Source organism: Eubalaena glacialis, chromosome 2, assembly GCF_028564815.1.
Source record: "Eubalaena glacialis isolate mEubGla1 chromosome 2, mEubGla1.1.hap2.+ XY, whole genome shotgun sequence".
In the NCBI taxonomy this organism is placed as follows: Eukaryota; Metazoa; Chordata; class Mammalia; order Artiodactyla; family Balaenidae; genus Eubalaena; species Eubalaena glacialis.
This window is the reverse complement of record NC_083717.1, coordinates 191,927,292-191,998,465: the sequence shown is the minus strand read 5'-3', so window position 1 is coordinate 191,998,465 and position 71,174 is coordinate 191,927,292. Positions and strand designations below refer to the sequence as shown.

The window sequence follows — 71,174 nt, the reverse complement described above, 5'->3', positions numbered from 1 at the left end:
GCTCCGGGCCTCGAGGCCAGGCCGGCACCCGGGAAGGTGCCCAGAGCCTGGCTCTGCAGGGCTTGGGCACAAGCAGCCGTTTCCCCAGGGCCGGCGTTTTGCAATCCTTCTTGGCCACTGACTCCCGTTTCTCTGGCAGTGGCAGGTTTTCTCGGCTGTGATTTGGACGATGTTTTTTTTCCCTTCTAAACAACCACTCTGGAAAAAGGGACTCTAAGTTTGAGCGAGCTGGCCTTGATTGTTCCACTTCTTTCCACAAATAGCACCCGCTCACCCCCCCGCCCCTAGCGCCCTGGCCAAGCGTTTCCAGACCCAGTGGCAGCCAGGGGTCACCCTGGGGCGGGGTCGTGGGCAGGGGTCATGGGCGGTGACCGCCGACCTCTGGAGCTTGGGGTCTCAGCCTTTGGGGCCGTACTGTCCAGTCGCTTTAGAGTGCAAGCTTCCGAGGGACGTTTCCTGAGCACCTACTACGTGCAGGGCACAGGCCAGGCGCTTCTCATCAGCTGCACCCCAGAGGCCTCAGAGAAGGACAATTGGCCAGGGCAGGACTGGGCTTCAGAGATGTGTCTGTGTGTCCCCGCAGCTGCCCTGCTGTCTCTGAGCATACCGGACTGGGGGAACCCTGCTGATGACTGTTCTGATTCCACCCAGATGCACCGTTCTGTACGGTTTCAACGTCCTCCAGAGCTGCCATCACCTCGATGTCAGCCTCGGACTTCTCAGGTCTGCTCAGAACTGACTCTCACTCTCATTCCAGACATTGAGGACTTAGGCTCAGAGAGGTCAGGGAACTTGCCCGAAGCCACACAGCTGAGCGGCGGGGCAGGGACTGGACACAGGTGGTGCGAACGCTGCCTGAGGAAGGCTGAGGGGACCTTGGTTCTAGTGCACGTCTGTGGCCTGGGTTCAGGAGTGAGCTCTCTATGTGCGAAGGGCCCAGCCCCAGAAACGAGCTACCCTGCCAGTCTCCCCGTCCCTCTGTGGTGGGTGGTGGAGCACCTGAGGGGTCCTCGGACCTAACTCTGGTTTCAGTGAGGGGACGACGGAGTCCATGGGGCAACAGGGTGTCAGAGGTGGAGACAGGGCTGGGGCTGTGGTCTCCTGGGCCTGCCCAGCTCTGCCACCCCAGGATTGAGTGATGTCAGGGCAGGCGGGAGGGTGCGCTGTGCTCCTCTTTGCGAGGACAGCGCCCGGCAGACATCGTCCTCCTGGGATCTTGGGTTTTGACAGCTGACGACTAGAATGCTGGTCCCTGTTACCCCTTGGGGAACCCTGAACTGCTGGACCCTTGAGTCCCACATCTCCCCTCTGTGACTTTGCAGTCCCTCCCCCATAGCTTATAGGGAGAAGGAGTTGTGGTGACACTAGGTGCGCCCAGGTCCTCTATGCAGCGCTCCTGGGCTCCGGGTGCACTTGAGACCTCCATGGCTGTGTGGGCCTCGTCTCCAGCCCTCATATGTCCCCGTGGGACTCACCCTGTTGTTTCTGCACGGCCCTCGGTCCTCCTTGAGGGGCTCTCCCCAGCCCCGCCCTGGCCATAGCCTCTCCCTCACCTGCATCCTTCCCCCAGCCCTTTGTCTGTGGTCCCAGCGCCTGCCCAGTGCTGATGGATGCTTCCTGAATAAAGGAATGGGCTGCATAGGGTAGGATGTCCCTGTGCAGAACATATATCGGCATTTTAATCTTTTTTTGCCAATGATGACGTGAACTTGCATTGATCTAAACAAAAAAGCTGGATACCTTGTCATTTAAAAAAGTAACACCCTTCACTTTACCCTGTGTAGCCGCAACCTCAGAGGATGCCGTGGAAGGCTGTATTTCGAGTGGTTTTACAAGCTGGCCCCTACGTGCCAAGATTTCAGGAGCAAGGAGCTGGGCTTATGACTTCTGGAGTCCCTCCCAGCCAGCCACAGGCTCCTGGCTCTGCCTGCCAAGAAGTCCCTGAAATGTACTCTGACTCCGAGAGGGGACAGGGTCCCAGCCAAAGTCCAAGCCCCGGATCATGTTGGGGTGGCCCAGGAATGTGGATCATCTGCCCTTGACCAGGTGAGCGGGGCAAGTGAACCCTGGGCACTGGCCCCCACAGCGGGGCAGCCTCTCAGGCCAGCTCTGAGGGTCACCTAGCCATGCTTCCTGTGGGCAGGTCCCTTTAAGCCCCAGCAGGACCTGCTCTGCTCAAGGCCCCGCCCTGAGCCCATCTGAGGTCCTCCATGTACCCAGAGACCCTACACCATCCCCTGGGACCCTTGGCTGCCTCCGATGGCTTCCCCGCTGGGAGTTTGGGGGCGACGCTGGGGGAGGCCGTGGAAGCCAGCTTAGACGTCCCGCCTTCTGTCCTAACCCTCAGAGTAAACAGGAACATTAAATCACTACTTGGGGGTCAGGAAACTGGAAATAATCAAAACACAGTGTCCTGTCCTCGGCCTGGGCGCTGGGCCGCCTGTCATCCGCCCAGCCCTGCACTGCAGCCTGGGGCTTTCCCGGCCTCGCCTCCACCCAAGTCTCCACCCCCGCCATCTGCCTCATGGGCCCGGGTGCCCACAGGGGCCCACGCCCCAGGGTACAATTAGTGAGACCCCCGAGGTCCCCGCACACACACGTGGGCACCACCCGGCCGGAGACCACACCACCAGCCCTGGACCCCAGGGGATGAGGGTGGGCATGGGGAGGGCCTCAGGGGGTGGCAAGGGGGCCAGGGAGCTTGTGCCTGCTGCCCTCTCTCTGCTTCTAGGGTAGGCGCTGGCCTGCGGGCTGTCCCCACCACCTGCCTACCACCACGGGACAGTTAGATGGGCCTGGGGCACATGGAGGATGGGGAGGCGGGGGTCTTCTCTCCCAGGGCACTCAGGTCACACGTGCCCTTCCTGACTGAGCTTCCTCCCCAGGATGCACTGCAAAAGCTGGTGGGTCTCCCAGGATCCCCTGAGGGCCACTTCCTAAAGGGGAAACTGAGGTTCGGTGAGCGGAAGTGGCTTCGAGGCTTAGCCCCCAGGCTCCCGCCCCTTCCCACAGCCCAGGGATGGTTTCAAAGGCTGGTTCTGCTCCCGGAGGTCATGGGGGGAGCAGGGGTGAGAAGGAGACGCCCCGGGCTGGGAGGCACAGGCCCAGGCTCTGTGCCCAGCCCGGCCGTGAGCTGCTGTGCCGCCTTGGACACAGCTCTGCCCTCCCTGGGCCTCTACCTTCCCACCTCAGATGGCCTCTAAGGGACGTCCCATCTCTCAGATCCCACCCTACAGGAGGTGAGAGGGAATCCGAGGACGGGCCTCAAAGGACACACTGCCAAACCCCAGCCCCACGTGGTCACTGAGTCCCCTGGGGCCCTGCTGCCTTAACCCCTCAGAGCCCGCGTGCTCCCTAACCCTGACCTTGACTGTGAGCTGGGCTGCCTGGGCAGGGTGGGGCCTGAGGGAGGAGTCCCACAGTGGCCTGAACAGCAGAGCTCTCTGTGGCCCGATGGGGACCGGGTTGGAGAACATGGACAGCCAGGACGCACTCGGAGCCCAGGGTAGGGATGGCGGGGGGCTCGGGCCTGCCTGGAGGAGCTGCGGGTCTGGTGGGGTGACCCACGCGGGCACAGACGGTTGTAGCCACCGTGACTCAGCTGCACGGTGTGCAGGGGCCTGGGCAGGAAGTGGCCCTCTCTGCCTGCCACTCAGAGGCGACGTCTAGGCTGGGCCTGGCGGGCAGAAGGGAGGCAGGGCAGCCAGGGTGGGCTGCGGGGGACCTGAGGTGGGAAGCTGGGGCGGCCCCTCCCTCATTAACCCTCCCTGAGATCTGGGCTTTGTGCCTTCTGAGTGTGTGCACACCTCGTGCTTTCCTCGAAGCCAGCCTGTGACATAGGTGTGACTGTACCCATTCTCCTGATGAGGAGAATGAGGCCCACAGAGGCGAGTGGCTTGCTGAGATCGCACTGGAGTTCTACAGCCGATGGGGAATTTGAGCCCAGCCCTGGTGGCTCTAAAGACCCGGCTCCTTCCTTCTTAGGGCTCTCATCTTGCATCCTCGGGTGGTGGGCTGGGCTGTCCTGTGCATCCGTGCCCTCCTCCTGGTCCTCCTCCTCCCTCCGTGCTCAACCATGGCCTCCAGCAGCAGTGGAGGGGCAGCCCTGGCATCTCGGCTCTGCTCCCTGCTGGAGCTGTGCCTGGGGTGGGAGGCAGTGCTTTCTGCCTCCCCTTCCCAGGGTCAGGGAAGGTCCCAAGGTCCGCAGCCACAGCAAAGGTGGAGGTTTAAGACTGACCCATCGCTCAAGCCAGAACTGGGCTGGGGCTGTGGGAAAAAGGGCTCCCCTTACAGGTTCTTAGTCCCAGAGAAGGGGTGAGGCTGGCTGGGCTGGGCTGGGAGCTCAGGTGGGTGGGGAGAGGGGAGGGGAGCAATCTGAAAGGCCAGGAGAGATAAGAGGGACGGATGGGGCAGGAAACTGCAGGATGGGAGTTCCTGGGAGGAGGTGGGCGTGCTGCGGGGTCGGGAGGGAGCTGACCGCCCGCCTGCACTCCTTCCCCTTGCCCTGCGGGCCAGTCCCTGGTGTCCACCCCTGGCGCCTGCATTGCTTTGCCCGAGGGAGCAGGTCAGGCCAGAAGTACCAGAGAATCAAGGCCCACGTGTCCCACCCCAGTGGCAGATCTCAGCAATGGCTGTGGGAGCAGGTGGGCCAGTACCCCCAGCTCCCTTGCCCTTCAGGTGGGACAGCAGAGTCCCAGTGGCAACATGCTCTGGTTCCCACGGTGGTATTGCCCGGCTGGCTCCTGTGCCGGCCCCTTGCTGACCTCTCCATCCTCTCCTGCTGTCCTGGGACCTTGTCTAGGGTCTGGCAGGGAGGCGCGGGGAGAGGTGAGGCACAGGGGCGGCTGGAGGTTGGGGTGGGGTGGAGGGGGGAGTGCAGGTTCTGGCACGGGTGACAGGTACATGGGGTGCCATTCACTGTGATAGGAAACTGCCTTCCCAGACCGCCTTGAAGCCAGGAACCAGGAACCGGGTCTGGCCAGTGAGACGCAGGGGACGAGATGCGAGGGGACGTTTACTGGAGGGCTTCTGGGAAAGGTTGTGTCCTCCCTGAGAAGGGAGGCCATCCCTGCACCTCTTCCTGCTTTCCTGCCTTTGGACATTGTTTGAGAACTTGGTGTTTGGAGCTGGGGCAGCCATTTTGCCACAATGAGGTCAAGGTCAAGAGGAATCACCAGGGGCTGGCCCAGGGCCGTGGTACCAGCACCAGCAGCCATGGACCTCAGACTCTCTGTTATGCTGGAGGAACAAACCCCTCTTTGGTTAAGTCACTGTTCACTGGGCCTTCTATTATTTGCAGCCCAAAGCATTCCTAAATAATACAGGATTTGCTACCAAGAGCGGGGTTGGAGATGATTTTCCAGGACCCAAGCAGCATAATCTGCTGGTGCAGGAGGCGGTGGGAACATGGCAGAGCTGGGGATGCTGGGTCTGAGGGGCATCTGGGGGAATGTGCCCACAAGGCAGCTGGATTACCAGCATGGAGCCAGGAGAGCAGCCCAGAGACAGCCATGGGTGGTGGCCAAGGCCGCGGGAGTGGGTGGGGTTGCTCAGGGAAGATGGGGAGACGGAGAAGGCCGGCGGGTGCCGGCAGAGCTCAGGGAAGAGAAGCATCTGTGGGGTGGGTGGAAGAAAAAGAGCTGCCCGTGACGATGGGGAAACACAGTAATAATAACAATAATAACAACAACAACAACAAATCCACTGTTTATGGAGCAGCTACTAAGTGTGAGTGGCTGGCATTTACGTGGACTGTCTCATTTATCCAGTCCTCACCACCACGTGGTGCGCAAGGCAATATTATTGTGTCCATTTTACAGAAGACAGCACGGAGGCTCTGAGAAAGGGCCACAGGGACTCAGAGCACGGAGAGAACTCCTGGGGGAACCGGATGGGCATCAAGAGGAGGTGTTGCTGCAGCGGACTCTGGGACCCCCAGGAGTTGGCAGATCCCGCGGCCAGGGCGGGAGGTGAGGCTTTCCAGGCAGAGAGGATGGCGTGAGCAAAGGAAAGGATGGGATCTGGCCAGACTTGAGGAGGCACGGGGTGGGGGCCCTGGAAATCATGCGAGGGGATGCGCTGGGGCCTGGGGCGGCAACCTGGGGGAGGGGCCACCTGACCAGGGCCCACTCGCCCTGTAGAGCAGCCAGAGCTGAGGATGCAGCTGTCCCGAGGGGCTCGTGCGGCCACACCCCCATCCCAGATGTCTCTCGAGGCGGAGGCGAGGCAAGACCACAGTCGGAGCCCTTGGCCTATGGCCACGGCAAACAACTTGTCCTCATTGTCATTGAGTAATTGCAGTTGGGCCCTTTGGTCCGGGCCATTTCAGGACAGCGGGCTGGTGGCGGCCCAGGCGGAGTGGCCCGGGACCCCTGGCTCACCAGCCCAGGCCAAAGCCCCTTGGCTATGGGCCAGAGCCTGGTTCTGGAGGGGAGGCCCACAGGCCGGCTGGGTCAGGAGGACTGAGTCTGGGCAATGACTCTTCCAGGAAGCCCTGGTTGTCAGTGGGCCGGGGGAAGGTGGGTATGGGGCTTACTGGGGTGGCCGCCGGTTAAGGGGCTGCTGGGGAAGGAGCCCTGCGTTGGGGCGGGCGGGCTCAAATCGGTGGCCAGTGCCAGGATGACCACTTCTGCTGTTGGCTGGGTGGGAGCAGGAGGCCCCCATCCCGGACGCTGGTGGCTGGTCCCAGGAGAAAGGTTGGGGGCAGGAAGTGGGGCCGGTCAGACAGCCGAGTTCAAATTCCAGCCCCAACCTACGGGGTGAGATCTCGGGCAAGTCCTCCCCCGCTCACCAGTTTCCCCATCCGTCAGATGGGCACAATGATGTCCATCCCTTGGGGGATGCTGTGAGGATTAAACGAGAGGATTCATACAAAGTCCCAGGCCCATGGATTTCGCAAACAATTAAAATTTCAAAAATCAACTTGAGTTCCTGTTGTAGGGTGCCAACTTTATATTTTGCCAAAGCAAGAACACTGAAAACAAAACCAAACATCGGCTACCGTCTACTGTTACCATCACTTCACAGAAGAAGTGGTATTTGGACACGAAAAGGGTTGGCGGCATCTGCAAGAAAAGGGCGGGCCCGTCAGTAAATGCGGACAGCTCAGCCCGAAGCCACTCGACTTCGCCCTTACTTTGTCCTTATTTTTTCCCTTCACCCTTGGGACCAGGTGTGGGCAGCCCCAGTGCGGGCCTGGGACTCAGTGGGAAGCATTCTTGGTGGGGCTGCGTCCCTCCCCCCTCCTTGCCGGCCACTTCCAACTCAGAGCCGGAGAACTTACCGCCTTTCAGAAAGGTGCTCTCTGATCAAAGGGGCCCCTCCCTCCGTGTGATTAGTCCCAGCTGCCACCCAGACTTGCCCCTTGCTTCCTCCCCAGGCCCATCCAATTTTCTCAGCAAATAGGGTGCTATTGGGAAGAAGAATCTGGCCACACCAGGTCCACTGTAGGAGATGCAGAACTGAACATGCAGACACCTGGGGAACAGGTGCCCGCCGATACCTTAGTGCCCTGGGGCCGGGATGACCCTCCAAGGACAGGAGACCGAGGCTCAGAGAGGCCGTGGCGGTACGGCTGGTGTCCCCGTACCGCCCACTGGGCTGGGTTCCCGAGGCAGGTGATGAAAACTTGGGTGTAGAGCCCTTTCCCAGCAGAATCAAAGCTGCAGACGGAGGGACTTCCCTGGTGGTCCAGTGGCTAAGACTCCGTGCTCCCAATGCAGGAGGCCCAGGTTCGAACCCTGGTCAGGGAACTAGATCCCACGTGCCGCAACTAGGAGCCGGCACAGCCAAATAAATAAATAAATAAATATAAAAAAAAATAATAATGTTAAAAAAAAAAGCTGCAGACAGAGGTGGGCATCAGTCCTTTGCTTCATTTCAAGGTCATGGGCTCCAGGCTCTCCTTACTGGATGGTAGGACTCCAGGATCCCAGCTGGGCTTGGAAGGATGAGTCTGGCAGGGACCCAAGGTGTGGGGATCCACGTGGCTGGTGCACACAGGCACGTGCGCGCGTGCACACACACACACACACACACACACACCCCCACGGCAGCCTCCCAAACTCCTGAGTCCCGACCTCCTCAAAACCACCTCCCCGGGGTGCGGGGACTGTACATGTGCACGGAACCGCCCTCCTTGGGGGCCCTTTGGCGGCGTTGCAAGGAGCTTCAGGCAGGGAACGCGGACAGACCTGGGCTTGAGTCCCACTCCCCTCCACCCCCAGTTCTGTGACCTTGGCTGGGCTGCCCCCGACCCTGAGCCTGCGGTTCCTTGCCTGGGACACCTGCACCCAGCACAGGGCCTGGCACACAGCAGGCACTCAACGCAGGCTTGCCAGTGGCTGTGGACTTGGTGGGAGGGCTCCCGGGACGGGCGTGGAGGCGAGAGGGCCCTCCCTGCCCGTCCCCACTGCCTGACCTGCCTGCCTGTGGATCGCTCCTGTTCCCACACTGAGGCCGAGGAGCAGGAAGCTGGGGTCCCTGGGGCGCAGGCTCTTCGGATGCCCTTGTCGGTGGTGGGGAGGTTTCTGTGGCTCGCTCCTTCGAAAGCGGCCGAGGAGCTGTGCCCGGATCCCCAGCACTTGGGCGGTTTACTGTACACCTCGATGAGTCAGGGGGACAAAATCCAGCTGCCGGGGGGCGGCTGGGGGTGGACCAGGGCCAGGTCGGGGCGGGGAGAGCCACCACCTTGTGCGACGGGCTGGGGGTGGCATTTCTGGGTCAGGGAGGTGCGCAGGGTTTCTGCTGGAGGGCGGGCCGGGGTCACGGGCCCTTGGCTCCCAGGGGGCCTGACCGAGTCCCCGCAGCCCCACAGATGCGCACCTTCTCAAGTCTGCAGGCATGTTTTGGGGCCCTGGAGCAGGAGGCCAGCTCCTCAGCAATTTCTGGTGGGTCACAGACCCTGGGTGTGAGTCCTGAGAGGTTGTGCAGCTTCAAGGCGCCTGCCCGCCACAGATGGGGAAACTGAGGCTTTCTGGATTCTTCCACAGGTATTACAAGTGCCTGGCTCTGTCCTGGATCCCGAGAACCCAGAGGAGGATCTGCCAGAGCCCCAGGCTCCAGGGCCCCCGCTCTGCTGGGAGAGAGACCTGGACCCACAGCGCCCTGAAGTGTTTTCGGCTGGATGTGCCACGCTTGGGCGAAGGCCTGGGTCTGCTTCCACGTGGGGCGAGTGTGTGCCGGGGCCCAGAGGACATGGTCCCAGAGAGGCCTCGGAGGGGGAGGTGCTCACGAGGCGGAGGCCAGCTCAGGCCCGGGGAACGCCGGACAGAGGCCAGAATCCCTCCATTCATTGGTCCGCTCACCTCTCTCTCCCTGAGCACCTGTTCCAGGTGGGTCCTGTCACCGCTGCAGCAAACAGCCCTCAGCGGCTTGCACAGCACAGGGGTTTACCAGCTCGTGTCTCAGTCCACGTGGGTGTGCGGGGGGTCGGGCTGTGCTCCGTGGGTCATTCAGGACCCCAGGGTTGCAGGCCGGGTACCTCAACTCCCACAGGTGGCTTCACGGGCTGGAAGATTTCTAGGGCGTGGGTTCGGGATCCACACCCGTGGAAGGGGAGGACGCGGGAGGGGGTGGAGTTCGGCAAAGCTGAGCTGTGACGAAGCCTCAACAAGTCCTCAGCCGACCCCACAGGGAGCTCAGGGGCTGGTGGGCCCTTCAGAGCGGTCCTGAGTTTGCAGAATGCTGGTGGGCCTTTCCTCTCATGCTGACCGGTCACTGGGTGCGGGGTGCCCCTCAGGAGAGGGGGTGAGCCTTGGGCAGCTCTCTTCAGGCCACGTGTTCCTAAAGGGGCTGGAAACTGAGGCTTGTCTATCGGGACACAAGGTCCTGCAGGGGCATCCGGGCAGCACACCACGGCCTCCGCTGCAGACGGCCCCGTGCACGGCTCAGACTCACCTAAGTTCCGGGAGGGAGCCACTTGTTCAGGGTTCCGGTGGGTCTCTCTCCCGAACAGAAACTCAGAAGAGGAAAGTTCGTGGACAGACTACAGCCCTGGCCACCGCAGCGGGCCTTCAGGCTGCAATGATATGCATCACCTCCCTCCTCTGCTCTCTGTTCTAGATTCCCCTCATCCTCAGCCTGCACCACTTCTGCTCAACACCTGTGGGCTCACCTAGCGGCTCACCCAGACCGTCATCCCTGAAATGTAGGAGCCCCAGGTCGCCACGTCCTGCTTAGGCTCTGGCTGCTGCACTTCCCCATTTTACCATCAACACCGGGCAGCGGTGTACCAAGGGGTGCCCGGCGGGATCCCCTGCATGCCACACAGATATCTCTGCGTTGCCACCGAGGGACAGCAGTTCTATTTCCTGCTGATGAGGCTCCATCAGCCCTACCAGGATAACGATGCCTCGTCTCTCTGCGGGTCCCTCGGCACAAGAAGCCAAAGTGCCCGGCGTCAGCTGTAGCTTGTAGTTCAATGAGACTCTTACTGTGTCCCCGGTGGAAGCTCTAACAGAGCCCTGAATTGCAGAGACAGGAGGCACGAATCCCGCAGTGGTCGCTGGGAGAGATAGTAAGTGTGGCCACCTCTGCTTCCACCCCGTAGTTCTTGGACTCATATATTCCACCCAGCAGGGACAAAAAAGGTCACTGATTGAGAGTGTGCACTGCATCCTGAGGACAGCACCCCGTCCTTGCAAGGAACTGCCTTGAGCAGGCCTTCAGCTCTGCCTTGGACAGGCTATCCCATCACTCGATCAGGCTGGCAGCTCCTGGGTGGTGTGGCCCATGATATGACAGTGGACCCTACGGTCATAGGCTCACTCCAGCACCCCCTTTTCTGCAAAGTGGGTCTTTGGTCTGATGTGATGTTACATGGGCCTCACGCCATGGGACTGAATATTCTGAGCTTTCAGATGGTGGTGCTGACTGAGGCCCCATGGAAAGAAAAGGCAACCCGCATCCATACCATTTCTTGATTCCTGTCAAAACTCATCCTTGCCTCGTCCAGGATGGAAGATGTCCAATGTAGTTAACTTACTTCTAAGATGCTGATGGGTTTCTTTTAGGAATGGTGCCATACTAGGGGCTCGGCCTTTCTCCCTGTTGCTGGCAGATTGGACATTCAGCAATGGCACTAAATAGACCAGCCTTAGAAAGTGGGAACCCATGTTGCTGGGCTATCTTAACCTCTGCCATCATGGCTATTCCATTCCCATGCCCACTGTTCCAGCACTGGGGTGGCCATTCAGAGGCTGGCTGCTGCCAAGAGGCCAACTCACTTAGTCTATCTGGTTTTTCAGGGCTGTTCCTGGAGTGGGTGTTTTCTAGTGGGTGTTAATATGCAGTACTTTGTGTATACTCCACCTGTGTATGCTCTGTCCACATGTTTCCACCCCAGACTGCCCTGATCTTCTAATTTTTCTGATCTTCTAATATTTCTCCTTCCATGCCCCTGACCAGCTGACCGAGCCATTTGTCACTGCCCATGAGTCCATCTATACTCTAACTTTGGGCTGCATCTCTTTCCACACAGAGTGCATGACTGACCCAAGTCTTGCAGATTTATTTGGAAGATTCTCCCTCTCTACTATTTTTCAAGGCCGTTCCAAGTGACTTGGAGTAACCACCATCCATTTTTAGTTTGTACCCATATACTGAACCATCATTATACTCACCTTATAATATACCCGCCATATACTATACCCACCGTATACTATACCCGTCCGTGAACCAAGCTCAGACTTTCATCCTCCATCAGCTGATTATAAAGTTCCCATGTGGTTACAGGTGTGAGCTGGGGGAGAGGCACTGGTGGAAGTCATGGCATCTGGTCCTTGATTAAACTTGTGCTTAATCTCAGATGTGTCACTTCTGTTTTATGTTGGAATACTGCTGGGCCTAACTGACCTTATGTCTTGGTAGGTCTGATAGAACCATTTCGTGGTGGCCAATTCTGGCCACATGGTCACTTGATTTCCATGGCTGAGCACTATCTCTAGCAGGGTCCACACCACAAGCTATTTATTGAAAGATATATAATTCTCCATTGCAGATGTCATGGGCTTGCTCCAGAAATGGAGGCATTTGATTTGAGATTTTCCCATTGGGGTCTGCCATAAAATCCACTTGGCATCTTTTCCAACCACTGATAACCTCTAAGATCATAGCATCCGACAGATCGTATGGTCCAAGGGGCAGGGATGCTTGCACTGCAGCCTGAACCTGCTGCAGAGCCCTTTCCTGCTCCGGGTCCCACTCAGAGTTAGCATTCTCTTGGACCACCTGGTACAGGGTCAGGGAGGTATTCCCAGGTGTGGAATATGCTGCCTCTAGAACGCAAAGAGACCTACCAGGCGTGGTGTTTCCTTCTTCATGGTGGGGGTGTGGGTAGGGGGGCAAGACACAATTATTTGTCCTTTGCTTTTGAAGGGATGCCCTAGATCACAGGGTCCCTAATATTTTTACTGATGCAGCAGGCATGTGAATCTTCACAGGGTTTATCCCTCATCGTCTGGAAATAAGGTCTCCAATGTGTTCTTCCAGTTTGATTCTCATGGTATCATCACAGTAGTTGACCAATGTGATGTTCTGTGAGATGTCCAGGCAGGAATATGATAGAGACTTCAGACTATAACGTGACAGGGATGAGAGCGATAATAGCCCTAGTGCAAGGCTAAATGTATACTTTTGTCCATTCCAAGTCAATGCAAACTGTTTTGGATCCTCATTTCTTATGGGGATGAAAAGAACACAACGGCCCCATACGCTGTACCCAAGGCCATGTTCATCTGGGCTAACAAAGACCACATCTGGCACAGGGGTTGCAGTTGCAGCAACTGCTGGACTGAGTTAGTAGTCATCCATTGCCACCATCCAAGATCCTTCAGGTTTTTCTGGGGCTGACAGGCAAATTAAATGGAAATATGATGGGGACCACCACTCCTGCGTTGTTTACGTCTTTAAAGGTGGCATTCGTTTGTGCCATTCTCCCGTGTGTTTTGTTTTTGGTTTACTCTCTTGGCCCGGATGGGGGAAGGTAGTTTCAGATAAGGCCAAAGGGGGTTGTACCAACTACCAAATAGGTCTATCTGAATTGTTCATTCCAGAACCAGGGAAAAACCACAGGACCACAGACCTGGGGACTCCCAGGAAGCCACACCAGGGTCAGGACTCCACTGATCACCTTGCCCCCATCGGCCTCATTCTAACAGGATCATTCAGTCTCTGGTATCATTTTCAGCTCGAATCCTGTGTCCAACAGCCTTCAACATGTCTGGGCATCTTCCTTTCCCACTGTAAAGATACTCAAATCACTAGCCCTAACACTCATCTGGAGAAGAACTGGAGCGTTACTACCATGTACACCTGTGGTGGCCCAGGGCCCTTCTTCCTGGAGAAGTGCCCACCTTCCACGGATGGATTCCTGGTCTGAAAACTGGCTCCAGATTGGAAACCAGGAAAGGAGTCATGACTTTTTTACTGGGGCAGCTACCTTCAGGACGCTGATCACCCATTCCCGATTTCTTTTTACTGTACAGATTGCACTTTACCCTACTTGACTGCCAGCTCTTTTTGCCCCATGTTCTATTAACAGATTAACCATTTCCAGAGCCCCCTGCCTGCCGCCATGACCCTGCTTCTCATTACAGTGGGTTGTTTCCGTCTGGTTTCCGACAGCTGCGTACCGCCACCTTGCCTCTACCGTGTCCGGACCCTATTACCCCCTTGCTATCAGCGAGCCTGGTTCTGCAGTGTTACCTCCTGGCTGTCCTCAGCCCTGGATCTGGAAGACAGACATCACGGAGCTTCTCTGTGGTGCTCATGCTTTCCTTGCATTCCTTACTGCTTTGGTGAGTGGTGTACCTTCCAGGTCTCTGGTACAATTGTCAACTCGAATCCTGTGTCCAACAGGCTTTAACATGTCTGGGTGGCACATCATGGGATCCATTCCTATTGTACTGGCTTTTCTATCCTTAGGGCCCTGGGCCTCCCACTGGACTTTCCCCATCCATCTAGCAGGCGAGGGACAGCAGGAGAAGGACAGATTGGGCCATTGCCATGGGCCAGGCTGGAGGGGTGAGTCTTACATTGCATTGGGCAGAGCTCAGCACAGGCTGCTTTGGACCATAGGGAAAGGGAAATGATTCGATAACAACCCAGCTGGTCCCTGCTCCAAGGCATTCAGGGCAAATAAAGTGAGCTCGCCCACGTCGGGCTGCACTGCTCGCGGTGAGCTAGGGGACCCCACAGCCAGGCCCCCCAGGACACCCTGCCAGCCTTTCCCGAGAGCCTGCCTGCTTGAGGGCTCACGATCCAGAGGGGCCCCAGGCAGACCCCTGACTGGAGGATTGTTGGAGGGGAGGTCGACTCCTGACTGGAGGATTGTTGCACCGGGGGCGTGGCCAGGCCCTGCCAGAACAATCTGAGGGAGCAATGAAGTCTTCCCAGCAGAGGGGTAGACGGGGAGGCACACCAGGACGGGTGCCCTGGCTGCCTCCGCGCACGTGTCCTGCAGGCAGAAGGCAAGGGAGGGCACACACACAGAGGGAACAGCATAGGCAAATGTTCAGAGGCAGGGGAATCCTGGCGACTTTGAGGGACTGGGAGGCTGGAGAAGGGGCCAGTGGGGAGGGCTGGGAATGCTCTACTGAGGATCCAGAAAGGACATTCCAAGTTCTCTGGAAGCGTGCCTTCTTCACGCTGCCCTGTGCCTGGTGGACAACCAGAGTCAACTTTCCAAAACATAAACTCAGGCTGTGTCACCATGGGATCGAAGCCCTCTGTGGCTCCCCACTGCGCTAAAGCCCACACTCCTTCATTGGCACAGACGCTGCATCCGGGCAGAGTCCATCCACCATCTTTCCTAGACCCACCTCTCCACAGGCCCCCAGCTGCTCTGGCCCTCACTGTCGCACATACTCTGAGGTGGCTCTGCTCACAGGGCGCTTCTGCTCCCCCCTCGAGGCCTTTGCTCCTCTGTTCCTGCCCCCCCGGGATGCTCGTCCTCCATTTGTTTTCTGGTTAATTTCTACTTGGTCCTCGGGAGTCACCTCCTCCAGGAAGCCTTCTCTGATTCCCTCCTCAGCACAGCGCACGGCCCATTAGGTTATTCTGCAAGATCGCTGCCGTCTTTTGCCAGGACTGTCTCCTGCTCCAGGTGGAGGCTTTGCAAGCAAGGCCAGGGGCCGTGCTGGATTCCTCTTTGGGGCCCCAGCCTCCAGCCTGCAGCCCAGGGCAGCGCAGCCCACAGCCTGAATGAGAGGGAAGCGAGGAGATGACGCCCTTAAGCTCTGGAAAGACATTTTCCCAAGCGGCTGGCAAGGCCCCCGCCCGCTCTGGGGGATTTTCCAATCCGCTCCAGGAAGGCCCAGCTCTGAGCACACTGGGATCATTCCGGGACACGGCGAGGCCCACTTCACCAGGCCTGGCCACGCGCAGAGCACGTCTGAAGCTCCTTTCTCCTGCTTTTCCCTTTTCCCTTTTTCCCTCCCGCTTTTCCTGGCAACGGGGTGGTTGGAGATGAGGAGAGATGAGCCCCCCAGAGCCCTTCTCTCCTTGGCAGCCTCTGGCCACATCCAAGGCCTCATCCCAAGGTATGCAGCATCCTTGTGTGGCATAGAAGTGAGCCCGGCCTGTCCCTGCCCACAACGCCAAGGACCTGCAGTGACGAGGCTGGGAAGGAGGTGATTGAATCTCAGAGGGTGGGTGTCAGGGGAGCCTGGCCTGGCTTCCCTGCCCCCCTCTGTTTGGTGCTCCTGGACCTGTGGGTCGGGGAGGGGAGTTGCTCAGAGCTGGCTGTTGGCAGCTGGGGTGCTCCTGTTGGTCCAGGGGTTGAGGGGGCGGGGGCAGGGGGAAGAAGGGACGGGGTCAGCTGTGCCAGCGTGACGGGCATCTCCTGGGATTTCCAGAGACTGAGCAGAAACTCTTTGCAAAGGGGGCTTGTTCCTGGCTCCGTCTGGCACCAGCTGAGATCTTCTGGGAGTTGTTTTGCTCTTGGTAATTGGTGAGAAGTTTGTTTCTAAAAGTCTGCCCAGAACCCCAAAGTGGAAGCAGGCTGAGTGCCAGCATGAGCGGAGAATGTTCTTTTCAAACACATTTTTATAGCAGTGCGTTCAGGTCTGCTCTTTGGACTTTGCGGGTTTAGAATTTGGAGTAATTTAAACAGGCCTGGGTGGGGCTCACCTTTGTCCCCTGAGGCCCTGGAAGACAGAGGGGCGTCCCTGGCCCTGGAGAGCCAGGTGTCCTGGGGCAAATGACCTCATGCTAATCACAGGCACTTCTTATCTGTGCAGGAGAGCTGGCCCCTCGGGGTGTCGTTGGCTTGGCCTGGGTCCCTGCTGCTGAGAGTTAAGGAGGAGGGGACCCGCCTGGCCTCCTCTGTGGTCAGAATTCAGTGCCCTTTGCCAAGTGCTCAGCCAGTGTAGAAAGGCGTGTGTTTGCCCAGCCCAATCCCGGCTCTGACCCCGAACGCAGCTGGTTTCTGCTCTCCCCAGACAGCTGCCACCCGGCCAGGCTGCCTGGCTTCCATGGGTAGGTTGGGAACTTTGCAGAGAGAGAAATGAGACCCCTGTATCCCCTTTTGCACGGTGATAAGGTATTACCTGGGGAGAAAAGTCCCCAGGAAAGTGATTTCCTGAGCCTGTGGCAGCAAGGCAAGCCATCAACCTCTTCCTGGCTGGGTGATGGCATTGAGTCACTTGCCCTACTGGGCCTCAGTTTCCCCATCTGTCAAATGGGGGGGGTCAGGCTGATTGTCCTTTAGAGTCCCATCCTGCTCTAAAATATTGTCATGCGACGTTCTCTGCCTCGGTTGCCCACTTGTAAAAGGAGATACTTCAGGAAGCAGCTTCAGAAAAGAAGTGTGAGATTTGATTGGCAGATCCTGGTAGCTTGAAGAGAAGCAAATTTTAAAATGGTGAAAAATGGGCGAGATGGAGTGTTTCTAGCCTGCACACAGGGAACGACGGCAGCCTCTGTGCCGAGCTGTTTACCCACTGCCCTCACCCACCCCCGGATGGGCAGGGCCCGTCTGCCTGTCTACAGCATCTTCCCCTGGTAGGTCCTCAAAGAAACTGGATGTTGCCCGGGGTAGGGGTGGCATGGATTGGCACACACGGAGGCTCTTCCTCTGCTCGTGTTTGACAGGGAGGCGCTGAAGCTCGCGGTGTGTAATATATTGCAGAGTCTTGCGGGAGCAAATTACAACCCTGGCGGGGCCTGGCTGGATACAGGCACCAGGACGTCCTGCGGGATCGTGGCTCACCCCAATCTTAATAAACAGTCACGGTGACCATCCTGCTGCATCCAGCACTTATTAGGTTAGCCGAGTGCTGACTGTCTCCTATGGGCTCTGTGTGGTTTATTATCTCCATCCTCACACCCAGCTTGGACAGAGCGCCACCTTCATATGATGGAGGTGGAGAGTTTCCATCACTTGCCTGAGGTCACGCCGTGGAGGTCCGCCCCAGGGTCACCGGACTCTGCAGACCGCCCTTGGGGCCTCTCCCCCTCCCCACTTAAAAAAGTATGGGAGACCCGGTGGATCCCAAGACCGTGTTACAGGTGCGTGGATGGACTTTTACATAATTGTACATTAGAAAACAAGTTACCCCATCAAATCTGGGATGTCACTGAGAATATTGCCTAGGAGAAAATCAAGGCTTAAGAAGCGAAACTATTTAGGATTGAATTTAAGAATGATATGAAGTAAACATGTGGTCTTGATTGGAGGATGACAAAAATCAGGGACTTGGGAGAAAACCAACTGTTGTACAAGCCACCTCCGTCAACCTTCTTCCCTCCTGGACCCTCGGGCTCCAGCTGCATCTCCGCGTGCCCTGATACCTCCCATCTCAAAGCCCTCTCCCTGGGCCCCAACCTCTGGCCAGCTCTCCACACCCCATTCTGTCTCAGGGAAAACGCCTGCAAAGAATGACCCCCTCTGTATCTCCATCTCTCACACCCTCTGCAGTCTGACCTCCGCTCCCTCCACCCGCAGAGGCCGCCATCTTAGTGGTCCAGCGCCACTCTTCAAGGAGGTCCAGCGGCCTCCTTTGGGAAGATCCGTTGGCTGCACTGACACAGGTGGCTGCTCTCTCTCAGGACTTCTGGACCCCGCACTCCTGTGGCATCCCCTCTTTTCTCTGGATACTTGCCTCCAGGCTCCTCTGAGGACCCCCGCTTCTACCAACCTTGAAATATTGTTCCTTAGACCCCCTTTATGATGCCCTCCTTGCTCTCTCCTTAGCTGGTCTCATTTCCTCCTTCAGCGTTTACTACCAACTATAAGCTGATAATAGCCCCACTTGCATCTCCGTGCCATCTTCTGAAATCCCGACCTGCCTGCTGGAAATCTCCCCTTGGACACCCCCAGACCCCTCAGACTTAACAGCCTGGGCTGAGCCCTGGACCCCCACTCCCCCCACACCGCCGAGCTGGCTCTTCCACCTGCAGTCTCTGTGGCCAGATGAGTTTCAGCGCTCCGCGGCTCCTGCTGTCCACGATTCTTGAGCCCTTCCTCCTCTGGAACGTGTCTGGGATCTGACCACTTCTCTCCTTCTCTCCACTGCCCTCCTAGTCTAAGCACTGTCATCTCTCATGCTTCAGGGACCAAACTGCCCGCTTCAATCCACTTAGATAATAACAGCCAGCAGGACCTTTGAAAGACACAAATGGAATCTAATCGCTGCCCTGCTTAGAGCCATCGTCTCCACTCCCGTCCCATCCCCTGGGGCAAAATCCAGAGTCAGCATCTACAAGGCTCCCACAGAAACGGCTGCAGCAACGAACCTCTGTTGCCAGATGCTTAACTTCGGGTGGGAGTTAATCCGCCTTTTACCTGCTGACTCGGGGGCCACGTCCAGGCTCCCACGCAGCTCCTCAGTGTCAGCAGCCCAGGCTCCTTCCGTCTTGTGGCTCTGCAGTTCTCGTGGGTCTAAGGTGGTTGTTTGAAGTCCTGCCATCCCGGTGGGCAGGGGAGAAAGGGAGGGTGAGTGCGACCAGGAAGGTGGACACAGTCCTGCTCACGGCCATGGACCAAGCTTCCTTACGTGGCCACACCTGGCCGCCAAAGAGGCTGGGAAATATTGTGTTAGGCTGGGTGGTCGTGTGCCAACTCTTCTATTACTACAGAAGAAGGGCAAAGAAAAATGGAGGACAGCTGGAATTCCTTCCCAGGAAAACATGGTCTGCCCCTACCCTGAGTAAGCTCTCTGAGCCTCGATGCCCATCTATAAAACGGGGTGGGGGGCTGTGAGGATCCGATAAGATGGTAACTAGTGCGTGAGTGCTCTGAATCCCATCAGGTGCTTCTCCAGTGTTGCCTTTCTCCTTCCCATCCCTGCCCCCATCACCTGGGATTTGGCATCTGTGGCTTGTGAATCCTGGGTACTGTTATGGAATCAGCACTTAGTAGGGCCAGACAAAGGTGGTTCTGCAGCATCTCCCTCATTGCCTTGTCTGTGCCGAGCTTTTGGCGCAGGGGGGGACTCGGGGGCCTCAGGAAACGAGGCTGGCAGGGTAGGCGCAGTTGGTGCGTGGCAAACCGAACCTGTCCATTCCAGAAGCTTTTGGCACATTGTTGAAGCACTAGATGACTTTGAGAAATGTCTGTGTGTTTTTTCCCCAAGTGCAGTTATTTTTGCCGCTGTGAAATGTTCTGAAATCTGACAGTTTTGTTTCGAGTCTTAGCCCGATGGGAAGATGGAAAGGAACACTGCCTCCCAGTTCTGTGGGTCTCCTGAGGACACCCAGATCCTGGCAGAAGTGGCCAAGGAGAAGCCTGGCAACCAAGATCTCCCAGGGGTGGGCGCACAGTGGGTCAGGAGCACAGTGGGTCATGCCCGGGAGCTCCCAGACCCACTCAGGGCATGAGACCCAAGGGCCGATTGGGCCAATGTAAAAGCACCTACTGTGTGTCAGCCCCTTTCCTACCAAACATTTATCGAGCACCTACTATATTCATTTGTCAGATGTAGACTGTGCACCTACTGTGTGCCAGACCCTCCCCCCACCAAACATTTCCTAAGCACCCACCATGTGATGCAGGGGCATGAGAGGGCTCTGAGCACAGAAGTGACAGGATCGCCACGCCATGCATGCTGGTGGGGAGATGGATGAAGATGGTGCTGAAGGGGTGTAGACCCCAGAGGAGAGAGATGACTCATATGCAGACCCTGCTCGTCTGAAACCCACAGGGGTCCTGCCAGGATGCAGCGACGGGGGGACCTGAGTGCACCAGGGGACTGGACATCACCCTGGACTCACGGCTGCTCCCATCAGCTGTCTGGCCCCTCCTCCTCTTCCCAAGGTCACGGCTCTCGAGGGCTGGGCCAGACACCTCTGCTCTTCCCCCTTTTCTTCTAGCTGATCTCACTCAGCCCACATCTTCACAGACGGCGTCTTCACCACCATGGATGCCGTGTGCTTCTCCACTCTGGCATCTTCAGGCCCCCTCTTGTGTGGTCCAGTTACCTGTCGGGGACCTCCAGGCATCTCACCCTACGTGTGTCCCTCCTAAGCTTCTCACGTGCCCCCCTAGCTGCCTGGGCTCTTTTGGTGCCCATCTCAGGTGCTGGCCCCACTGCTCCTGGACCAGCAGCATCTTGGCTGCCTTCTGACTCAGGGGTCCCAGGACCCTGGCACGCGGATTATAACGCAGTTGGCAAACATCCCTGAGAGCTGGCTGAATGCCAGGCACAGTGCCGAGGGCTTTACCCTCACCACCTCGTTGAATCCCAACAACAGCCCTGGCAGGCAGCAACCACTGTGATTTCCGTTTTCACAGATGACAAAACTGAGACCCAGGTGAATAAATTACCGGACGACACACAGTGAGTCCAGTATTTCCCGAAAAATCCAACCATCAACTTAACCCCAGATGATAGCTGGGGGAATGGGAATTGAGCCATAACAACAGTAATTTCAGACACGTGGAAAAGTGTTTTCATGTTTACAAAGTACTTTTCTACATTGCTATGGAGACAGAGGATGCAGCCTTTCCCTCTGAGAGGTAGGCCTAGGAGTAACTGACAGTCACACTACAGTGAATTCCTGGTTAAAAAGATAAACAAAAACATGGCAAGATCCCCGCCCTTCCTCCCCAGCCTGCACTTTGGGACCTGCATGGAGAGACACTGCTGCTCTATTAGTTAGTTACAGGGCTGGTGGCTGTAACAAAGATGCCAACATCATAGTGTGCAAAATAAGGATGTTTCTTTTTCTTCCTTTCAGTATAAGCCACACAGGGCTGATACCTCAGCTTCCCGGCTCCTGGGGCACGGGCTCCTTCTACCCCATGTCTGATGCCTTCAAGTACCTTTCACCTCGTAGCTCAAGAAGGCCGTGCCTGCAGTCAGACCCCAATGCAGCCAGGGAAAGAGGGGAAAGAGAGTGGAGTACATGGCCCTTTCCTTAAGGAGCTGCATGCGTTACTTTTGCTCACATCGCATTCACTGGAAGTTGGTCACATGGCCACTCCTAGCTGCCAGGGAAAAAGGGAACATCACCTTAGGTGGGTGGCTCCGTTCCTAGCTCGAACTTAAAGGGCTCTGTTATTAAGGGATGAAGGGGCAACTGGACATTGGGGAACAGCTAACAGTCCATGCCACAGTCCGCCCCTTTGGGCCCCCTGGTTTCCATGCAGGCTCTACCTTCAAGACCCTGGACACACTCAGCCCCTTCTCTTTGGAACAACCCTGAAGTCCCGCCCAGGCGCTGCCTCTGGCCATGTCCGGGGTCTGAAGGTGATGCACAGTCCTCCTATCAAGGCCAGATGAGATGCCTCAAGAACAGGGAACCTATAAATGAAAAAGACGAGTGGTTTATAGCCCCCCTTAGGTGATTAGGGGGCAGGAACAGCAGAACTGCTGTAGAGCCTTGCCTTTGGAAGAGATGAGCTCGGACAGTGCAGCTGGTGCTGGCCCAGGACCACGGCCACGCTTGGCTGGGCAGGCGTCGCCACCACTCTGCCGCGGCTGACCCCTTTGGTCACCCTGCCTCTGCTAGCTGGGAGGAGCGCCGTGTCCACTGTCCCCCATCGTCCCCTCTGGGTCCTCTGGGAGCACTCTCCTTTCCCACCCCCCTCCCCAAACCCACCCCAGGATTGGGCATTGCCGACTATGCCCTTCCTGGTGGCCACCAAACCTGCACAGCATAATCCTGGCTGTGTCTACATGTCTGGGGGTGTCCAGGGATCTCTCTGGGGGGCGCTCGGAAAACAGCAAGCTCTGGAAAGCTGGACCGTGGTTTACCTGGCGACACAATTCCCTCTAAAACTTAGTAGGTCTCTTTGCATCTGGTTTGTTTGCATCTGGTTGTTCCATGTTGCATGTGACTTCACCTAAAGATCTTGTCCAGACCTGGCTTTTTAGTCTTATGAAGCTGGTCTTTTGTTTCCAGTCCCCTGTTCTCAGCCCATTTCATAGCAGCTACCTTGATGTTATCTGAACCACAGGCTTGGGTGGGGAGACAGCACCTCATTCATACCATGGCCCCCAGGCTGGCTCCCCTTGCCCGGCTGAGGACTCTTCATGGGACGAGCTGGGGAGGGATCGAGCCACCTCTTTCCTCCACCAGGACTGCACCTCCAAAGCCATCTCCAGAACTTTCCTGTATCACTTCCTGAGGGCAGCACGCAACAGCCAACACACACCTGCATTGAGTCTTTCAAGCCAGTTCTAAAGTTCCAGGGGCCCTCAGGATGTGTTCAGCTTTCCAAGCGTCACAGGGAGCATTTTTATGACAGGATTTCCGCAGCACAAGTGTCAGCAGCTTTCCAGCTCACAAAATCTGAGTCCTGGACTCTGGAGGCCAGACCTTGGAGGTCTGGGTTTATGGTAGCAGTGCCCTTAGCCCCACCACGTCTGTGTACCCATGTCTGTAATGGTCAGGATACTGGCTTGGCTGCTAGAACAAACATCTTCCCCCAAATCCCCCCCTCCCCAAAGTGGCTTAAACATGATGGGAGTTTCTTTCTATCTCATGTTACAGTCCAAATGGTTCAGGATGATATGGTGACACCAGAACATCAGGAATCTAGACACGTAGGCTACAGGTCTACTGGCCTCAAAAAGAAACTTTGAGCTCATGGTCTAAGATGGCTGCTGCAGCTCCCTCTATCCCATCTGTATTCCTGCCAGGGCCAAGGAGAGAAGAGGAAGAGGAGGACATGCCCCGCCCCTTGCTCTCAAGCCCAGGGCCTGGAATGTGCACGTCAGTCTCCTCACATCCCGCAGTGAGGAGGGATCTGAGGCTCAGGATGCCCCGTTGCTTGTGTGTGTGTGTGTGTGTGTGTGTGTGTGTGTGTGTGTGTGTGTGTGTGTGTGCATGTGTCCGCGTCAGCTGTTGTATTGCCCAGGTCTCTCTACCCCTTCGTCCAGTGCTCTTTCTTCAAGCAGCTACACTGGAAAGAAGCAGGTCTGGGAGAGAAGCGAGAGTCTCCATTCCAACCATGAAATGCCTGCGATCAGAAGTGGGAACCCAGGGCATGGAATGACTTGCTGACCTGCCTTGTGCATTGTGGTCATCTGCCCTCGAGGCCCGGGACGCCCGCTGCCCGAGCAGCTGTGAGCCGGCCAGCTTGTGGGTGAGCGCTTGCTGGCGCGCCGCAGTCCTGGCAGGGCCGCCGAGCCCCACCTTCCTTCCCTGCCTTGCTCTCATGTTGCCTGCTGTGTGCGCCTCATTTTTCTTTTCACCTGTAACGTGGGGTTAATGCTTTTGTCCTGTTACTTCCCACGTTGCTTTGGGAAATCAAACGGGAGGCTGGAGGCGAAAGGTCGTCAGCTGGAACGGGCCAGGCGCTGTGCACTGTGCGTGGCTGAACGAGGGACCCCAAAGGGACTTTGCAGATGGGATGAAGCTAAGGAACTTGAGATGGGAAGATGGTCCTGGATTGCCCAGGTGGACCCAATGCAACCTCAAGGGTCCTTATAAGGGAAAGAGGGAAATGGTGGGGTCAGAGTCAGAGAAAAGAGGATGCAATGATGGACGCAGAGGTCATGGCGATGCCCTGGGAAGACAGAGAAAAGGGCCACGACCAAGGCGTTCTGGTGGCCTGTAGAAGCTGGACAGGGCAAGGAAGCAGATTCTCCCCTGGAGCCTCCAGAAGGAGCCAGCCCTGCCCACACCTTGATTTTAGCCCGGTGAGACCATTTTGGACTCCTGACCAACTGTAAGGGCATACATTTGTGTAGTTTTCAGCCACGAAATGTGTGATGATTTGTACAAGAGGCAGATACGTGAGGGGCCGGGGGTGTTGGGACTCAGTGGGATTGCAGCTGGCCGAGATGCGGACACAGGGAGAACCAGTGGGCTGGGAGGAAGCATACAAGGAAAGGCCCAGAAGGAGCGTGCAGGCTCTTTGCTGGATGGTAAGCAGCCTCTCAGACCAGCATGTGGGATGCAGGGAGGGGCTCCATGGGGAGGCCGGCCAGGAAGGCGGGGGGCATGTTGGAGGGGCCCTGAACAACCCCACTGAGGGGCTTGTACTTAATTTGGAGGAAGAGAGACCCGCTGGGATGGTGTTCAAGCCCATGGCGATGCCTCTGGGCCAGGAAATGACCGGAGTGTCAGAAGGCAACTGGGAAACGCGGCCTCACATATCCTGAGTGCTTGTGGTCGCAGTGTTGTGCAAAGTTCTGGAAGCCGGTGCTTGTCAAGATGTACCCGGGTGTGCACGGCCGCGGAACGGATCTTGGGTCTGCAAGCCCAGAGCTCCAACAGCAAAGGGAAACCAGAGGCAAAGACGCGGAGCCTTTTATTGAAAGTGCTTTCGGAGACACCCTACAAAAAGTCCGTGTCCAGTGCCCTCTGGCTTTCTGGGGAGGGGGTTGTCAAACGTGCGAAACCCTCTGAAAGCCGAGCTGGGGAGGGTCCCTGGGAATTTTGAAGTGCGGCACAGCCAAGACGCACAATAAAAAGAAACGTGTGACGGTGAAAGAGACACATTCAAAATTGCATGTTTTTCGTCTTCAGTGTTCACGGAAACATGCCCATTAGCGGGAGTGGGCGGAGCGGGGGTGGGTAGGCCCAGAGGAACACGGCAAAGGGCTCTGGGGAACAGGATTTCTGCGCTCAGCAAAGACGCCACCCCGGAAAGCCACGTGTGGACGCGTGCGTCCAACCGCCCCACGGATGGTTTCAGATCCTGCAGGGAAGAGAAAAAACACACTCTGAATATTGCCAGAATGGTATTTGAGTAAACAGTGTGGGCAGCTGCTCTCCCCTGTCGGAGCCAAAGAAAGTCTGCTGTCGTCCATGAAGAAAACACGTTTGACGAGGGACCCGTTAACCGGGGGCTGAGCTGCCTTGAAGAAGGGGCACTCCCACCCCAGGGGTCTTTGAACTCCACCTGGAACACCCTCCCTTTAGCTGACTGTGCTCTCCCAGATTTGGGGGTTCTTTATTCCCCTTCTAAGAGAAAGTGCTAATTGTGCATAGGAGTGGGAAACAGTCCCCCTGGGAGCTGCAGCCTGGCTTGAGTCCGAGGTGAAGACGTGAGCGCCGCTGGGAGGGCCTGGTGCCCCCCAGTGGGGCAGGTAGGGGTGGCGGGGAGACTCAGGACACGCATCCCTGGCGGCCCGGTGAGGCCATGCCAAAGCCTGTCCAGCCCAAAGGTCAGAGTCACACAAAGGATGCTCAAGTTCGCTCACTCCCACTCGAATGACCCGAAGTGTGAGAGCCTAGCCTCTCCATCGGCAAAGCGCCTGGGGATTAATTAGTTTAATTGGTCCCTGCTTTAGGCCAAATAGTCAGTGTCAAAAGAGAAAAGTAAAAGATACTTTCCCATTTGGGAAGACAAAAACGGCCCCTGGCAATGGCAGAGGGTGGTAATAACAACAGAAAGCCTTTGCGGGAGTTGACTTGAATGGCCTGGGAAGGCAGCTGGACCCCAGCTCAGACCCTTGTCGCATACCAAGCAGAGATGGGGGCCGTCTGGGAAAGGCCGGCCCGGGAACTTGCTCTGGCCAAGGCGCCACCCTGGCCTCGGCAGAAACATCTCGGTCCAATCAAGCCTCATTATCAGGGGGTTCTGCCCCCGCCACGAACGCCCCCAACGTCATTTGCAGGAGGAAACAGGCAGGCCCTGAGAGGACTGACTGGTCCTGGCTGTGCCAGGCTGGGGCCTGTGGCCTCCGATTTGCGTGCATTAATTGCCATGGGGCTGGGGAGCCTGGTGGGGAGATGGGCTTGAACCAGGTCCACGGCTGTCGTTAAGATGCCCAAGGACGTGTCCTGTGTCTGGAAGGTGGAGGGGTGCTGGGGGAGGGGCCAGAGCCCACAGCCCAAGGTTCGGCCAGCTGTGTGACCTTGGGCAAGTCACTTGGCCACTCTGGGCTCATGTCCCGTCCCTCGGATGTAAATCATGCGTGTTCACTGCCGCAGACCCTGTGTGCGTGGTTACGATGAGCACAGAAATGCTTTGTCACAGCAGCCAAGGGCGTCTCTTGTGTGAGGACAGTCTGCAGTCCCAGAGGAGCTGTGACTAGTGAGTGAATCACGGCACAGGCTGGAGGAGTGGTCCCAGGTGCATTTTCCAAATTAAGGACGGTTGACAATATCAGGGTTGGAAAAAGTGGGGACAAAACGTGATGACTTTAAAAATCCATCTGGATCCTTTCTGTTTATATTCTCCTACCCAAGTCGAGGTAGAAAATATTTATCTTTGCTGTTTTACAAGCAGTGGCCTCTGGCCAGATGAGACGGTGACTTTGGTCCACGGAGTTCAGAGGACAAAGCGGGGAAGGAAGCTCCACCGTGAACTCTCATTGTGTCAAACTACCTCGGATATACCAAGCGTGGCACCGTTTTTTGTTTGTATTTCACCTTTAGAAAAAATTGTGGTAAAATCTACATAGCATATTATATACCATTTTAATAATTTTTAAGTGTTTAGTCAAGTGGCATTAAGTCCATTCACATTGTTGTACAACCATCACCACCATCCATTTCTAGAACTCTTTGATCTTCCCTAAACTGAAACTCTGTGGCCATTAAACAACACCCTATCCCCTCCCCCAGCCCCTGGCACCCACCCTTCTACTTCCTGTCTCTATGAATTTGACTTTTCTGAGTACCTCATTATGTGGAATGCTATTTGTCCTTTTGTGTCTGGCTTATTTCACTCAAAATAATGTTCTCAAGGTTCAGCCATGTGATAGAATAAGTCAGATTTTCCTTCCTTTTTAAGGCTGAATAATATTCCGAGAGGCCTTTGGTTTTATTCTGTGGAGGGATGGCAGTGGGGAATTCAAAGAGAGAAAGTGGGGTTGGCCCTGATCCAGCTGCCAGAAGGGACGTGGGAGTGGCCTCCGCAGGGGGCGGGTGGGATGGAGTTGCTGAGGCTGACTCTGGGGAGGATTGAGGGAGACTTCATCACTTCAGTAGCTGAAATGGAATTCCTCAGGGCCAGAACTAGGGTGAGGCACTGGCATTGCGTGCAAAATTTCAGGGGGCATCCGCAATCTCAATTATCCAGATAAATCCCATTTTACTGCAGTATTTAACAAAATCAAAGTAATGCAAAAAATCTGTGATGAACAAAGTACCAACATTTGAAGTGAAGACAGGATTAGTCTTAGTGGTTTTTCTCTTTGTCTAAGGCTCCAGGAAGGGCTGTCATAGCACAGATCTTGTCTTTATTTTAAATTTTGGTATTCCGTTCATCATGGATTTTTTGCACTATTTTTGTTTAAGTTGTGGTCAAATATACATAACATAAAACTTATCATTTGGACCACATTTAGGTGTACAATTCAGTGGCATTAGATACATACACATCATCACCATCCATCCCCAGAACTTCCTCATCTTCCCAAACTGAAACTCTGTCCCCATTAAACACAAACTCCTTATTCTCCCTCCCCCGGCTCCCGGAAACTCCCCTTCTACTTTCTGTCTCTATGAATTTGACTACTCTAGGTAACTCATAGAATTGAAATCACAAATATTTGTTCTTTTGTGACTGACTTATTTCACTCAGCATAATGTCCTCCAGGTTCATCCAGGCTGTAGACAGTGTCAGAATTTTCTTCCATTTTATGACTGAATAACATTCCACTGTATGAATAGACCACATCTTGTTTATCCATTCATCTGTTGATGAACTTCTGGGTTTGTTTCCACCCTTTGGCCATTGTGAATAGGGCTGCTATGAACACTGTTGTACAAGTATTTTTCTGAGTCCCTGACTTCAATTCTTTTAGAAGTAGAATTCCCGGATTATACGGTAATTCTGTGTTTAGCTTTTTGAGGACATGCCAAACTGTTTTCCATGGTAGCTGCAACATTTTTTTTTTCCCACCAGCAATGCACAAGAGTTTCAGTTTCTCTACATCCTTTCCAACACTTCCTATTTTCCATTAAAATAAAAAAAAATTGGGGCTTCCCTGGTGGCGCAGTGGTTGAGAATCTGCCTGCCAATGCAGGGGACATGGGTTCGAGCCCTGGTCTGGGAAGATCCCACATGCCGCGGAGCAACTGGGCCCGTGAGCCACAACTACTGAGCCTGCGCGTCTGGAGCCTGTGCCCCGCAACAAGAGAGGCCGCGACAGTGAAAGGCCCGCGCACCGCAATGAAGAGTGGCCCCCGCTTGCCGCAACTAGAGAAAGCCCTCGCACAGAAACGAAGACCCAACACAGCCAAAAATAAATAAATAAATAAATAAATAAATAAATAAATTAAAAAAAAAAAATAAAAAAACTTTAGCCATCCCAGGGGGTGTGAAGTGGTATCTCACTGTGGTTATGATTTGCATCTCCCTAATGACTAATGATGTTGAGCGTCTTTTCATGTGCTTGCTGGCCATTCCTGTAACTTCTTTGGAGACATGTCTGTTCAAGTCCTTTGCCCATTTTTGAATTGGGCTGTTTATTTTTCGTTGTTGTTGAGCTGTATTTGCATAACTTTTGACTTTAAAAAATATTGCATTAAATGTGACTTATCTTCATTGCTGAGTTTTTTGGTGTTTCCTTAAGTTTTGCTTGAAGGGAGTGCCTCATTTGCCTCACCCTAGTTCCAGCCCTGGTTCTCTGGGCGAGGAAAATTCCTGGAGGGGAGGGAGACCCCCAGGGTGGGAGAAGGGCAGATGAGGGGGAACGGGGTGCGGGGGCTGGGTGGGAAGGGCAAGGCAGAGGGCTGAGGAAGGTGTGACCCCTGGTGTTCTCATGGCTGCCATGTAGCAGCCCCTCCACTCCAGCAGGAGCCTCCCACGTGTGGTTTATTAGAGAAAAGAAGGGAAAAGGGTTGAGTTCCATGCTTGGGCCAACCCCTGGGAGAGGTAAAGGAACAGCTGCAAATGTGGTGTTAAGGATGGGGACGCAGAGGTGACCTGGAGGAGTTGGGTGCTCAGCAATGCCAACCTCTCAGGGAGGCTTGAAGATGTGTGCCTGGCCGGTCTGGATCCTTCCTGGGGAGGAAGACCCCAGAGACAGTGGAGACTCACCCCCCACCCCACCAGTCGTTGACTTGCCCGGTGGACGCGTCTGCTGGAGAGGTCCACTCCCCAAGCTCAAACCACTCCCCTTTTCCAAAGGACTCCTGCCCTTCCTGTATCCTGGGCAGCATGTGGTGTATCCATCACCACAGCCAAGCCCAAAGGTGGTGGCAGTGCTGTCCCAACTCTCCAAGGAACTGAGAGAACCTCAGATTCTCACCAGATTCCAACCCACACCACAGCACTGTTAACACCAAACTGGGACCGGTTTGTTCAGGCTCCTGGACAGCAGTCTGAGAAGAGTGGTTATCAGGGTCATTAATAACACATCAGTTGGCCTTTATTCTCAAAGACAGAAGAGTTCTTTCTGGGAAGCCCAACTGAAATGCCACACCCAAATTTGATAAAAACTATAAACCTACAAATCTGAGAAGTTCAACGAATATGAAGTAGAATAAATACAAAGAAAACCACACCAAGATACATCATAAGCAATTTTCTGAAACCAGAGTGAAAGAAAAAATCCTAAATGCAGCCAGAGAAGAATGAGACATATAGAGAAACAATATACAAATGACAGTAGTATTCTTTTTGGAAACAGTGCAAGCCGGAAGTCAATGGGGTAACAGCTTTAAAATAGAGAAAGAAAGAAAGAAACTGTTCATCTAGAATTCTATATTCTGCAAAGATATCTTTCAAAAATGAAGGCAAAATAAAGAGTTTTAATGGCACCAGCAGACTGGCACTACAAGAAATATTAAAGGTAGTTAATAATAAAGGAAGCAGAAAGAAAATGATATCAGATGGAAAACTGGATCTACAAAAAAAGAGGCAAGAGTATGAGAAGTGGCAAATGTGTAGAGAAATGTAAAAAAAAATTTTTAAATAAACAAAAGCTCATTTTAAGAGTGATTATTCACAATGATATTTGTGGCATTCTGGCAGTTCATAAGTGTTATTTAAAAACTTGAATTAATATAGCTAAATTATAGATGTCATGTATACTCATTTCATTTTGATACAAATAGAAACTTAATAATAATAAACTCTTCAATCTATTCCCTGAAAGAAGTAATGTTTGATTGTCAACCTTCTATACATTTTGTATATGAAACATTAAAATATACAAACATAGATGTAATATAATTTTTTATTTTACATGAAATGTTTAACATTGTTCTGCTAACTGCATTTAAAAACACTTATTAAAAGAAAAATTTTAAGACAACTGACCATTTAAAACAAAATATCAACAATATATTCTGGGGCTTACTGTATATTGAAAGGTAAAATCTATGACAACAATAGCACATAGGATAAGAGAATTAAATGAAAGAATATTGTTGTAGGATACTTACATCGTATGTGACTTACAACAGTTGAAGGTAGACTGTGATAAATTAGCTATGTATATTTTGAATCCTGGAGCTACTCCTAAAAATTAGAACAAAGAGATACAGTTTATTAGATATCTGTGGAGAAAATGGAATAAAAAAAACACAACTAATTGCAAAGAAGAAAGGAAAAAAGGAGCAAAAGACAGATGGGACAAATAAGAAACAAATGAAATTATGGCAGACCTATACCAAATGATGCTGATAATTATATTAAATGTAAAGGTCTAACTTCTTCAATAAAAGGCTGAGATTGTGACACTGGATAAAAAAGCAAGACTCAGCTATTTGTTGCTTATAAGAAACCCATTTTAGGGAGAAAATATTTGCAAATGAAGCAACTGACAAAGGATTAATCTCCAAAATATACAAGCAGCTCATGCACCTCAATATGAAAAAAACAAACAACCCAATGCAAAAATGGGCAGAAGACGTAAATAGACATTTCTCCAAAGAAGATATACAGATTGCCAACAAACACATGAAAGGATGCTCAACATCACTAATCATTAGAGAAATGCAAATCAAAACTACAATGAGGTATCACCTCATACCAGTCAGAATGGCCATCACCAAAAAATCTACAAACAATAAATTCTGGAGAGAGTGTGGAGAAAAGGGAACCCTCTTCCACTGTTGGTGGGAATGTAAATTGATACAGCCACTATGGAGAACAGTATGCAGGTTCCTTAAAAAACTAAAAATAGAACTACCATACGACCCAGCAATCCCACTACTGGGCATATACCCTGAGAAAACCATAATTCAAAAAGAGTCATGTACCACAGTGTTCATTGCAGCTCTATTTACAATAGCCAGGTCATGGAAGCAACCTAAGCATCCATCGACAGATGAATGGATAAAGAAGATGTGGCACATATATACAATGGAATATTACTCAGCCATAAAAAGAAACGAAATTGGGTTATTTGTAGTGAGGTGGATGGACCTAGAGTCTGTCATACAGAGTGAAGTAAGTCAGAAGAAGAAAAACAAATACCGTATGCTAACACATATATATGGAATCTAAAAAACAAACAAACAAAAATAACAGTTCTGAAGAACCTAGGGGCAGGACAGGAATAAAGACGCAGACGTAGAGAATGGACTTGAGGATACGGGGAGGGGGAAAGGTAAGCTGGGACGAAGTGAGAGAGTGGCATGGACATATATACACTACCAAATGTAAAATAGATAGCTAGTGGGAAGCAGCCGCATAGCACAGGGAGATCAGCTCGGTGCTTTGTGATCACCTACAGGGGTGGGATAGGGAGGGTGGGAGGGTGGGTAGGAGGGTGGGAGGGAGATGCTTGAGGGAGGAGATATGGGGATATATGTATATGTATAGCTGATTCACTTTGTTATAAAGCAGAAACTAACACACCATTGTAAAGCAACTATACTCCAATAAAGATGTTAAAAAAAAAAAGAAAAGAAACTCATTTTAAATATACAAAAGTCAATTGTTTGTCCACATACTAGCAAAGAACAGTTGGTAATTGAAAATTTAAAATGCTGTATTATAAATGTGTTATATAAACAAAAAGCAAAAGGATGGGGGAATACTGAAAAGGCATAGGAGCCAATCTGAAAGAGCTCCCAATGGCCAAAGCTGTAATAATATTAGCAACAGAATAAACAATGATAGTATTGGATTATAACCCAAATAATAAAATAAATATACTTTAGTCTACAGAAATATAAATTAATAATGTAATAAATAAATAAATAGGGGACAAAGAACGATACCTCCTTACAGAAGAAATCCAATCAGTACATGTGAAAAGGAGCGAGGGGGGAATAGAAAAATCACTGTTAGAATTCCACAGAAATCATGGAGGCAAGGTACACCAATGGATGCTAAAACTAGTGGGCAAAAGTTTAAGAGGAAACAAAACCTTTGCATTGTCTCAAAGTATCTCCCTGCCCTAAAGTTACGAATTACAAAAAGAAAAATAGTGGCTATACAGTGGAGGAATCTGACAGACACCATCTTTACCAAGTGATGAAAGTTCGTGTCACCAGTAATAAGACACGGTAGCATCGGGGACTCACTGATATGGCTCATGTTACTCCCGTGGTAATCTTCTTAGTGATGCAGAACCTCAAATAATTATGAGAAGGCGTGAGACAAACAGAAATTGAGGGATGTTCTAGGAAACACCTGACCTCTACTCTTCAAGAGTGCCAAGTCCTGAAAGACAGAAACACTGAGCAACTGCACGGACTGTAGTGGGCTAAGGAGGGCGCAGACTAAGGGCAGTGTGGGATCCTGGGTTGGATCCTGGAAATGAAAAGGAACGTTGGTGGAAAAACTGGTAAAATCCAAATAAAATTTGTAGTTTACTTAATAGCACTTTACCAGTGTTAATTTCTTAGTTTTCATAACTGTTCCATGACTTAGGTATTATCATTAGAAAAGGTGAGTGAAAGGTATAAGGTAACTCTCTACCCGACATATGTATGTATATAAACTGACTCACTTTGCTGTACACCTGAAACTAACACAACATTGTAAATCAACTATACGTCTATAAAAAGTTGTTTGTTTTGAAAAAAAAAAAGCTTAAAAAACAATACTATTTACAATAGCATAAAATACATGAGTGCCTAGGGATAAATTTCACACGATATGTACCAGACCTGTGTGCTCTAAAAACTATAAAACACTGCTGACAGAAATTAAAGATGGTATAAAGAGATACATCTTGTTCATGGATCCAAAGACTTGATATTGTTAGATGTCAGTTTTGCCCTCAATAATCTATAGATTCTATAGTGGGAATCTCAATTATAATGACACCTGTCTTTTTGTGGCAGTTGATAAGGTGATTCTAAAATTTATATGAAAATTCAAGGACCGAGAATAGCCAAAGCAATTTTGAAAAACAACAAAGTGGGAGGATTTATACCGCTGAATTTTAAGACCTACTATGAAGCAATAGTATGGTATTGGTGTAAGGATAGACATCTAGATCAATGGAACAGAACAGAGAACCCAGAAATAGAACCACGTGTATATGACCAATTGATTTTTAAAAAATGGGCCAAGGTAAATCATTGGGAGAAATAAAGTCTTTAAAACAAATATTGATAAACATACATAAAAATATAAACCTCAACCCCTACCTCACATCACACACAAAAGTTAACTTGAAATGGATCACAGACCTAAACATAAATGCCAAAAATATAAAATTTCTAGAAAATAGGCAGAAATTATTTGTGACCCTGGGGCAGGCAAAGTGTTCTTAATAAGACTCAAACCACCACAAAACAGAAAAGTAAAACTTGATAAAAATGGATGTCATCAAAATGAACAAAATCTGCCTTTCAGATGACCCGTTAAGACACTGGACGGACGAGCCAGCTTGGGAGAAGAGATTTGTAATTCACAGTCTGATAAGGGACTTGAGCAGAATATATAAAAACAGTCTTACAACTCAGTAATAAAAGCACAAACAATGCAATTAAAATATTGGACAAAAGCTTTGAACAAATACTTTACAGAAGAAGCTACGCAGCCAAGGGACCCTTTAGCTGTTTCCCTCTGCCTGAAATGCCACCCCCTCTTTCTGTATCACTAAATCCGTCCTCTACTGCAAGTTTTGCTCAGACTTTACCTTCTCAAAGAGGCCTCCCCTGACATTTTATTAAATACTGCACTCTGCCCCAACTTCTCCCCACTGCACACATATTCCAAATCCCCCCATTTTGTTCTTTCTTTTTTTCTCATAGCACATCCATCACTTTCTAACACACTGTAAAATTTACTTAATTATGCTTATTGTTCATTATCTATCTCCCCTGTGGGAATGAGTAAGAATTCTGTGTATTTTTTCACTGATGTATCCCAAACGTCTACATGAGTGCCTGACATCTAGTAGGCGTTCAAAAAATCTCTCTATTATACATGGGTGAATGAATAAATGGCTGCTTTTATGCTTTTGTTTTGTTTTTGGTCTCCTGCAGCTTTACTTTGATATGTCAGGCATGAATTCATTTTTATTTATCCTGCTACAGACTCACCAGGCATCTTGAATCTAAAGAGTCCCATCTATTATCAATTCTGGGAAATTCTTAGTCATTATATCTTCATGTAGTTCATCTTTCAGTCCTGTTCTTTCTATTGCCTTCTTCTAGAACGTCAATTAGATGACATTATACTATTAATTCGATTCTCGTGTCTCTTAACCTCTTTCTTTTTTTCTGACCTCTTTTTCTCTCTGTATGTCACTAGGTAATTTCTTTCATTCTACCTTTTATTTCACAAATTCTGTTTACAGGTAGGTCTAATCTGCTGTTTTACCGAGTATTAAGGTTTTAATACCATTAGTAAGATTTTCATAGCCAGTTCTTTGGTTCTTTTTCAAATTTATTTGGTCATTTTTTGATAGTACTTTGCTAATTCCCCATAATTTTGGTTTCCGATTTTATTTCTTAAAACATTAAAAAAAAAAGTTTACTTAAGTTCCCTAATTAGTAGTTGCATTTGTTTGATGAACTCGGGGCTGTGATTGCCTCTTTGGTGGGTTTATATTTGTGGGGATCCTGTGAGGCCAGGTTGCAGGGGGATTTGAGTTTGTTTCTAGCAGTACAACCTTATTGGAAATATCTTTAAGTTAATTTTACAGTTTGGGGTTTCCTGGACCAAAAGGTAGTATAAATGTGACCCCCAAACTCCTGTGAAGTAAAAACGGAGGAGATGGTTTGTCTCCACCTAGATCCCAGGTGGAGACAGCAAGTTTGCTTGTCATCTCCTTTGCCAGCTGCATTAGTCAGAATAGCATAAGCCCTGCTTCAGTAACAAACAATCCCTCTCACTGGCTAAACCCAACAAAGGCTTATTTCCTGCTCTTGCAAGGTTTGCAGGGAATCTGAGCAACTCTCCTGGCCACTGTCCCACATAGAACAACTCAGCGACCCAGGTTGCCCCAATCCCAACACAGCTTTGCCATCTTGGCGCATGGCCTGGAGAATCTGGTGCTGGCTGTTCATTGTTTTGGTCTAGAAGTGATTCACGTCTCTTCTTCTCAGCACCCACTGGCCAGAACCAGTCCCAAGGCCAGGCCAATTGGAAAGGGGCAGGGAATGTGTCCATCCGTGCCTGGAGAAAGAGGACTGACTCTGGGGGGCACTGGATGTCTCTCCTGCTCCAGAAGGCGGATTTTCCCTAGTTGCCCATACCTGTACTGGGAGCCCCCTGAGATCCTGGCTTTGGGCAAGGATGCTGGTCCCAACATCCCACCTGGCATGTGCCCTAGGCCCTCTCCTGTCTCCAGTGACAATTGAGACCTACATTGTGAGGGCACTGGGTCTGCCTGAAGGCCTGGGGTCCCTTCAGCATCAGGACCAGCTAACCCATCACCCACGTTCAGCCCTCCCCTCAGTCCTGGGTGACTCCTTCACTTTCTTGCGAGCTTGGTTGCACATTGCAAACGATGTTTATTATATTTTATGTAGCATTCCCAGGCATTTCGTTTTAGGGGGTAAGCATCATTATTAACATCGTCCACACTTTATAGATGGGGAAACAGGGTAAAAGCTTCGGTAACCTGCCCAAGGACACACACGAGGGATGACCTGGAGCCTTGCTTCTCAGCCAGGCCTGTGTGACCCCAGCACTCCTGCTGGCCTTCCTTGGGAGAGGCAGGAAGTGCGTCTGGCATAGAAGTCAGGTGCAGACTTTCCAGAGGAGGTAACCTTCGACCAGGTCTGGGAGGATACGAGGTTGGGGTACTGGGGTGTGGCTGTGACCCACACCAGGCAGAGAAGCCTGAGGGTGTGACAAGGTCGGGACACATGTTAGCCGCTCCATAAATATTTGCTGAATAAATGAATAAATAAATAGCCCACAAGAGGAACGAGAGGATGAATAATGTTGTCGGTAAAGCCTGAATCAGACTCTTGCGATGGCTTGTGTTTGACCCGGAGTTTTTCTACCTGCTCTTGCCTAATTTCCCAAGCTAAACAAACTGGGAAGGACTTGTGGGAATGCCAGGGAATGAGTCTCCCTTCCAGTCTTAGCAATTGCAGTTACCTAAAATTACAAGCCTGTCTGATCTCATTAGCGAAATAAGACTCAGAGGGGACCCAAGGTGGAAGTGGAGACGCTGGAGCCTTTGTCTGCAGCTCTGGGTAGAATCCCTGGCACTTCCAGGCTGGTTGAGTGAGGGCCCCAGGCCCGCGCCACCAGCCTGCCCGGGAGGAGGAGAAAGCAAACAGAGGGCAAGGCCAAGTTCAGCCTGGACTTCACTGAACTCCCCGTTCCTTCATAAACACCCTCCCTCATATTTATTACAATGAGGGAACTTGAGCCCCGGGCCTGGAGGAAGGACTAGATCCAGAAAAGCCCACCGAGGCAAATGTCAATGGGAAACCTAGCAGAGTGGGCCTTAGGTGAGACGTGAGGGGCTCAGACAGGACTTGGGGCCAGGTGTAGGGGCTTCAGACCCTGTTTAAGTACTTTGAGTTTCCGGTAGGGAGAGAGCTGAATAGATTGAAGCTTGCAGAATGAAATCCAGAGGTCTTATTTGCAGAATCAAGCCGAGGCTCTCTCGGGAGCGTTTTAGAAGACAGAAATATCGTGGTCTGCTCGGATGGCTAGGATGCTTTACAGAAGCCGCTCTTTATTGATTTCCTCCTGGGGGCCAGGCTCAAATTAGTGCTTTCACACCCATTAGCTTAGGCACTCCTCGTAAAAGCCTGCAAACAGGTATCATTATCCCTGGTTTTCAGAAGAGGGATCGAAGATGTGCTGGTTAAGTAACTCGTCCCAGGTCACTTAGCTGGTAAGTGTGGCCCGGGGATCCTCTTCTCCATTAGACGCGGCAGACGTGGTGCAAGAATGCCTGTCTCAACACGATTTTTTTTAGGGGCCGATGAACATCTGCTCAATTTTGCCTAAAGCAGAAAAATAATGTTCAAGTATTTGAAGGCTTATACACATTTTTTTAATATAGATATTATTAGGGTGGGAGGGGCCCATGGAAGTCACAGCACATCTCCGAGGGATTCTAAGTGGAATCCCAGGCTCTCGGGAGGTCAAGAAAAGCGTGTGGATGCAGCGTGCTCCTGCAGGGCTGTGGTGGTTCCCGTACCCTGACATCAAACACACTTCTATTAAAAGTGCTATCTGCTTACAAATAAAATTGCTGTAAATATTTACCAAAAAAGTGCTAACCCATGAGGTGCCCCGGAGGGGACCCCCTTTTACTGGACGGCCCACACTACGTCACCTGGAGGTGAGCCGGCTGGTGGCAGGGGTGGAGGGGCTTTACTACTGAGCTGTAGGGAGGTTCTGCCCTCCCGTTTGCCCAGTCAGTCACCTTTGTTTTTGTTTTTTAAATAAAGATTTTATTTTAGAATAATTTCAGATGCACAGAAGCTGCAAAGATAGTACAGAGAGTCCCATCCACCCCTTCCCCTTGTAGACATCGTGCGTTACTGGGGTACCTTTGCCGGCACCAGAAACTGACATCGGTCCATGATTGTTAACTCGACTCCAGGCTTTGTTTGGACTTCGCCAATTTTCCCACTAATGTCCTCCGTGCGCCAGGATGGCAGCCAGGGTGCCACACTGCATTCTGTCATCTCAGCCCCTCAGGCTCCTCCGGTCTCTGTCCCGGTGTTTTCTGATACCTGCTCTGGGCCAAGGCTAGGACCCGAGAGGTGAGTGAGGAGAGCTTTGGCTGCAGGCAGCTCGGGGTGGGCGGATGTGGGCCAGCACTTGCATCTCGGTGAGATGCTTGCAGGACAGAGCAGCCTGGGCACTGCAAGCCGGACACCGGCAGCTCTGTCTGGGGAGATTAGCATTGAGTGCTTTGGAATTGCTTTGAAAAAGGGGGTATCTGATTGAGAAGCTAGCTTGAATAATAACATCTAGCACTGTATTTTGACGGGATAATTGTTTTATATTTATAAAGATTCTTAATTATTTCCAGCAAATGCATTTAGCTCACTTGGTAATTGAATTAAGGAAAATGTCTTTTCAAGCATTGTACGTCATTGCAATCATAGAAAAGAAGAAAGAATAACTTTAAAGTACTTCCCTACATGACCTAGACAAACTCGTTATTACTGAAAGCTGAGTAATTCCATTAAGGGCCCTGTTGGCTCTAATATAACAGGCATTCTGGGGACGCCGAATTAAAATCGCAAGAGACAATGGAAATTTCCTTTCCTTGGGGAGCCCTTGCTGACCCCCCATTTAGATCTGGTGCTTCCCTCGTGGGCCCTGGACACACTTTTACTTTTGAGCTTATCACACTGTATTGTGAATATCTCTCGGTCTCTCCGCACCCCGTTTATCCCCCAAATGTGTGTGTTTCTTGAGAGCTCAGACCACATCTCGCCCGCTCAGGGATCACAGAACAGAAGCATGTATGACGCTTCCCAAACTGAGTTTATACCCCTTCCTCCATAGCCATAATTTCTTCAGCAAGCACCCTCTCAACGTTTTATCTTTGGATGGACACATCTTCTGGTTGCTAGAATCTAGCGGACTGCAAAGGCCAGGGGGTTGGAAGGTCCAAGCTACCGGAATGTTGGCGAGGACGCCTTGGCGGGGGGACCCGCACCCAGGAGACTTGTGCCTTGATGGCCCGAGTCTGGGCTTGTCAGGCAGCTCGGGTGCCGATGGTGGGCAGGGAGCCAAGAGGAGCCCAGACAGGCCCTGGACTTTGAAGAAAAATCAATACTCGTCCCGGAGTTTACTGCATCATAAACGCGTCCCTGGTTGCATGGCCACCTCCGGGCTCCTCCTTCCCCGCCCAACCATGACCACTCTGCCGATTAGAGAGCTGCCCGCCCTACCCCTGCGTGGCCCGGAGACCTTATGTCCGCCGGGGCTCCTTGTGCTGGTAAAACCCACTCGGATCACCCACTGCAGCGGGGCGGAGCGGGGTGGCTCCTCCATCTTCCAGGGGGGCATGAATTCAACAAATAATCACCCAGCTGCTACGCGCAGATGCTGGGCCAGGCTCCGGTGATGCCGCGGGGAGCCGGCCAGACGGGCCACTTAAAGCACCGAGTCTACAGTCCAGTGTGGAGATCGACGCTGCACAGGTAAACGAGACAAACTGCAGACTGATAAGTGTTATCGACTAAGCAATAAATCAGGGGTGTGATGGAGGCGGGGGCAGGGCGGGGAGGGGCTGCAGGCGGACAGGCTGCTGCCCGCACTCTGGCCACTTGGTACCGAGCTGGAGCCGCCAGTGGCCCGGCCTCTCCTGACTCGCCTCTCTCGTGGTGGATGGTCTCTCCTCCACCGCTCTGAGCTCTTCTGCTTCGTCCTTCCTCTCCCCATCACCTTCCCATGCCAACTCCAACGTGGCCCCGTGGTTCTGGCATGCACGTGACATCAGGGCGCCTTGCTGCCAACTGTCTCACTCTCTTCCATTTCTTACTTCAGATGCTCAGACAGAGACACCCATTGTCCAGCCTATGCATCGGCTGTCCCAGGTGGGTACCACCCTGGTGCAATCAGCTGAGGCCGGTGCAGAGTGGATGACTCACCTGGGACACGGGTGCCCGGCAGCAGGGGCTGTGGTGTGCCCGGGCATGCCATGCTGCGGAGAGGCACGAAGCCTGGGATCGAGTCCTGCTCTGTCCCTTAATCAGGGTTACGAATTTGAGCAAGTCTTAACTTCTCTGTGCCTCAGCTTTGTCACCGTAACCCGATACCGAATGGCACCGAAATGAGGTAGGGTATGTCCAGCCCCTGGCAGTACGGGGTGGGTGCGTGCACTCCTGTCCCACGGAGGGAATCCATCACCCGTCGTGAACTTCTGCAACCCCTGCTCTGGGCACCCCATGAGACGGGGAACACGAAGGGGTTTTGTAACTTACATAACGATGGACAGATGGTAGGGCTGCTGCCCAAAGGATGGCTCCGGACAGGTGTTCGTTATCCAGTTTTACAGAATTCCACATCCCTTCTGAATCTTGGGATTACAAAACAGCCACTGAGAAATCGTGCACCCCGTCCACACTGAGACTTTTCTGTATTTACAATTCAGCTTAAATTTTTACCAAGAGAGGTTTTCAAAATGTAACATGTGTTAGTCACCGCGTGAATTGCGAAACCAAGGAAATATCTCCCAAGTGCTGGCCTTGACAGTGTAATCTGGCAAGGCTTGGGGAGGAATAAAAATAACGCTTCTCAGCATAGCCGCCTCAAAGGGTAGGAGGGATCTGGAGACCTCCCCGAGCACACAGGTAGTTGGTTGTGTGTGCTGGTCTCCTCTCCTCAGTCCTGGCCACGTCCTGGCTGCCTTCAGCAGTTGAACTCAGTTAGGGGTGATGGGGAGAGAGGGGGACTGGGGAGCGGGGGGGCCCGGTTTGAGTTCTAGGTAAGTCACTTACTGGCCAGGTGACCTTGGGCATTTTCCAGACGCTGCTGTGCACACAGAGGTTAGGGGACGAGCCCCAGGTGGCACCGCAGTGATGAGAAGTGCCCACTGCCGTCCCACTGCCTCGCAGGTGATTTCAAACCCAGCAGCACCGGGACCCCCTGAAATCCTCCGGTTGCCTCAAGGGCTGCTCTGTGGCTGGAGCTGTGTTTGGCAGGATGGGGGGAGGCGGCACCCGGACGTCCCCCGCAGCTGTACGGGCGAGTTTGGTTTTCTAAACACAACAAGCCTGCACTTCCCCATGGAGCTACAAGCCCGCAGGTGGCTTGATGAACATGTGGTTTCTGGATGTGACATGAAAGTGAGCATTTGCGTGCTCTTTGTCTGGGTTCCCTGGGTTTGTTTATCTTGCCCTTACGGTCCTGAAATACTCCCAATTGTGTTTATGTTGAGGCAGGAGCTGTGGAGGCAGAGTGCTGCTGTACCAGGATCGGCTGGGCCCCGGCTCCACCATCCTTCCGCAAAGCACCAGCGGGATCCTGAGGAGCCCAGAACAGAGCCCACTGAACAGGTGCTGGGCCTCCAGGGCACCTGCCCACCGCCTCACCCCTGCACGGCATCTGCTGCAGGAGCCAACTGCATCCCTGCCTCACCTGGAATGCCTCTGTCCATTGGTGACGTCAGCTTCCGGGGCCTGCACGTGAATGATTTCTGACGCTTGCTGCAGCCAGGGAGTGGGGACCAGGCTTAATTATTCCCATTCTGCAGATGACAAAACTGAGGCTTGGTGGTATAATGTTATAAGTCATAATCCTAGTTATTACTTTAAAATGTATATCTCAGAAATAACTAATTTTCTTGTCAACTGCATTATTATGAACTTTCATCAAATCTTTAAAACAAAAAAAACAAAAAAAACTGAGGCTTGGAAGTGACTCGCTTGCCCAAGGTCACACGGGCAGCACAAGATAAAGCTGGGGTTGAAAATGATCTCCATTTCTATCCTAATGTTCCTGCTCTGTGTCCCCTCCTCTCAGGGCGATGCCTCAGTTTCTCACCACAATCCCGAAGCTCCCAGAGACTCCCCTGACAGTGCCCGCTGTGGCCCACGGCGCTTGCCCTTGGCTCCATCTCGGCCTCCCTTTTGGCTTGGATTGTATGCCACTTAACCGCCCCTCTCCTGCTCTTCGGCACTGCTTTTTAATTGTCTATGTCATGCTTGCCCATCCAGACTGTGAACCCCAGGGGTACGGGAGCCATGGGCTGGCTGCCCCGTGCCTGGCCCAGCGTGGCCATGTAGCTGACTCTCAGCCATGCTTGTTGAATGATGACTTGTTATTATTCCCTGAGGCTGGGTTCCACGTGTCTGGCCACAGGAGGCTAGAACCCGTCCTGCCCCCAGGTCCTTGGCTGGCCAGCATTTCAAATGATATTGTTTCATATTAAATTATTTTAAATTCCATGGACCCAGGTTTCACAATCAAATAATTCGATCTTGTTTACAAATGGAATTTTTACTTTTTGATGGTTTCTAGCTTTGCTGGGCTGGATGGTCAGGAAAGCGTGTCCTCCCATGCCCTCCTGTCTACCTCTGCTGCCTTCCCCGGGACACCGTGGAGCCGGGGAACGATCCTGGGGGGACGGCGGGCAGCTGGCGTGGCTGTGGGGTAGGCTGCCCCTCCAGTGTGCGTGCGGCACAGAGCCGGGGGCTTTCTCGGCCTCCCCTCATCCCGGCTCCTGCCGTGAGTAAACTCATAAATTACAGAATCAGAAGGGACCCTTGCTAACTGTCATTCCAACCCCCTTTTACAGACTAGGAAACTGAGGTTCAAGATCACAGCCCTGGTGGTCAGCCCAGGACCCAACGCACCAGGTCCTTGGACGCCCTCCTCCAAGGGCTATTCCACATCCTGTCTTCCTCCATCCCTGACTTACGAAATCCCTGCCACACTGCTTTGTGCTGTGGAGACACAGACGTGGGAAGACGTGACCTCTGGTCTCTAGAGGCTCATAATCTGGGTACTGGGATAGGGGAGGTGGACGAGGAGACAGAAAGTGGCTGCATGATGAAGTGGTGGCTCGTGGGCCATGGGAAGGAGAAGGAGCTACGGAAGGGCAGTCGGGGTGGACGTGGCAGGTTTGCGAAGCCACGGACATGGGCTGAGCTTGGTGGCTGCGGCCGACCCCCTTCTCAGCTGAGGGTCGGACTCAGCACGGGAATATTTTGTCCAATGTGCTAAACTTCAGCCTCTCCCAGTAAGCCCCCTCTTCACCCAGCAATGCCACCATAACTGGAAACAGATTTGCAGCTTCTCCTATAGAACTTTCTCTAAGCAAGTGATGGTCCGGGGGCAGCCATGCTTCCTTGCTTTGTGGCCACTCATGTGGGTGACCTGGGTTGGCCCCGGCAGCAGCTCTGCTGGGCTTGACTCAGAACGGATCTGGCTGTTTCCACAAGTCGCCGGCTCTCTGAGTTTGGAGCTGAACCTCCGAGGACACTCCAAGATGGGCCGTGTCTCTGGGCTGCCCCCAAAGGGCCACTGGGCAGGCGTCTCCGCCAGCTCCAGGTTGCAGAGGGTTCCTCAGGAAGGGCCTAGAGGAAGTTGGTTGACAACATCCCAGCTAACTTCCCGGCCCAAAGGCAGGCACTTCATTCTGTAAAGGTCCTGGGAGACGAATGTGCTGGGGCTCCAGCCCATCCTTCCAGGGGCCCTGAGGTGACCCAGAGCCCTGGGGCCCACGCCCTACCTCTCTGCCCCATCACCATGGCCTTCGTGGTCCCTGCACGCCTCACAAGGCTGACCCCATCTGGGTTCCTGGGGTCAGACTGCACACTACCCAACAGTGGGGAGGGGACGCCCCCGGGCTGGTAGGGGTGTGCGGAGACGGGAAGCACATCCTGGTCGACGGAAATGTAAATCCAGCCAAGTTCAAAGTGCATACAGTTTGGGCCAGAATCGACGTTTCTGGGTATCTAACATCCTGGTGTCCTGGTGTCGGTAACCATACAGGATGTGACACGGGCATCTAAAGGCTCTTAAGAAAGAGGGAGGTGTGTCTGCCTGTGTGTGCTGGGACGGACGGGTCTCTAAAATAAGGTGAAAAAAGCAAGATGCCAAACAAAGTGTGATCCGTTTTTGAGTTAAAAAAAGATAATGCAATAGATGGAGGTATGTGCTCTGGATGAATACCGGCAGTGGGCACATGGGCCCCGGTTACCAAGACCCAGCTCCCAGGTCTCTGCACGCTGTTAACTCATTGGGTCCTTAGAAGATCCCAGGAGGTGGGTATTACCATCCTACCTACTTTGCAGATGAAGAAACCGAGGCCCGGGGAGGTAAGGAGGGTGTGGGGACGGGAGCCTGAGCCCCTGGCCCCTGTGTGCCTCGGGATCAGCTGGAGAGGGGCGGGGCGGGGGCTTTCAGTTCTCCTTGTTTACCTTTGTGTCCTCTGCATTTTCTTCCCAGGTGAGTGTGTGACTCTATTTGAGAAAATGTCAAAGGGTATCCTGGATACAGGTAATAAGCCTTTAACTCCTTTATTGTGTTTTTCTGTATTAAAGAGGCAAACACAGTCATGTCATTTTAAAAACTCACTCCCCCCTCCCACAAAAGAGAGAATACTGTCTCTAGGAAGAGAATTGAAGAAAAAACTAGGACTTGGGAGATTGGGGTTGACATGTACACACTACTATATATAAAATAGATAACTAATAAGGACCTACTGTATAGCCCAGGGAACTCTACTCGACACTCTAACGACCTATATGGGAAAAGAATCTATAAAAGAGTGGATACATGTATATGTATAACTGACTCACTTTGCTGTACAGCAGAAACTAACACAACATTGTAGATCAACTCTACTCCAATAAAAATTTTAAAAAAAATAAAGAAAAAAGAAAAAACCAGGACTCCAGCAAGTGACCCCCAGTCTTGGCGGGGTCCCTGGGCGCTTGCTTATGGAAATAGCTATTTCCCATGATTTCCAGAATGTGGGACGTGGGAGAATCCTGCATGATTTCTAGCCCAAAGTGGGCAAGGGGGGGGGCCGAGGGAAGGGGCTACCTTGCTCGAGGAATCACAGGGGGTCCATCTGGCACCCACGCCAGGCCCACAGGGCCGCCCTGCCACCCTGAACTGGGGCTGGGAAAGATGAGACCAGTTATTTCTGTGCCACAGTTGCTTGATAACCAAGATCAAACCTGCCCAGGAACTATATTTAGTCCAGGACAGAACTGAAAGACCATTTGGCCCCCAAGTGGCTGCCTTGCTCGTCTCATCTGGTCTCTGAATCCAGCGCGCACTTGAGCTTGAGGCCGTTGCTCTGTAACTCACATGGCTGTCGAGAGGGTAATGTTGCCATTGGTGACCACAGGTGTCTCGGCAGCCTGTGCAGAAAGGCTACTTCAGGCTCCAACAAGGGCCAGGTTTCCAGGGGCGACGGAGGAGCCTCGGCGTGGCAGGCGTCCAGCTCTGCCCCTGACCAGCTCTGTGATCTCGCCAGAAGCTTCCCCTCCCCTGGCCTCAGTTTCCCCATCTGTAAAACAATGGGAGTGGCTTAGATGACCTCAGGCCTTTAAGACGGTGGCAGATGCCAGCACATGGCCTTGCTCCTGCTTCAGGTCAGAGGAAGGCTGGACCAGCGGTCCTCTGGGATACTGGTCCTGTCTCCATGGAGACCAGCTCACGCTTTCTCTTGGGCCAGTCTCCTGATGGTCACGTCAGGAAACGGTGGGCTCCAGCCACAGGCCTCCTACTGGTGGGTTACGTTGATTTTTAGAGCTCTGGAACATTAGAAATGGAGGTACCCCAAAAGACAAAGGCCCTCACCTTACAGGGGAGAAAACTAGGCTGCGGAGGAACTGTGAAGGCAGCCCCTGAGTGCTGGCTTGAGGCCCCTTACCCCCGAGGCTGAAGAGCAATGCAACCCCATCCCCATCAGCGACCTTCCTTCTCCATGTCTGTCCACCTGCAAAGGGGGTCTTCTGCCTCTACATGGGCCCCCAAGCCCCAGTCCTCATGTCCCTGAGCCTGGCCTCCTAGCTGCCACCTTACAAGGGAGGCCTTAGATGCAGCAGCCGGGGGTCCTCCATGCCCAGAGACCGGGGGGCCAAGATTCCCCTTGAAGTGTATGCACAGCCCAGCCTGCCCACAGAGTGATGGCGGGGCAGGCCTGGTACCCCAGGGTGAGAACGCAGACTTGGTCTTGGTCATCTGTGCGGAGCCCTGGGGCACATCTCCTCTCGGTCACATTTGGGACCTGGTTTCAGCCTTTCTGCCCCTGGGGCACGGCCACAACCCTCCACAGTCTGTCCCACCGGAGTGTGGACAGAGCTTTGTGTGTAGACTCGGTTCCCGGCTTGGACACACTTTCTGTGAACCCCTTCCTGTCCTGCCGGCATGCAGGGCATGGCGGGGGGTACGGACGCGGCCAGCCAGCATAGAAATGCCACTCAAACTGGCTTAAAGGTAAATTTACGGGTTCTTCTGATCAAGGAGTTCAAGTTCAGCTGGACCCAGTGGCTTAAATGACGTCACCACGTCTGTCTGTCTGAGCTCAGCTCTCCTCCAGGTCATCTTCTCTGTCCAGCGGGGTCCCCCCCCCCACAAGGTGCAGGGTGGCTGTCAGGTCTTCGGGTCATTCTACCCTTCAACAATCTCAGCTCCCGCTCAGCTCCTGACTTGGCCCAACTCTGCCCTGTGTCCACTCCTGAGTGGTCAGTCACAGCGTCCAGAGGGATGGGACATGCTGCTGGGCCAGGCATGGGTCATGTGTCCAGCTGGGGCCCTGTTGCTCCATCTCCACCCGAACTATAAGATCCACAGCGGGGAAGGTAAACCCTGGGATGTCGGGCCAACAGAACTGTAGATGTTTACCATACGTGCTGTAAAAAGAGGGCTTTGGAGGGACAGCCAGCCTGGAAAGAGCACACACCACGGGGCCAGGCAGCTGCTCTCTGCCTGGGGCTCTGTCTCCGCTCCTCCCCGTCCTCCTGCCCACAGCGTCTTCTGCAGGCCCTTGGTCTCCCACTGGTTGCTGGCTTGCCCCCATACCGTCACTGCCCCCGACTTGACACGGCAGAAGCCACGTGAACACCCCTGGCCCAGCTGGTCAGGAAATTCCCAGTGGCTGCTGTGGTGCCCACCTTAGCCTAGAAGCAAACTCTGTCTCACACCACAGCCACCCCGGCCGTCCAAGAGCCTTCTCTCTTTAGAGAGCTCGGGGCAGGGGGGTTGTACGGGGTTGAGCCACATCCCCTCAAACTCATGTCCACCCAGAACCTCAGAACGTGACCTTATTTGGATATGCGGTCTTTGCAAATGTAATCAGTTAAGATGAGGTCATACTGGATTAGGGTGAGCCCTAAATCCAATGATGGGTGTCCTCATAAGTAGTGGAGGAGAAACACAGAGACACAGGGAGAGGATGGCAAGTGACCCAGGAGGAAGAGACTGTAGTGATGCGGCCACAAGTCAAGGAATGCCTGGGGCCACCAGAGGCGGGAGGCAGGAAGGAAGCTCCCCCAGGGCCTCCAGAGGAAGCAGGGCCCTGCCCACACTTCAGTTTCAGACTCCTGGCCTCCAGAACTGACAGAGTAAGTGTATGTATTTTTTTTTTTTTCTTCTAATTTTTGGCCACGCTGCGCCGCTTGGGGGAATCTTAGTTCCCCAACCAGGGATCAAACCCGAGCCCCCTGCAGTGGAAGCATGGACCAGGGAAGCCCCTTTATTTTTTTTGAAATATAGTTGAGTTTCAGTATTGTGTTAGTTTCAGGTGTACAGCAAAGTGATTCAGTTATTTTTTCAGATTATTTTCTACTATAGGTTACTACTAGATATTGAATATAGTTCCCTGTGCTATACAGTAAGTCCTTGTTTGTCCTGTATATAGGAGTATGTATCTATTAATCCCATACTCCTAATTTATTCCTCCCCCCCTCCCTTTCCCCTTTGGTAACCATTAGTTTGTTTTCTATGTCTGTGAGTGTGTTTCTGTTTTGTATATAGATTCATTTGTATTATGTTTTAGGTTCCACATATAAGTGATATCGTATGATATTTGTCTTTCTCTGTCCGACTTACTTCACTTAGTATGATCATCTCTGTGTCCATCCATGTTGCTGCAAATGGCAGTATTTTACTCTTTTTTATGGCTGAGTACTATTCCATTGCGTATATACATACCACATCTTCTTTATCCATTCATCTGTTGATGGGCAGGGTAGAAGCTGGATCATACAAGAACAACCTCAAAGCTATAAAAAGGCTGTCAGATCAACAAAACCAAGTAAAGGGGAATATCAACTCAGGACAGTTATAAAACCCACACAGATGGGATTGGCTGCACAGAGCAGGTCCACAGCTCAGTGGGTGCCCTAGGAGGGCCCCTCAGCACCCTTGGTGTCTGGGGTGGGGGAGGTGGAATATTCTGGGTTGGAGGGGCCAAAAAGACCCCACCATTCCTTTCCCTTTCTTCTCCTGTCACTTGCCCCTTCCTGCATCTCTGGTGCTGAGCCAGGTCCTGGATCAGGCCTTTGCACATACAGGTGCCAGAACCTTCCTGCAGAGCCTCACTGGCACTTTCCTCTTCAGCACCACCTTCCCTGGCCACCTGCTCCAGACGCGGTCCGTCTCCGCTCTACCCCCTGCACTGCCTGTCCATCTCCCACTAGGAAGTTAGCTCCACGGGCAGGGACCCAGCGTCGAGAGCAGAGCTGGGCCTACAGCAGGCTTCCGGCCACGTCCGGTGGGCACGGAGCTTCCCTGCATGGCGTCTCTTATCCTAGGGCCACCGGAGACTCACGGAGCCAGAAACAGACTTGAGGGGAAAGATCCAGTCACAGACCACTCCCACCAGATTCCATGTTGCCCCCAATTCTATTACTCACCCCAAGAGTAAGTTAGCAATCCATATCCTACTTTTTATTTCTTGCTTACAGAAAGGCTAGAAAGGTTAAAGAGTACGAAAGCAATCTGCCAACTAAAAGACACAAGGGAAGCGTGTGTGTGCGCACGTGTGCGTACCTGTGCGCTAGTGTGTGTGTATGTGCATGAGAGCACGTGCGCGTGTGCGTAGGTGTGTGTGCACGAGTGCACGTACACCTGCGCGTGTGCGCGTGTGTGTACAGAGGACGCAGGGGCAGCCCTTCCTGGCCACGTGTCTGACAATCACTGAGGTGGCGGGAGGGCCCACTGAGGCTGGAGCAGGAGGGCTGTGGTTCCGCCCCTGAGGGCGGCCATTCAGAAGCAGTCAGAGGAAAATGAACTCAGCTCTCCCAGGGCCCGGGAGGTGAAGGTGGGCAGCCAGGGACTAGCTCTCCTCCCTGTCTTCTGGGGGCCTCCCCACGGAACACAGGCGCTCAGCGCCCCTTCCCTAGAGGGAGGACGCTGGCCGTGGACCGCAGCGGCTGCTCGTCAGGCAGAGGGTCATGGTCTTCCAAGGCCAGGAGAGCTGGCCTAACCCCAGCTCTGCCCCTTGCTGTGTGATCCACAGTCACGTGACTACCCTCTCTGGGCCACACATGGGTTAGAGCAGCTCCCACATCTCCCGTGCTGCTGTCAGGGCCTGGCACTGAGGCACCCGGCAGACAGATTGTCCGCACATGCCGGCATGGGTGGTAGAGCACCCGCTCCCACGTGCCTTGGGGTTCTACGGGGGCAGCATGACTTAATCCGGGCTCTGCCGATGCTGCCCTGGACTGCACGGGTCCACGAGTCCCGAAATCTGCAGTGGGAACCCAGGAGGTGGCCTGAAGGGAAGCCTGGAGCTGAGCTGGCGGCGGGAGAAGGGTTTTACTGGGAGGCTGATCTGGGGGCAGGCATCCTGGGCAGGACCAGAGGTGCGGCAGGGAGCCCTGGGAAGACAAGCCCCGCACGATCTCATTTGATCCCACCCTAGGAGGTGGCTGCTGTCGTCCCCACTATGAGAGGAAGCTCGGTGAAGGGAGGTGACTTCCCCAGTGCCATGGTGCTGGGAAGTGGTGGCCCGAACCTCAGCGGGATGGTCTGAGTCCAGGGCTGGAACTGGGGAAAGCAAGAGTAGCAGGTGGGGATGGTGGGGCTGAGTCCTGAGCTCCGCACCCCGCCCCGCAGCTCTGAAAACAGTGAGCTGCGAAGTCCAAGCTGCGACCCACGGAGCTCATGGGATCACTTTAGCAGGTGGCAGCCATCACTGGGCAGAAAAGAAATAGGGTACCAAATGTCAGAATTCACGATGCACAGTTAGAGAAGTCTCCTTTTGTGGAAGACTTCTCAGTTATACGTGCATCAAGAGCTCGTTACTTATTTAACATGAAGCCGTTATGTGGGCACTGGGATGAGATGGACGGTGTCTTTCTTACCCTGGCCACGGTCAGCCAGCTTTGAAAGCCACTGCTTTCAGCCTTTCTCTGTTCTGCAGGGGCCTCCGGGCCTTTGTTCTCTGAACAAGAACGCCAGCGCCGGGCACAGCACAGGAGCCAGGACGTGCTGGGGGGTTTCCGCCCCGAGGCCCTGCCCGCACGCCAGCGCGGCTGGCTCAGCAAGGTGGCGGCACCACTGTGCGGGGTCCGAGCACTCAGGGTGTTGATGTCTGACTGCAGCTGAAAGGGGGGGGTCCCAAGACCCTGGCCCTGGGCCCGACAGGCAATGTTGTCTTCTCTCTGTGAGTTCCACTGAGTTCCCACCTGCGGGCCAGGGGTGCCCCCAAGGTCCCCAAACCAAGGTCCCAAAGCTGCTCCACCAGGAGAGGCGCTGAGAGGCACTGACGCCCGTGTGGTCACAGGGAGTGGGCAGAGTGAGAGCTCTCCTGCCCCGGGGCCGTGTAAGTGACAGAGAGAAGAGTGTCTTGGGGCAGAAAGGGAGGTCTGGGTGATGGGAGGGCATGGGCCAAGAAATGCCAGGCCCGGCTGGGAGGCCTGCTGGGGAAGGAGTCTGAGCTCCCTCCGGCCAGCGGTGGGCACCTGGAGGAAGGCTTTGGGGTGATCAGATTCATTTTCCAATCGGGTCACTCAGTCTGGCTGGAGTGGGGGTCTGGCCCCATGTATCTGACTTTCTCCAAACGGTCCTGCTCCAACCAGAGAAAGGCCAGGCTTGTGCTGGGAGCCCCGGACATGGGCGAAAACCCCGGCAGGTCCATTTTCAGGTGAAGCCTTCTCCTCTCCTTTGGGCATTCCCAGACACCGTCACTCCTTTTGTTTATTATTGCCATCTACTTTTAAGGTCTCCAACACCAGAGGCCAGCCGTCTAGTTTTCTAAATATCCTTGAACATTCTGATGTTCAGAACACGTGAGTTGGCTGTTTTGATCCTTGGAGGGTGCTGGGGGCCGATCTCCCTGAGGAAGGCTGGGGAGAATCTTCAGACACCAGGTCTGCAGGGGCTTCCTTGCGGCAGTGAAGTGTTCCTTCCCTTCCTGGGAACAGGCCTGCGGTTTGGGCAGCTCTAGGCCCCTTGAAACCTTCAGCTGTAATAAAGAAGCACAAAGCAAGCTGGCATTCCAACGTGAGGCCACATCCTCCTCCTGCCCTGGCTGGTTTTCCCGTTTGCTGCACTGGCCAGCCCAGGTGCCACAGAGGGGACGTTTGTTTTCCCAGAAGAACAGAACAAAATGAAAACAGAAACGAAAAAAATCCCAAACGCTCTCACACATATAAATGGGACCGTGTCCATAACCAGGACTGAGGTTGGAAGCACCGTCGCCCGGCTTCGTACGATGTGAACAAAGATGTCCCCTGGCTGCCTTGCTCTTCGGGCTGGACCTCTCGATGTGCCAAGGGAGCCCAGGGATTCCTCGGATCCCAAGTTTTGGTCCATACTTTGGTCACTTGTTTTTGTGAAAATGACCAATGGACCCCCAACGAGGCTGCTGAGTGGGCCGCTGGGGAGTTTTTAAAGGAGAGAAAGCATCATAAAATGGAGGAGGGCCCTCCGGATGGGACCAAAACATGGACACGGGGGTAGCAGGATGCGAGATGCCCAGGCTGCCAGGCCGGGTGTGGGTCCGATCTGCACGCCCAGGGCACCCCCTGCACTCCCACGCACACGCAACCCTCTGGCTTCCTTTCGTCACATCCTCACACATGTAAGGGGTCCCAGCCGTGTCTGCATAGATATAAACAAACATCCGAGCCTGGCATTCCAATAAGCCCCACCGTAGTCCCAACGTGTGGAGCGTTGTTTCCCCTCATACTATAGTGAAACTAGCTGTATCTCAGCTCTGCTCCCGGGTTTCCAAGTATCAACAAAAACGTATTTTCCCCTTTCCTGTCCAGTTTAAAGGTTATTCCTAAAAAGCAACAGCCAACTTATTTTTGATTTTTTGAAACAGAAAATTATTTACCAGGAACACACAGATTATTTGTTTTACTCTGTGCTACTCACTTATTGAAACGATATCACTGGAAAAGCCATTTCAGTACAAATGGTAGATGAGTTGAAAAATGGATTTTTTTTTTTTTTTTTTTTTTTTTTTTACCACCATTGGGGTTACTGACTTAAGGGCAGTTGTAGTTCAAACAAACCCAAGGTCAATCAGTTTGTTACATAATAGTGAAATAGTGCTGTTTTGTACAAAACAAAGCCAGATATTCTTTCAGTTAAAAAAATTGGTGATTTTGCCTGTGCAACTTTTATCTCAAGTGGAAGATGATTCTAATTTTATCTGTGTTCAAAAATCAGATTAAAAAAAAAATCATGAGGCTGGAGCTCATGATTTTTCCTTACAGTTCTCTGAGCAGCTGAAGGAAGGAAAATCACCTTGAGTCTAGCATTTTCTGAGTACACTACAACAGCCAGGTCCCTTAGACCCATCTGGAACGAAATTAATTACATCTACGTGTTAGTTTAAAATGAAATTATTTTATTTTCACTGTATTTTCCTCCAGGGTCTTAGGGAAGAAAAGAAGAAAACAGGATATCGGGGCAAAGGCTTTGGTTCCTCGCTGCCCATTTTCTCTTTAGGCTTTTCTTGGTTTCTGGCTTTTATTTTGTACTGGGTTTTTTTTGGGTTGAAAAATGTACAAAATGTGTATTTTAAATATCAAATAATTATAGATTTTGAACATGACAAAATTTTAGAGCCACCATACATTTTGACAAAAATATTATTAAAAAATACCGTCTGCTTTCACTCCACTTACATTAAAATGTCATTCTTTTCCTTTCATATCTTCTGATCTGTTCAATCTGACATTTGTTAGATATGAAAAGTTCTGCAGACTATTTCAGAGAATACTTGGAATAAAGTAAACAATCGATATGTAAAATTTCCACGGAGGCACGCTTGCTTACGTAACATTAGTTTAAAACATCGTGTTGTGTTTTAAATGGCAAGTGTCGCTCACGGGCACGGCGGGGCAGCTGCCCCGGCGCGGGTCCTGGTTCTCGGAGGCGGCGCGGCGACGGCGCCCGACGACCTCGTCCTTGCCCGGAGGCCGGCTCGGCCCGCAGCCCCTGGGCGCACTCCTGCTGTCCCGCGGCCTGGGCACGGCGCGGCCTTCGGGTTTTCTAGCATTTTCCTTTTCTGCGGCGCACGGAGGCGGGGGAGAGACCCCCGCAGGGGCTGGAGGAAGGTGCGCGGCCCGTCCCACCTGCTGTGCCCGGCCCCGTGCGCCTGAGTCGCCACCGCCGAAGCGCACGGCCAAGGCCGCCTGACGGACACCCTGGGCTCATTTCTCCGCCTGGCTTCCACTGGGCTTTCATCTGCCTCCTCCATCCTAACTGGTTCCAGATTTGCAACTTCAGAGGCGCGGGGACTCAGCTGGGTCGCACTCTTGGCCTCTCGGGGACCCCTCCCCCAACAATGACCCCCCCCCCCCCCCCCGCAAGCGCACGGCCGGTCCTGCGGGGCCTGGGGGGGAACAGGGCCATGGGCAGGGAGCGAGCTATGAGGCCGGGGCTCGGAGCTCGCCCTCCGCTGCCCTAGGCACTGGCCCGGCCTTCCCTGCGCGGGGCGCCACGGCGCTGTCCCGGGGCGCACTGCCTCCGCCAGGTCGGGCAGGCTGGAGGACGGGTACCCAGGACCTCTGCGCGCGGGGCAGGAGCCCGCAGGCGCCATCGGAAGCGGGCGCAGTGGGGCAGCGCGGTGCAGACACTTGCTGTCGGCCCGCGACCCGGGAGGCTAGGACGCCCTGCCCTCTGGGGAGGGCGCGACCACCCACGCCGCCGCCGACCTGGGAACCCGGCCGCGGCCAAGGCCCGGGGGCGCTGCGGGTCGGGGGCTCTGCCTGGCCACCACTCCCCAGTCCCGCACCACCATCCCGAGTCACCGTCCTCGGTGGGGAGACCCCCAAGCCGACCTGCTCCGAGCCCGCCAGACCCCCAACGCCCCGCAACCCCGGGCCGGCCTCGGCGGCTGGGCCCCGCAGGCGCCAGGCACCGGAGGGGGAGGGCCCCGAGGGCCCGGGGCGCCGTTCCAACCGCCAGAAAATGGAAACTGTGCGAAAAGAATCCCCAAATCCGGCCGGGCCCGAAGCCCACCGGCTTACATAAAGCCCCAGCAGCCCGCCCGCCCGCCCGCGGCCTCCCTTCCCGGGGGCGAACAATCGGCGGGCCCCTGGCCAAGCCGTCCTGGGGTTGGCACCACCGTCGACCCCCTGACCAAGGGCCTGGCGTGACCCCGGGGAGGGGAAGGGGTCTCGGCCTCTTCCCACCGTCTGCCCCGAGAAACATTTAACTAGCCTTTAATCACATTAGCAGCCGGCCCCAATTAAGGACGCGGGCGGGGGAGGCAGGAGGAAACCGCTGGCCGTGTCACTCGAGGATAAAGATCCTTTCATGCCCCGGGCCTGGCCTGGGGCAACGCGGCGGGCCGCCATCCCCAGCCTTTGATTGCCGGCGCCTGGGCCTCGCCGACGCCGCCATCTCTTGGCCCCCTCCACGCCCCCCGCCCCCCCCCAACCCCCCCCCCCCCCGCAATATGCCATCGCCCTCGGGTGACCGGGTGGCCGGGCAGGGCAGCGACCCAGGTCCGGGCCGGAGCCCGCGCCCCCAAGCCGGAAAGGCCTGGCCTCCTCCGGCCCGCGCCTGCGCAGGGGGACCGCTTGAGGGGGCGGCGGGGGGCTCTCGGAGGGCGCCCGGGACGCGTCGCCTGCCCGCCGACGCCGAGCGCCCGGCCGGGACCCTGGTAAGGCCCTGCCCACGGAGTGGTTCGGAGGGAGGGTGACCCCCGCCATGGGCGGCCTGGGCAGGTCACCGATGCTCTCTTGGGCTCCGTCTGGCCTCCCGGGCCCGGAGTGAGCCCCCGAGGGTCCCGGGGCCAGGCCCAGGCCGGGCGCCGCGGTGGCGGGTCTCCGGGGGCCCAGGCTCCGGCGTCGGGCCCTAGGCGCGCGGGGAACACCAGGCCGGGGCGGTGGGGCCGGCCTGCGGCCTCCCGTCGGCTCGCCAGCCCAGAGCGGCGGAAAGCCGGCCGGGGCGCGCGGTCGAGGGCTGAGGGTCCCCCACGGGTGCTTACCTTGCTCGGGCGCCCGAACCGCGCTCCCCTCGCTCCTCCTCGAGGGTCGGCGCGGGGCGCGCTCTGGACGGGCCGGGGTCGTGCGAGGACAGCGGCCGCCCGCGCCCGCGCCGCCGCGATGCCGGGGCCGCCGCCCGCCGCCGGCCGCGACGCCCGGGGGCCGCCCAGGACCCCGGCCCCACGGCGGCAGCTGCAGCCCGGAGCCGCGTGACTCCGGCCCCGACCTCCCCGCGCTCAGCTGTTTGTCTCGCACAAAAGAGAACACTCATATTTTTCTTTCCCCGGCACCGATTTAACACCCGCCCCGTCTCCCCTCCCCCGAATTACCCCCGACCTCCCACACGCTTCTCTGAGAACCGCTTTCTCTCCGCACACCCACTTTGTCTCGCCTTTCTCCGCTCTTTAATTCCGTCGTTGTAGTCGAGGATGTCAGTATAGCTTAGAAAGTTTCATAGAAAGTCAGAAAGCAATTAGGGAGGCCCTTTTATTGGAGCTTCGCTGGTGCCATGGAATCTTTTAAAGGACAGCCTGAAGCACCGAACACAATCCCATTAGAGCGGCCCAAACTCCCACAGTCCTCAATAGGGGTGCTCAGTACTTCGACAGACTTTCGCCGGCTCATTGGGAACCGCGGGGTTTCAATCCCTAGTTCCGCAGCCCACTCACAACAGTGCGACCTTGAACCCCTCACTCCTTCCTTTCTCATCGGAATTTCCACTGGGAAAATGGCTTGCAGGGCCGGAGTGGACATTAATTAAAGTCTGCCGAGCGGTCCGAGGTCTCTGTTTGACAAGGGCTATGAAAACCTCAAGCACTTTCATAAGTAACTCCCCATCCTGACTGTTTGTTTGAAGTTTAAAAAAAAAAAAAAAAATTCCAGCCAGTTTCTAGAAATGTGAGCTCGATTGAAATCAACTTTTACCTCTGTCTGCTTTCAAATCGATCAGCCGACGTTTGGAAAATGGGTCAAAGAAATTATGCTTTGCTGAGAAAAAGACCATGTATGACCAAAGTTTCAGCTTAATTGAATTTTAGTGCCAAATTATAACTCACTGAATAACTGGACTTGGGCGCAGGGGGGTGGAGGAAAAGGCAATGAAGGACAGGCAATTCTAATGGAAATACAGCCATCCCGAACTGGGGTGGTACGGCCACACTCGTATAATAAGAACTGCAGCCTAATTCCAAAGGGGTGAGGTTATCACACTGTGGCTTTCATGTGGGAAAACGGGGTTGGCCCCGGTTTGATTTGTGGTTTTTGGTTGATATTCTTGTGTATTATTTAATGTAGCAGGCGACTCTTCTATGGAGCATAGCTTTTCCTTTGTTGTTGTCGAGAATAACTTCTGTTCTTGCCAATAAAAATTAAGCTCTTCCTTTGGAAGTCAATATGTAAAGAAAGCAGGTGCTTTAAAGAGAGAAAGTATTTAAAAAAATAAAACAGGTACTTGGTTGTCAAAGCAAAATGCCGGGTTTAACACAATTAGGGTTTTGCTCCTGGCGTGTCATCACAGTTGTTCATTTTATTAAATAGAAGTTTGTATATGGCAGCTTCTGGATTGATTTTAGGAAAGGAGACTAGGTGATGGGCTCATAATTAAGGAGTTATAATTTAGGTGGTAGTGAAATGAGCACCAGTTTGGGGCAGGTGGGTTGTTTGCTAACTCTATAAGGGGATAGTTAAAAATGAGCATGCAAAAGGTGGATTTTTGATATTTGAAGTTCGTATTCATCATCAATTATTTGGAAATTTTTCTCAAAGTTGCCCCCTTTTCTCTTGTTTTATTCCTTTTTTCTGGCCCTGCTGCCGCCAGGCTCAGCTCCCTGGCCCGTGACCTCTTGTTTTGCGTGCACGCTGCGCCCTCAGCCAGTCTACTGGGTTTCTGCATCTCCTCTGCTTGGATACATCCGGACCTCCGCTAGCCTGAGTGGAAAAGGACAGCAGGCTTCAAGCCCCCCGAAATCCAACCTCAGGCACTTTGCAGCCGGGCCTTCAAAATCTCCTGCCTCGGCCATATCAGTTTCTTCGTGATTCCTTCACCAGCTTTTCTCTGTCCTGCCTCGAGACTTCCCTCTCACCCTCTCCTCACCTGAAACACCTTCCACCTTCCTGTCTACCCGTCCAGACTGCACCTCTCAAACCAGGCTCAGACCCACATCGACGTGGCCCGCTTCGGACCCCCGGGGAACTGTGTTCCCAGCTTGGCCATCTTGGAGGGCCTGGTGCTCCCACCTGCGTTTCATTGCCCTGTGCTTCCTTCTCACAGTGTAGCTTGACTTGGGGGATGTTTCTGGTTGAAGAGAAAACAATGGAGGCTCCTTGAGAGCAGGTGTCATTTTACACCTGTCCTGGGGCTCAGTCAGCACCCAGCACCCACAAAATAGGCCATCATCCATCCGTCAGCCGCATGCGGATGTGTAAATCAGAATCACATTTGGGCAGGCAGCAAGGAGAGGGGCGGTTACAAATGTGCCCGTTCCCCGGAGGTGCAAGCGAGGTCCACGTGCTTCTTTGCTGAACTCATAGGACCTGTCCCTGGACTTTTTCAAACAACGTAAAACTCTTTAAATTAAATGGAAGCTTAAATTGTTTAAAAAGTGAATATGACTCAGTTGGACTGCAAGAGAAAGTGGAGAAAAACCAAACAAAAGCAAATCCAGAAATCCGAACAGTTCAGTCTGCTTTGGATAGTCTTGATTTGCCCAAGAAAAGGAGCAGATTCCTGAGAAACAAGCAAGAGATTCTAAAAGTGTTGTCGTGTATCGACTTGTGGCAGGTGCAGGGCTGCCCGGGCCGTCTTCTAGGAGATGGCCCTACGCCCCCGCAGGTCCTGGGTACTTTAGAAAAAGTGCCATCCAGGGCTGTCCCCGTGTGCCCGGAGAGGCTGAAGACAGGCACTTTCTTCAAGGAGCGTAGCTTACCCTGGATCCTGCTGAAAACCTGGCGACCGACCGGGCTGGCCCTGAAGACGATGATGAATTCCACTCTGGTCAATAGCGCGTGACTAAAGTACAAGATAAAAATGACGCGAACAAAGGCACCTTGAAAACTCTTCGGGGAACAAAGAGATTAGCAATTGCGGTGGTACAGGAAGAAATGAAAATGATGAAAATAACTCGGGAACTTGAAGGAGGAACATTTAACATTTAGAATTCAGTGCAAATGTGTTAACCATCCATCTGAGAGCAAGGTATCTTATCTCAACCCTTAATCAAGTTAACCAAACCAGGAGCGTTAGCATTTAGAGATGCACTGTGGTTCTGAAGGGGGCCATCCTGAGAGAGTCTTCATGTTCAGCCGAGACATTGAATTTCCTTCGGGAATATCAGATTCTCAGCTCATGTTTGCAGGGAACAGTAAGATAAATCAAAAGAAAAAGCAGGTATATAAGACACAGAGCTGGATTTGGAGGACCGCCAGGTTAAAACGTACACGTGGCACTCTTTTCGAGCTGTTTAAAGAACTTTGAAAAGCTTCCTCTCTTTCTCCCTGAGGAAAAGTTTCAACAGATGGCTGGGTGGTTTAAGCCTTTCCCATCCATGAAATCCCTGACCTTCTTCTCCTGTGTCTCTTCAACCACGGCCTTAGACTGGATGAAATGCAGATCCTGTTCACATTATTTTTGGAGAGTAGTTTCATGTTCTGATTTTGTTCCAGTTCAATCGTTTAAGAACATATGTAGGTTCAGGTTCATTTTAAATTGGTTCGCTCAGTGTACTTCTGGGGTGGGGGGAGACAGAAACAAAACAAAACAAAGCAAAAATACCTCCTTTAGGCTTATGGTTCAACACAGAATTAATATTGGGGTTTGGGCCACCGATCGGTGAACGGTGCTGTGTGTTGGGGGTTTGTGAAGGACAGCTTTGGGTCAAGGCCAGGTCATCAGTTTTAATCCTAAGGGTCATCCTTCTTATTCACAGTAATTTTGGGGCTTCTTTATCCTAATTACACACCAGGCCCCTTGCATCAGATTTTGACAGTACCGCTCCACACAACCTTTGGGGCTGGATGTTTTTCAGAACTTAAGATTTTTTCCCCCCGTATTTTAAAAGGGGAATACAGTGTAGAGGCTGTGTATTATGGAATCGGTAGCCCAGAAGCACTCCTTTATCAAACCCGTGGGCATTTTCACAGTAAACATATGAATCTTCACTTTCAGAGGCATAAAATTGAGACTATAAATAACCTCACGTGCTAAGTTTAGGAAATGACGTTTGGTTTTCAGAGTTTTTTGGAGTTTGGAGCTTGCACGTAAGGAATTGTGGTCCTGGATTACAGAACCCCTACTCTTTTCCTTAAAAAAAAAAAAAAAGGCGCCGATTCCAGGCTCCTTCAAGATCCTTTCCCATGGGTCAGTTTTAATTGTAGCATCAGCGTTTCAGTGTTATTTGTTTAGAGAATGCTTATATATTTTCAGAGAATTCCCAGAAACCTATGGACTAAAGACCATGCTTAGTGTGTTACGAGTGCCCGTTCGAACATTTCCGAGGCCCACTTCCACGTGTCCTACTGTAGGTAAGAGAGTGACCGCAGGAGGCATCCTGCTGGCTGGACACAGCGCCAAGGACAGCAGGTGACCTCCAATAGCGATGTCTCACTCCTCCGCCTGCCAGGAAAGTCTCCCAGGCTGAAAAAAGCAGCAATGACTTCATTTGCCTCTGACCTTTTGAATGAAAATAAACTGTACATGACTAATAGAACCTAAGGTACTAAGAGGTCCTTAAAATGATGGAAATTGGCCACCAGCATGTGGACGGGCCTCCTGCAGGGGGTAGAGCCTTGGTTGCATAATCCCTACCGTCCCATCCAGTTTTGACTCAGTAAGCCGGTGTGACCTATGTTAAGTTCTAGTAAACATCAGCCGTTTCAAGAGATACACATATTTTGCCCAGAAACAGCCAGCATTCCAATTTAAATGGGAATGAAATGTACATTTTAATGATGACATTTTTATTTTATAGGAAAAGTCGCGAGTTGTTTGTGAATTTGTTTGAGTTTTTGTAGGCCCGTAAGAGCCGATTAAATGCACATGGGCCGTGTGCCCTCTCAGAAATGTCAGGAGTCTCCGTTCAATTTTACCTTGTGTTGGACACAAGTATTCCACCTACAGGAACGCACTCGTGCAGGTCAAGTGGAAATCCTGGAGAGGGCCGGTCCACAAGGCCAGTGTTCAGTTTTGCATGCACTTCAGGAATACATCCAGTGCTCAAAGCAAAATGGTCCTGTGTTAGTCATGCAGCTTTTGAGGGGGTCTTGGGGTTCTGGAAGTGTGCAGAGGTCTTGGCTTCATGGAGATGGCAGCTTACACTCATAAAAGAGGAAGAGAAGGTTAGGAGGCCCGCATCCCCTGTGTTTGATAGGGTTGGGAGGGGGCAGAGGGCGAAGCAGCAGGTGGCCCCCAGGAGAAAACCCTGACAGGAGCTATGCCGGTGCATATTTTGGAGCTGCCCAGAGTAGTAGGATGGGCCTTAAAAAGATGACTGAAGCGGTGGCATGCTGCCTGATCTCTCACCTCCTGGCCCAGCATTTGTGACCTGACATGTATACTTAAGCTCACACTGCCGGGAAGCGCCTGACCTCAGAAAGCTTTAAAATGCTGGCAGATGAACACCCCCGAAAGAGCAGAGGCCAGGCCTGCCCTGTGGCAATGTTCTCATCTAAAGTTCTTCTTAATATTTCTCACGTTAGCACTGTTTCACCTGACGATCTCAAGGTGTTGTACTGAGCTCTTTACGGATGAAGCAATTTTGCATGATTAAAATTTGGGGAGACACTGAAGGCGTAGGCAGGAGAAGAGAGAGCTGGGTTACACAGAGGGTCAGAGGGACGAGTGACAGCAAATCCAGACACTGCCTGAGCCAGCGGGTGAAGTCACTGCCCTCAAGGTAAAGAAGAAATCGTCTCTGCCTCTTCCTGACCCAAGGCCCAGTGAGAACCACTGGGGAGAGGCATTGTGTTAGATGCATCAACAGGGGGCATTTACGGGGGACCCACCATCCAGGCCAGGCAAAGAGGGGACACATCCTTGGAGAGGTGGTGCCTGAGCTGAGGCCCACGGGGTGAACTGGCATTGATCAAGACTAGGGATGGTACGGGGTGATGCACGGAAGAGCATGGTCCAGGAAGAGAGAACGGACGGCCCGAGAAGGGAAGGCGGGGCTCTGGGGACCCCTCTCCATCACCAGGCCTCCGTTCCTCAGCTGCAAGTCGATGGGGTGATCTCTTTCCCTACAGCTTGATCTGCCTAAGTCTGGCCTGGATTGCAGCAAGTTCAAGTTCTGCAGACTTTAATAGGTACTCACAGAAGAGAAACACCCGGTGGGCAATTTTCCAACAATCGATGTAGAGGGAGGCTTGCAGATACTGATTCATGGGCCTTTTTGGCTTAACACTCAGCATCTCTGTGTCTGTATTGTCTTTAACTCACGTATTCAGTGAACCTTTGTTGAGCGTCTGATGGGTCTAGAGTGCTGGCCCAGGCGCAGGGGTAAATGGTGGGCGGACGGGTGCGGTTTCTGCCCTCGTGGGGCTTACAGTCTGCAGAGGGAGACTCTTCAGGACAATAGCAGCAGCATCATGTGACTCAGGTGGCTCTTTAATGCCTGCTGTTTCAGCAGCTCAGAAGGAAAGGAACCTTCAGCAGACATCTCCAGGATCCCTGCCGTGTGCCAGGTGCCCTGTGAGATGCGAGGTGGTCCCGGCTCTCAAAGAGTTCAGGGCTTGGTAGGGAAGGACAGGGAAGGTCATTCGAGTGTTAGCAGTGGTAGAGGTCTTGGGGGCACACGGAGGGAGTATTCAATACTACGCGTGGGGCATTCCAGGAGGAGGGGAGACCACCAAACAGCTGACTGTCTCTGGGGCACAATATACCCTTTGGGGGGCTGGGGGAGAGGGTGGGATGGCAGTGGTGAGGGGCCGGAGCCAGATGGCTGGGGCTGGCTTCTCCTGGGCTTGTCTGCAGTCGTTGAATTACATGCTTCCGGATGACAAGAATTATGAAGGTTGAAGTTGTCCCATCGAAGATATTCTACTGAATTAAGTTCATATTTTATATAAAATGTTCCGCAACGTTAGGTATAATTGGACATCGCTTAAAAGAAAAAACCTGATTTCCCAAATGTCACCTGGATAGCTATTTCGATGTCAGATTAAACTTCCTGCTGAATAAAGATTTCCAGTGTGGAATGCCAAGAGCTGGTAGGGACATGGGTCCTTTTCTGGGACAACAGTGACCCTTGCTGCGGATTAGAAATGTATCTTGAATTTCACAAGAGGTCGGCAGTGAGACCAGTCACACTGATGAATGTTTCCCCAGACCATCACAAAGGAAGACTTCCCTCCCGCTGGCCCTGTGTCTGGTCAGCTGGGTAGCCCGGGATGACTGCTTGTGTTGTACCTTTTTTTTTTTTTAACATGTGTTGTACCTTTGGGTACCGTTTCTGGGATTAGGAAGGAGAGGAAACGTGAGGATGGCAGCGGGAAGCAAGCTGCTTCCACCTGTTCTGGAGCCAGCTGGTCTGCCCTTGCTGAGGGGAATCAGGTGATAGCAATTTCTGAGGGTGGTTTTCTGCAAGTTTCCTATTTTTCTCCCTGGTGTGTGGCAGAGCCTTCAACTCCAAAGCGGTGGATCCCAGCAGTGGCCGAAGTAGCTGGTCAGCCTGCCTGGGACTCCCTGGCAGGTTTCTCCTTCTCAGGCCGAGAGAGCTCCCCGTCTGTACGATGAAATTGATTTGTGGGCTCAGCTGCATACTTTTTCTTTTTCTTTTCTTTCTGTCTCTTTTTTCTTTTTTAAAGACCAACCGATTAGTAATTAGTTGTTCAAGTCAACTGTTTTTCTCTTTAAAATTTTTTTTTAATGTGGTAGAATTTTTATTTTTTTCTGGGCAAATTTTCAGGATTTAATTGCACTTAAAAATTGTGGAGCCTGTCAGAGTAAATTGCAGATAGAATAGTTTTACCCAATAAAACTAGTCCTGTGATTGTCATCATTGTCAGGCTTCTCAGATACAGTTGTGGGAAGGACAATTTAAGTCTACACGGTGAGCCACACTTCAAATCAGTATTCAGCACAAGGCTTAGCACGCTGAAAGGCAGAAACCCAGGGTAGCAGCCGTGACGCTGGAGAAATCAGACATCGACTTTAAAATGATTTCAAAGGCTGCCCACCTAAAGAAGAGGAGAAATGTCTACCCCAACGGGTTTAACTTAAAGCAGTGCAATTTAAAACTTTGTTTTTATTGAAATATAGCTGATTTACAATGTTGTAATGTAGTGCAATTTGATCTGTGAAAATTGTTTGAAAAGACAAAAACCATTTCATAGCATTTTTTTTTTTTAATTTCTTCCAGCTTTTAATGATTTATTTATTTATTTATTTACGGCTGTGTTGGGTCTTCGTTTCTGTGCGAGGGCTCTCTCCAGTTGCGGCGAGTGGGGGCCACTCTTCATCGCGGTGCGCGGGCCTCTCACTATCGCGGCCTCTCTTGTTGCGGAGCACAGGCTCCAGACGCGCAGGCTCAGTAGTTGTGGCTCACGGGCCCAGTTGCTCCGCGGCATGTGGGATCTTCCCAGACCAGGGCTCGAACCCGTGTCCCCTGCATTGGCAGGCAGATTCTCAACCACTGCGCCACCAGGGAAGCCCCTCATAGCATATTAAAAGTAGTAAAGCATCAGCAATATTACTAGCTTCGAGCAAAGTTGCATCTGCCGTTTGCCTCCGTCAAGTTCCTGTTTATTCCCGCTGTATGTCCTGAGTGGCTCCAGCCTTTTCTTGAAAAGGAAACCCCCTTAGGGTATGAAAAGCTCAAGTAGTTTTTACCCCCTAAGAAATACTTTCATCTTCTCTTCCTCCATTTTTGATAAGGGAGCTTCTAGTGCTGAATCGATTTGTCTTCATGAAAAGTAGAACTTTCTAGAATATGCAGCTTATCTTAGGGCCCAACGTGGATTTCTGGGGACAAGAGGAGACCTCGTACTTTTTACTCTTCCTCCCAGGGTCCAACGCTTGTGTTTTGACCAATAATAAACTTCAACCAAACAATTATTGGATCTACTGAGGATGGAAAGTAGTTCCTCTATCGTTTGAAATCATTTTTAAGTTAATTGTATTATGTCGATCGATTACTGATCTATAATATACATTTATATTTTATGTAGTTCCCTATAGATCAGGAGGATGGGGAAAAGCACCTTCCTTATGTGAAAGTATTAACTCGTTTCTACTCTTCAGCATTGTGGAGAAGGTGAGTTAAATAATACATGGCTTACACGGCTAAGCTGTTGGAGCTTTTAAGGAGAAAGATGTTCAATGAGAATACAGGTATCGTGTAGGAGTTGGGAGCCCGGCCTCCAGAAGCTGACAGCCTCGGACCTCGCTCGGGTTCTTCACTCTGGAGCTGTGTCATGTAAGTTCTTTGAAGTACTTACTGTGTCATGTAAGCATCTCGATGCCGAGGTCTCCTCATCTGCAAAAGATGTGGGCATCAGTGCCTTCGTCAGGTAGCTATTGTAAGGATTAACCTGATGACCCAGACAAAGTACTAAGTGCAGTGCCTGACACAGTACAGTACATAATCATGTGTGTAATCGTATGGAATCATGTATGGACTCAATCGTTAAGGAGAAAACAGGATTTTCCAAAAACAAAACAAGGAAAATGAAGGTGGCTGGATATTTGTCTTATGAGTGCTATGTATTTTTTCCAAATGGCATATTAAGAGTACTAGCCTGTCATCAGTTAATATGATTATGTACATTCACCATATCGGAGACCTAAAGAGATTTAAAAATTGGTTGCCCATGGAAGTTATTAGGTTGTGTGTGTGTGTGTGTGTGTGTGTTTGTATATACATTCAGTGTGTCCAGCCGTTTTATACATTTTGTATACATTTTGTAGGCTGTCAGATAATAACAACAGGGCTGGTATAATCTCCATATCTGCTTGGAAATGACCAATGTCAGCTTGGAAAGGACCATAAACACCACCACCAAAATTGAGAGCCCTTGTGTGTGAGCGTGTGCCTCTCCGTAGGCTGCAGAAGTGCAGGGTGCTGTGGAAGGCGGGCTTGGGAGATGGGGGCTCAGAGGCTGTTCCCCTCTGGCACCCCTGGAGGAGGGCTTCCTTCCTCTTCCTCCTGTTGGAAAGGGGCAGCCAGGGCCCAGGGGCCGGTGTCCCAGGTGCACCTGGCAAGTGGTTCTGGTGCCAGGTAGTTCCTGGCAGAGGGAGGCATGAGCAGGGTGGAAGATAGGAACATGGACCACAGATGGCCTTGGACAGATCTGACCCCTCCTGGGCCTCGGGCAGCCTTGGAACCTTCCAGAGCCTCACATTCCTTCTACTGTGTGGAGATTAGCTCATGTCACCCAGATTAGTTGCAGTAACCTGCCATCCCCCTTTAGAAGCAGGGTAGGTGATAGACGCCACTCGGTGTAATAATACCACATCCTAGCTGGAAAAGAGGCAACTGCTTTCTGAAGTAGTTTACTTTAAGTGCTGGAGGTGGATAGAACAGTTGGATGTCTGATAGAAGTGGTAACATACTTTGTCCAGTCCTGCCTTCTGTAGATCTGTTTTGCTGAGTGTGCAATTTTTCAAAAGAGCTTTTCCTACCTTGCGGTTATCTTTGTGTTGGAGAGAAGAGAAAGCCAACTCACACCATGAATTACTTCCCCACCAAAAGGCCCTTCTAACTTCTCACATTAAGGGCCTGAAAAATTTGTTTTAAAGTCCAGGTGCTTTCTTACCCAGTTCATTCTGGATAATTGTGCTAGATAATACTGTAAATGTTGAGGGACTTTGTCTATGGACAGTAGAATAGGCCCAGTATTAAAATATCTTACATACCTACTATTTTAGAAAACGCACACAATATACTATTAATTTACTCTCAAGCTATAGAATTAGGTTCAAATCTGTGCACTAAAAACCTTTCAGATGACATATCTGAGATAACTTAAATATGGTAAAAAACGTTGAGGATTGGATCCACAAATGTAAACCAATTTGTATGAAACATTGTTAATGATCAGCTGTTTGATTTCATCTGGGTAATATTTAACGCTAGTTTGTGTGCGTAGACAGAGTCTAAATGTGAATCTTGTGTATGAAAAGACATTTTTAAAAAATTTTATTTTTATTTTATATTGGAGTATACTTGATTTACAATGTTGTGTCCATTGCAGGTGTACAGCAAAGTGATTCACTTACACATATACATATATCCATTCTTTTTCAGGTTCTTTTCCCATATAGGTTATTACAGAATAATAAGTAGAGATCCCTGTGCTATAGAGTAGGTCCTGAAAAGACAACATTTTTGATTGAAGCTCTGAAGAGGGATTATGTGATACATTTTTATAAGATGTATTAAAACTGTTTGTATTTTTTCCCTCAAAGAGAACCTCACGTAAACTCTTCTGCAGTTCTTTCTATACGTGTCTTCAGTTACTTTGTCTTGAGGCTAAAGGGATTTAATAAGAGCTGGCCTTAATGGCCGTGCCTGATGCTGTTCTGAGGGCTTTGCCTGTGTTGACTCATTTCTTTCCGGTCTCCGTCTGGGGAGATGGGGTCTCTTATTATCTCCATTTTACAGCCAAGGAAACTGCAGCTCCGTGGGGCTAAATGCCTCATCCATGGTTGAGCGGAGATTCACACCCGACGCCAGACTTCAAGAGCCTGCGTGCTTCTCAGTATTAAAGAGGAATCTGGGGATTCTTTGTTTTCAGTGGCAGCTTATCATATTACCAACTCTATGATAATAACTACGAATGGGTGTAAATTAGGACTACTGGGCAGATTTCACAATGGCAAGTGTTTTGAACTTCTGCTTGAAATACATTTCTGTTGACAGGCAGCCTGTTATAGCTGTGGAATTTAGAAACATTCACCCAATGTGGACAGAATCACTGCCTGACGATCAGAGGATGTTTCCAAATTGCATTTGTCCTGGGAAAATGTAAGGGAGAACTAATGTTATATTATAAATACAGGCTCTACAGACATGAGAACTGTTAGCTAAATACTTAATAGGGGAGAGTTAAAAATACAATTTTAACTAAGAAATCATTCTATGTTTATCACGCTCTCTCACCTGCCAGGTGCTGGGAGAGTCTTCTTTCAGGAGCTCACAGGCTGGTCTGGCACGAGAGAGAACCAAGTCAAGAGATAATAAGAACATTTCTGGATGGACAGGAAGAGACTTCTCAATGTACAAGTGATATAATGGAGATGTAAAAAGTGAACGTTTTCAAATAACAATCCTCCGTTTCTTAAGAATACCAGTAGCTTCAAAAGGAACAAGTTAAACGTCAATTTGGGGAATACTAGTAAAGGACAGTAGCATGTAATGAAATATTGATTGACGACTGCATGCTGTTGAGACCAGAATGGCTCCCTGGGGCTTCCTTACACAATCCAGACCCGGACAGACCAACACACTGTTTGGGGAGTACCGGGTACTGCATTTCTGGCATTTGTGTATTTCAGCACGTTTGATTTAATGGTTAAGTGAAGTCACTGATGATCAAATATCCTTGGAGAAACCCCTCACCTCCAACAGCCCCTCTACATTGGAGGATCCCAAGAACCTGGGCCGGTGGAGGGTGGGAGGTGATGGGTACGTGACTTTTAGGCTCCGGGTTGGTCTCATTAGGGAATCGGACCTGTTTGTGCTCATTTCGAAGCAGAAGGAATAGACTTTTAGGGGAAGAAGAGAAACTCAGCTCTAATCCTGCCACTGGAGTCCATGGCATAACTTCCAGATGGTGATATTCAGATTCTTTTGATATTCCTCCAGCTAGGAATATGAAATACATATGAGAAAAAAACTTAGGCCCTGGAAAAAAAGATAAGCGCATCCTAACTACTAAGAATCCTTTGTGTCTAATGAAATGATCGCTTTCTGGTGTGAGTGTCATGAAGTCAGCTACGGGCACTATTGGAGTATAAACTTCATATGGTCCCTCGGGGATGTGTGGCTTCGTCTGCCTGCTCACTCTAGCTTCCCAATGCTCCGAACAGGGTCTGGGATGGTGTAGATGCTCAGAACTATTGATGACCAAGTGACTTAATGATTGACAGGAATGAATCTAGAATGGGAGGCACTCGATAGAGAAGTGCCGTTTAGGCAGTGATTTAAAATACATGAGTAGACCATTGAGAACGTCACAGTGACATCTGATAATGCAATCATATTGAACCTTTCCCTAGGTTCTTAAACAACTGCAGAAGAATCAGGAAGACCCACGGAGGAATTTCGAAGAAGACACGGCTAATTTACGAACAAGAGCGAAATAGAATGTTGGAGGAACTCAGCGGCACTAAAGACTGCAGCGGATTGGAAACAAATCGGAAAGCGGGCTCTGCGGTGAGTGCGAGCCGTGTTTGTTTTTCAGCAGTGATTTTTGAGGATTAATTTTGAGGGGGAAGAGGGAGTTTCCTTTACACTTTTGTGTAGGATGGCTCTCCATCATGAACTCTTCTAACCGGACTAAAGAATTTGTTTGGCACACGCTTCCTCAAAACCCAAGGGAAAAAAGCCAAGTCCCCTTAAGGCTGTCAGCCCCGCAGGACAGGAGTCAGTTTGAAACGTCTTAGTTTTAAGAAGGTGGCAGAATTACATAATTATTCACAACTCATAAGAAATTAAAATACCTCTTCCAAATATGAAGTTGTGAGATAACGCAAACCACAAATTCTAGACTTTCGGAGAGCGTGTGCATCGTTTGGCCTCCCACGCAGAAACCCGCATCAGAATGTCTGCGCCGCGAACACGTGGCCGCCCTTCCCTGGCTTCCCTAGCGTCCCTCCGCACACAGGAGGGGTCCTTCGGAGCGGCTCCTTCGCGATGCTGAGGGGCTGAAGATGCAGCACGTCGGAGAAGCAGGTGGTCACCACAAGGCAGCCGGGACCACAGAGGCACCACCTCTTCCGCTCATGGCAAATCTGCATGAGGTAAGGAACGATCAAGAAAAGTCCTAAAATAAAGGCGCTGGGCGATGGGAGGGCTTGGGGGTGGGGGGATGGAGTATGGAGAAATGGTCACATGGGCCCAAGGAGTCTGTCATTCCGGATGGTGGCCTCTGCGCGCTCATCCTGTTTGTGATAAACCGAAAATCATAGCACCTCGTTTCAGCAGATAGATTAAGCATCACTCACTCAGCCTCATTTTGAGGATCTGTCCTGCCTCTCGCCCAGTACTAGGCCCTGGGGCTTCCAAGGCAAAGCAGCTGGGTTCCTGCTGCAAGGTGCTTATATCACTAGCAGGACAGTCGGATGCATAAACCACGAGGGGTTGGGCTAGTACCGGTGCATTGTGGTCAGGAGAGGAAATGCAGGGAGGGCGGGCACCCTGGAGCAGGAGAGGGGTGAGCCCTGGAGTGTGGAGTGGCCGCGGGCTGAGGGCTGGAGGGAGTGGGAAACCAGGATCGTGTTTGGTGAAGGGGTGGCCTCAAGGGTGCAGGGCTGCAGAGGTGGGGGGACCTGGTGGCGTTGGGGGACTGACTTTGTGTGCTGCGCTGAGGGGTTAGGACTGACCGTGGTGGGAGCCGAGTCTGTGGGATTCTCTAAGTTGGGAGGCTCTGTAACCACTGCCAAAGCAATTTATTGGAGACAGAAGCCTTACCGTGTTGGGCAGAGAAATGAGTGGGACGTGGAGGGGGGTAGATTTTTGAGGATGGCGGCTGTGACTTACTCCTCCCAGGGTCCACTCTAGTGCACAAAGTGAGTCCCCAATTAATTGGAAATACTTTCCTCTCTTTCCATAGACCTTCATTAGCAATGCTCTTTCACCAACCTTATCTTATTCAATTTTAATGAAAGCATATAATCTTGACTTAGGAAATAGCCTTATGAACTTGACCAAAAAGGAGCAAGGAATGAACCCCCAGATCTGTCCAGTCTGTGTTTTCTCCATTTTCCCTTCCGTACGGGGGGGAGGGGCTTCATAGAGCGTCTCCCCTCCCCCCCGCCTCCCCCCGCCCCCCCGCCCCCCGTAGGGAAAGCGTCTTATCTTTCAGTTGCATGTTAGCTGCCCAGGACGCAAAATTCAAGAAACAGTTTCCACCACATTCTACCAAATACCTAGCATCTACCAGAAACACACGAACGGCGTGTGGCTGCTGCCCTTTGGGATCTCATGGTCTAGAACCTTTGCTTAATGTGGCAGAAATTGGACAAGATTGAATTATCTGAAGAAAGGATACCCACAGAGGAGCATCAGTGCCATTCTGTTTGTGTTTGGAAACCCTTTAAGAGATGAGAGAACTAAAAGAAACATGCCACAGTACAACAATTTTTATAATCGCAAGAGAGCTGTCTTCAGTCAGTCCCACCTGTGGAGAATTACCTAGCCTCTGCGAGTAACTCTGACAGTGAAGGGGTTAAAATAACAAATAAATGACTTTATTTAGACTTGAGCGTTTCTGGCATTTTTTCCCTAGATTTTTTTTTCCCCCACAGTATTTGATGTGACAGCTTTTGTTTGCTCACACTTGTCTCTCTTTTAAATTTCTCATATCAGCGGTAAAAGCTATTTCTTTTTCCTGTAACATCTTGAGCTTGATATCCAATGAAGGGAGAAATTGCTCTTGCATTACTTGAAATTATACTATTATACCCA

The 71,174-nt window shown here is 52.1% G+C and overlaps 1 long non-coding RNA gene across 1 annotated transcript; it reads right to left on the bottom strand.

Annotated features, from left to right (window-relative positions):
• Window positions 1-24,771: 24,771 nt before the first annotated feature.
• LOC133085713 (uncharacterized) lies at window positions 24,772-55,626 on the bottom strand. The gene is made up of 3 exons (XR_009699586.1): window positions 55,557-55,626; window positions 30,736-30,811; window positions 24,772-25,090 (listed from the first exon to the last, which is right to left on the bottom strand). It is a non-coding gene; the product is annotated as an uncharacterized LOC133085713 (long non-coding RNA).
• Window positions 55,627-71,174: the final 15,548 nt, after the last annotated feature.